Genomic DNA, 71,747 nt, shown 5'->3' with positions numbered 1-71,747 from the left:
CACACACATCTACACAAATGCCCCTGCATCTCTCACTCTGGTCTTTATGTTAAAGACTTCCTTTCTGATTCTGTGTATGGGTTGGGGTGTGTGTGTGTATGTGTGTGTGTGTGTGTGTGTGTGTGTGTGTGTGTGTGTGTGTGTGTGTATGGGAGTGCCACTGCTAACAGAAGCCAGAGATTGTAAACAGAAACTGCTCATTTTTTCTGGCTGCCCAGGCCTGGATAATCGCACAGAAACTATATTAGTTACAACATTGCTTGGCCTATTAGCTCAGGCTTCTTATTGATTAACTCATCTCTTATATTAACCCACTTCTATTAATTTGTGTATTGTCATGAGACTGTGGCCTCCTGGCAAGGTTTTCTGGCTTCTTTCTCCTTCAGCAGCTACATGGCATCTCCTTGATTCTGCCTACTCTCTCTCTCTCTCTCTCTCTCTTTATATATATATATATATATATATATATATATATATATATATATATATATATATTCCAGCCTGACTATATTCTGGCCTGTCATAGGCCAAAGCAACTTTTTAATTAACCAGTAGTAATAAAATATATTCACAGCATACAGAGGGGAATCCCACATCATCTCCCCTTTTCTGTCTAAATAAAAAGTTTTAACTTTAACAAAGTAAAATTACATATACAAAACAGTTATCAAGCAAGAAATATAGTTATAATATTTAGTCCAATTTACATTTGGCAAATTAAGGAAAATACTCTGCCATTTATCCTATTTGTGTGTCTAAAGTTTTAGATCTAATTTATCTTTTGTCATGACTAAGGAGAACTAGAACTATCTGTCTTCAACTCTTCAAAGACCTGAAAAGGATATTATCTAAGTAAATAGGAAGTGCATTGTAAGCAACTACAAAGTTCTAGAATTGACAGAGGCCTCTCACTGCCTGGACAGTTAGCCAAAGTTCTTCTGTAACACTGGGGCAGCCATCTTTAACCCACAGGTCCCTAATATCTGGCAGACTTTTCCATGAAGTAGGGAACTTGAAGATCTGTTCTGTCTTATACTGTTGCTTTCTTTTGTGTCCTGCAGAATGTCTGGCAGTGTCTTCTGTGAAGCAGGAACTCTAAAGGACCATCCTGTTTTTTTAAAGTTCAGCAGTCACTTTTCTGTGGATCCTCCATGTCCAGCTTGTACAGGATACCATAAAGCAATCCAGGCAAGAGCAGTTTTTTACCCAAATGGCTAGCCTTGTCACACTAAAGGCAAATTCTATAATGTGTTTCTTCTGAAATAATTGGTGCTGCCAGAAGCAGACATGTCTCACTATTTAGAAAAGTCTAAGTTCTTAAAATATTTTAAATGCCATGTTCTGTAGGTCTTTAAAAGGTTTGAAGAATACCTATCCATCTGAAATATAGCTCTATACATCTAGAAAACCTAACTAACATAATTATGGTTTGACTATTATAGATGACCATCTATTAATCTGTATTTCTTAAATATAAATTATACTTTTTAAGGAGCTGCACAAACACAAAACCTTAAGCAAGAGCAGAAATACATATATACAAAATCAACCTTAAGTTTATATCAATAGATCAAGATCCATACCAATGTAAGATATTCATCTCTATATCATATCCCACTTAATTTTTTTAGAAATTGACTATAGCCATTAATCAATCATAATCAACCCTTTTAAAATGAAAACAAACCTTTATAAACAACAATTTTGGGAATTTAGGTGTTGTTTTGTCCAAACTGCTTCCTGTTGTTTGTTGGGAGAAGTATTTTTAATGTTCATGGAGACACTGGGGGGGGGGGGGTCTTGTTCCAACAAACCACATTAGCCTGGAAGGAATTCACAGGTTCCCATCTTCTGTGGAAACAAAAGCAGAACCTCTTTTCCAAAGCAACGTATCCTTAGACCCAAATTTTGAAGTAAAGATACCTTTATGTTGGTTTAGCTTAGTAGCCTCCACAATCATGTATCTCTCTGTAGTCAAAAGTTCAAAGAAAATACAATAATATACATGATTCAGATTCTATGTGTATATTCTAACTTTATGTGGCTTACTTTTCTTTACTCCTTTAGTCTATGACTATCTGTACTCTTTTGTATTATTTTTACTGTTTCTTTAAAGACTCTGATTTTTAAGCAATTTATTTCCTTTTATAACTGTTTATACTTTTTCTTCTTTCTCCCAAGCCTACGTACATTTTTTAACACACTGTATCTCATGTAGAGTACTTTTATGTATGAATCTGTCATATTGTGTATCTGAAATCTTTTCTGACCTTGAGTGCTTTTCTTTCTTTCTTTTTTAATTGCTAAGCAGGCATGGCTAGGACCAATTCCATGGCCCTTCCTGTATGCTCTGCACAATCCAACATGGCAGAGGCATGTACACCACCTCTGTGAGCCATGGACATTGCCTCAGATTCAGGGATGAAGTGGGTCTATGTCGCCATTAAGCAATTGGTAGCACTCTGCTCACAAACCCCATTTAAATGCAGGACCTCCCAAAAGAGCCAAAGTTCATGCTACAAGCATGAACCAAGAAGCCAAGTCTCTTAATTAGCTGAGAAGTTTTTGCTGCTAATGCTGAGTTAGGAAACCTTCTCTTAAAAAAGACTTGCCTCTGCTCACTACCAACAAACAGAGTCCACCTGATGCTACCAAGAAGCTGTGCTTAAGTCTGTTCTTTTGTGTCTATAATTCAATTCCAAGATCTCTCAGGTTTTATGTGAATGTAGTTGGTCCACGTTGGAGTCATCTTTAAAAGGAGACTACTTGTTCTTCTGTGCCATTTAGACCTGAATAATCACACAGAAACCATATTAATCACAGCACTGTTTGGCCTATTAGCTCAGTCTTCTTATTAACTAACTCTAACATCTTAAATTAACCCATTTCTAATAATTTGTGTATGGCCATGAGGCTGTGGACTCCTGGTAAAGTTTTCTGGTTTCTTTTTCCTTCAGCAGCTACATAGCATCTCCTTGATTCCACCTACTCTCTCCATATATCTCTTCCAGCCTGGTTTTACTCTGCTAAGCCATAGGCTGAAGCAGTTTCCTTATTAACCAATGGTAATAAAACATATTCACAGCATACAGAGGGGAATCCCACATCAAAAGGTGTTCGGTCTCCATGGAGCTGTAGTTATAGACAGTTGTGAGCTACCCAATGTGGGTTCTGAGAGTCAAACTCAGACCTTCTACAAAAGCAATCTTAACCACTGAGCCATCTCGCCAGCCTTGATTTTATTAAAATCTTTTATTAAAACTAAATAAAACTTTTTAATCTTTTATTAAAACTAATACTTCACTGGGTGGTGGTGGCACACGCCTTTAACCTCAGCACTTGGGAGGCAGAGGCAGACATATCTCTGTGAGTTCGAGGCCAGCCTAATCTACAAGAGCTATTTCCAGAACAGGCACCAAAAACTACAGAGAAACCCTGTCTCAAAAATCTAAAAAAATAAAAATAAAAATAATACTTCTCTTGATGTTTTCAAGCTTTTGGAAGGTAAGTGTATTTCTTTAAAATACTGGGGAGTTTCTTCTTTGGTTTTTGTTTCATTTTTGTTTTTTTTCAACAGTATATATTTTGCTTCTGGTTCTATGCCTTGTTGCATAGAAGATATAAAGCAGGAAAGCCGTGGGGGACAGTCATACCACATTGGTGGTTTAAAAATAAACACGAAAGACTGTCTCTATCCACTTTTCCTATTTTCTACAGTTTCGGTTATTAGTTTAGACAATAGTCTCTACTGTATTATGGAAACAATATTGGCACCATGGCATTTAAAATTTTTAACTATTTCTGGGCTAAGGCGATGGTTCAGTCATAAAGATGATTTCCACAAAAAGCACGAGGGTCCAAGTTCAAATCCCCTACACTTGCTGTGGCAGCATGTGCCTGTAGATAGGCAGATCCCATCTCATTGGGCATAAAGCCTAGTGCAATTGAAAGCTTTGGGTTTTGTAAGAGACCCTGGCTGGAGAACATATGAGAACACCTGACACCAACTTCAGGCCCCCACATTTGGGCACATATACATGCACATACAGAAAATAGTTTTTAAGCTATTTCTGATTTTAGAATCTAAAACTCTTGCTGGTCTTCTTTCTTTAAACAGAGCTTATGGAACATAGCTTGCATTGAATATTCAGAGGAATCAACCACAGACACATTCCCATATGATTCCAAAGCAGACGGACCTCTTCTGCCCTCTTACCAACTCATGCCCCGACACTATGCCTCGTGGAATCCTGTCTCTGTGCTCATTGTCATGATACTGCGGTGACATTTCTTGCTGTCAGAGGATCCATCTACTTACCCAGCTTCGACTTCCAATTTTTGGTATCATAGGAATTAGAAAACTCCACCCAAGAAAATTATGCATGAAGTGTGAATAAGCTCTCCGGAAGTGATTTTATATGATTGAGAGTCAGAGGTCTATTTCACAGAGCACCTTGAACCCCTTGAACCGTTCAAGAAACTCTCTCTTCGCTTTGATTGCCTCTGATGTGGAGAGGAAAGGACTCCAGGTGGCTGAAGTACGATGCAGAAAATGAACGCAGCATGCCTACCCAACATGCCTTAAGAGTTTCTGCAATGGGAATGAGCTGCACACTCAATCAGGAAAAAAGACTGACACCAATACATTCTACAACCATCAGTAGGCATTCCACAGACTTACTGGAGGTTTCCATAATAAAATATAATGAGAAATACTTTCATCAAATCCTTACTGCCCTGGAGTGGGTACGGAGGGACAGGGATAAATAACCCAGAAGGAATGAACCTATTTTGTTGTGTGCATTCTACTCTTGCTGAAGAACTGACATTGCATAAGGCATGAGGCTCTGCAGGGAATTCTGGGAGGCATGTAACTCTGTATGAGAGTCAGATTGCACATAAATAATTAGAATGAAATCAACACATGTGTGAGGGTTGGGGCTGTAATTTTTCAGGCCCAAGAAACACTAGCAATTTAAGTTGGAATATCAGCCACAGGGGATAGGCTCCTCCTTCATGTGCAGTGAGAAGCAAAGGCCATGAAATTGTGTCTGTGCATGTGTTGCTGGATATGGGGTTACTCACTCCCCCTGCCTGGGTTTTCCCTGCCAGAGCCACTCACTCCCCTGCCCAGGTTCTGTCTGCCAGAGCTGGCCTCGGTCTGTCTTTGATCGGACTATGCTTGTTTTACTGGCACCTGGCAGATTCTCCATACCCCTCTCTTGGTTTTTGTTACCAAACGGCCTACAGACATTTACTTTAAGTAAGTGTTCACTTATCACTGACTTTTAAAACTGAGCCTTTCATTGCAAAGTGATGTAAGCCCATGGTTTAAAAAAAAAAATCAAAGAGTAAAAATAGACCCACATTTAAAAGCAAATCTGTTTTACCTCAGCCCCTCCAACACACACTCCATAATACACCCATCAATTCCCAGCGTGTCCTTCCAGAGAGATCTGCATACATGAACAGGCAAACAGTTCCCTTCTTACACCGATCACAGCAGCCTCCATGCTTGTTCTCCTCCTGCCTGTAGTCAGTGTTTGTTCCCAAGAGATGTGAGCAAGTGTCTGCTTACCGCAGAAAGGAAACCGACAACAGAAGAAAGCACAGCTGCCACCAAAGCACAACTAGGTGGAGTTCAATGGGAGTGACTTAGAGGAGCATGGGGGAGGGGCAGCTACAGGGGCAGGAATGGGAGAGGGGCAGCTACAGGGGCAGGAATGGGAGAGGGGCAGGAATGGGAGAGGGGCAGCTACAGGGGCAGGAATGGGAGAGGGGCAGGAATGGGAGAGGGGCAGCTACAGGGGCAGGAATGGCTGAAAAGCAGCTGCATCACCAAAGCCCACCCTAGCATGGCTGACAGTTCACAAAGCTGGGAACCTGGAGCACCCAGCACAGCCCGCAGGCAGCTCGTCAGGTCAGAGAGTGTTCTTTCTAGGTTGGGCTGAGCCACTTCTAGGCAGCTCAGCTGGTCTCTGCTTCTTCCAGGAACAGTGGCTGATGTGGGCACCATGGGGGCACTCAGCTCATCTCCACTATCTATTCTTGGGAAGGAAGCTATCCAGTGAATCTAGTCAGTCTCAGGGACTTCCTGAGGTTTATGAATTGTTATTTCTCCAGTTTAATAATTTTTCCTGAGGATAAAATGCTCCCCGCCTCCCTCAGAATACCCTGTTATCTTACCTCCCTCCCAGCATCCTGTGTCCTCCGTGATGAAAGATTTATCTCAGAGAACATTGTTACACAATAATTGGCTTTCTTGAAGATGAAGCTAACTCTACACTGAATAGGCTCGAACTACCTCCCATGGTCTTGGTGGGGAGGAATTCTAAGCCACATGCTGGAGATGGTAACAGGACTGTGTGCCCCTCCACCTCAAATGAGCTCTGCACCCTCCCTTGCTGAACTCATGGATTCAGCATCAAGTCACCTCAGAGATGAGTCTTCTCTGGTCTAAGAAGTACCCTCTTTCCCACTCCACATGACTTCTTCACTACATGGAATGTAGAGTTCACCTATTTCACCTGCCCTTTATGTATAGCTCATCATTAGTCTCTTCTCATGAGACAGGGAGCTCCATGGGGGCCAAGGCTCTGATGATCTGACCACAGATATATTCCTGGCACTCAGCAGGTGCTGCCCCATGGTAGATATTCTTTGTCCTCCGTGAGTAAATAGTACGACCCTGCCTACAAAGCTCACTGGCTTCCCAAGGGAGGATAGGTGGGGTGCTAGGAGATGGCTGGGATAAGAGTGGACCCCAATTTACAGATGGATAAGTAGGTTTTGGTCTCATAGGAGACCACTGGTGAAGTCAAAGGTACAATTCAACATGACCCCAAGACCCAAGTCCCTTTTCCCTGCAGGAAATACCAAGTCATGATGATTGAATCTCAGCATCCAAAATGCCAGACCCTGTTTTCAAATAGAATGTCCACTTAACAAAAGTCCCCAAAGGTCCACGACTCCTTCATACTCTTTCAGTTAAGACTAAAGATGTGCCCCAGGTCACTTCAGGAAGCAACAGGTCTCTCAACAGACACAAGCCACCCTCTCTATATTTACACCTCCATTGCCATCCAGGCTGCCTATTTCCTTGAGTCAGTGACAAATACAATGAGGCAAGTCAATCTGTGACATATTCCCTGGGTGTTGTCACCCTGCATGATACAACATACACTGCAACTACATAGTCAAGGGTGGAGAGGAACGGCCCAGAGTGAATCCTGCCCCTCCACAGATGTACCCAGCCTTCTGGGGACGGCCACGTTAGCTGGCCCACTGGGAGACATGCCAGGCCAGCTACACGTGAGCAAAGGGCTACTCCCTAGACAGCAGCGGCTCCCCTCTGCAATGTGCTGCACAAGCTACATCCATCCTCACGGATGAGTCTAATCCCACTGTGGACATCATCTAGTGAGCCGAAACTGTATTGACCATTTGGGGTAGCCTCCCCACTAAGACCATTCTGAGAATAGAGAGAGGTGTCACAATATTTACACAGGAATTTCAGGGCTATTCCAGGCAAACCAAGCATATTCCAAATTAACAAATCTGCTGTCTGGATGTATTTCTAAGCCTGGATCTTTTTGCCAAAGGCTCACTACACTGCACATCTCCCACTGCCTCCGTTTATTTATTTTAAAAATTCCTAAGCTCTTTCATAGTCATATAATATTCTTGGGGGCCCTGAAAACAAGCAGAATCCCTACTTTAGAAATGAGGGCACAGTGGTAAGGTAAGGCAAGGACACTCACCCAACCCACATAGAAGGCAGTGGTGGAGAGGAAAGGGGAAGTCAAACCCAGTAAATAAACTAATTCTGCATCCTTTTCCACTGCCATGCTGACATACAGAAGGGTCAAGACAGAAAACCAGCCTGTTTCGAAGACTCCAGATAAATTCCCTAGGAAATCAATTGACCATTATTCAATAAGAAACCCCCAGACAAAGGAATTCTTTCTCCATCTATTAGGGTTTGAATATGAAATGTCTTCCATAGACTCAGCTTTGAATGCTTGCTCCCCAGATGGTGGTGATATTTGGGGAGACTGTGGAGCCTTCAGGCTGTGAGACCTAAGAGACAGAAGTAGGTCACTAGTGGCCAACCTTTGATGACAAGGTGACCCTGCCACTCTCTGTGCTTCCTGGTCTGCTGTGATGTGCATAACCTCTGCCACACACTCCCAGCACCACGAGTTCCTCTGCCGCCCTTCCCCATCATGACAGACTGAACCCCTCTAAAACGGTGAGCCAAAAATTAATCTACTCCCCCTCCTTAAGGTGTTTCTGCCAGATCCCAGGACCACAGTGGCATAAAATCAGGAAACAGACTACTTCAACAATTCCTAGGGCTTTAACTTATGTCACTTAGAAGCAGGGTGATACAAGCACTCAGAGATGCACACGCCATCACATGTAAGTCAATCCACAACAGCACGCATAACCAACACATCTCTCTGATCATTGCTGGTCTCATTCCAGAGCATGGCTGAGCATCATCATCCTGGAGGCAAGAATCTGTGTCACACAGAAACCCTGGTCTTAACACAGTTCCTGGTACAAACAGGTCCTCAATAAATTATGGAAGAATAAACACACACATGTCTGGGGATGAGGCTGCATAGAAATGCATTTGTCTCTGCTACTTGTTATGTTATGCGGCTTTCTGTTAATGACAAAAGACCTGAGAAAAATCAACCTAACAGGAATAATGGCTTGTTCTGGTTCAGTTCTGGATATGAAGTCATGGTCACTGGATTCTTTAGCCATGGACCTGTGGTAAGATGGAAGGTCTGGGAAAGAATGTGGTAAAGCAAAGCTGCTTACCTCACGGGCAGCTAGGAAGGAAGCGAAGAGAGAGGAAAGGGTGGACTTCAAAGTAACCTTCAAGGCCACACCCCAACGACCTAACTTCTTCTACTATCTCCCACCTGCTCCGAAGCCTGATGACCAAGCCATTACCCTGTAGCTCTTTGGGGACATTTAAGATCAACCCATGATGACTAAGGATAAACTATAATTATCTATCCATGTAAAACTTGAAAGTAAATTACAGTCTGGTTTAGGCTTTGATATCAGTTGGTTTCTCCATTGATAGCTGAAGGGCAAAATGCAGGAAATGAAGGAAAGGGGAAGGGGCTGCAGACCTTTCTACCTCACTCAATGAATACAGTGAACACAGGAATCCGTGCTTCTGAGCAGTAGCCTTTGGAAGGCGGCCTAGGAGGTGACAAGCAGACTTGGTGATCCTGAAGCTGTGGGGTACAGACTGTGTCCCCTGGGGAAGAGTTCCTGAGGCTGAGATGAGCCCAGAAAGGGTCACAGCAGGACACAGGGTGAAGAGAGAGGGAGTACAGAGAACAGAAGAAGAATGATGGGCTTCACAGGCAAGGAATTGTAATTTACTGTTCACAAGCCACCGGGGTAATTCCATCTGTTTTACTGTTCTCTGAACTATAAAAGCAAAGCAAACACATCCAGGACTGCTTCTCCAGGCCTGGAAATCCTCTCCTTTATGGTTAGGGGGTTTTGCTCAGAGCCACAAAAACTACGGCACCTAATGTAGAGACACTGTTTTCCCAAGAACTCTCTTGCTAGTCTTTTATAGAGCACAGGCCCCAGAAAATCTCCCTGGAAGGGACCATGGCCTGTGTACCAGGGAAGACCATGGATCCAAGAAGCTGGAGCAATGAAAGAGCCGGGCTCTGCCTCGGGATCTGCCATTCATTAGACGGCAGGCACCCTGGCAAGCCACTGCATTTCTTTGAGCCTGGGTTTCCTACATGTTAAACAGCCGTGACAATGGCATTGGCTCAGAGGCAGTGATGACAACATCATGAGACACACAGGGAGGGCTGTTTCCTGACCTCGAAGCATGTACACTAGAGTCACCTATTTAAAGGATTCAAAAACATCTGAGGTTTTGTCTGAAGATAAATGTTTCTCGAATATTAAAAATTAAGATTAAGAAACCAGAGTCAGACTCTTAGCAAACAGTGAGCATGTCTAGCAGACTAATGTTGAGTTGAACCCTAATTAACACACTGCCCTGCCTTGCCCAGATAGACAATAACTCTCACTCTGCTCCATAAAGATGGGCATTTTTATGGGGAAGAAAACAAGACTGGGTGAGTACAAGTCTACACAAATATCTGGGTCTCTGTCCAGAGGCAGGCCCAGACGCGACTTGGTTGCATGTCTCTGCGAATACAGCCCAAAGAGTTTTGAGCTGGTCGGTCATGACTAAGTGGCCAGATGTGAGCCGGTCTGCCCTGACTAAATGGCCAGATGTCATTCTTTCCTCTGGGACTGAGACTATCCTTATAGTACTCTGTAGAGAAATCTCAGGCTCCATCTCTGCTGCTGAGCTACACTGTGCATCTTTTCGCACAGCAGAAGAAACCACCATGCTCATCACTGATAATGGCTCTGACATGTGCAAAGCAGTTTCGCTGGTGACAAAGCTCCTGGTGCCATGTTCCCCTCCATTGCTGGGTGTCCATTCCCCAACACCAGTATCATGGTACGCATGGGCCAGAAGGACTCCTATGTATGTAGGTGGTGAGACCCAGGCAAGAAGGGTTTTCTAACCCTGAAGGACTCTAGCAAGATGTCACTGTCACCAACCGGGACAACATGGAGACCATCTGACACACCTTCTACGACAAACTTCACAGGGCCCCTGAGGATCGCCTGGTGCTTCTGATTGAGGCACCCAAGACCCCAAAGCTAACAGAGAGAAGAGAGAAAATGTTTGAAACCTTCAGCACCCCAATCACGTATGTGGCCATTCAGGTGGTGCTGTCCCTGTATGTCTCTGGGAGAAACCTCTGGCATTGCCACGGACTCTGGTAACCAGGACACATATACAGTGCCCATCTACCAGAGTGATACCCTTTCCCATGCCATCTTTCGTCTGACAGACCATCTCATGATGATCCTACCAAGCAGGGCTACAGCTTCACCATCATGGCTGTGTGAGAATTGGTGAGTGACATTAAGGAGAAGTCATGCTATGCTGTCCTGGATTCAGAGCAGGAAATGGCTACTGCTGCATCCTCTCCCTCTTTGGAGAAGAGTTAAAAGCTGCCTTATGGGTGGGTGATCACCATCATCAATGAGCAATTCCAGTGTCCAGAGGTGATGGTCTTCCTGCCCTCCCTCCTGCACATGGAGTCCTGTGGCATCCATGAGACTGCCTTCAACTCCACCATGAAGTGTTATGTGAGCATCTTCAAGGATCTGTACGCCAATACAGTGCAGTCTGTGACACAACCACATACCCAGGCATTCCTGCCAGGAAGAGTGATCACATTCTAGCACCCAACACAATGAAGAGCAAGAGCATCGCTCTCTCTGAGGGTGAGTACCCATTCAGGATTGGCAGCTCCATCCCGGGTTCCCTGTGGATCAGCAAGGAGTATGGCGAGTGGGGCCCCTCCATCATCCACTGCACATGCTAGCTGGACTAAGCAGGTCCCAGGCATCTGTTACATGAACTTGATCACCTGGTGACTGGGGAGCACGCTGTGCAAGAGAAGTCCCCAACCTGGTGGACATCATGCAGTGTTCCATGCAGGGTATTACTAACTGGCAGCTGACAGTTCCTGGATTTCTCGAGGCTGCTGGGTTTCCGCCTTGCCGACCTAATGGGGAAGGCGCGAGGTCAGAGCCTTGGGACCAAGCTTCTGTTGCAGCGTTTCCCCTCCTGATCACCATAGATTATTGGCTAGAAGTAGGAAGTTTGCACTTACAACTGTAAATTCATTCATCCTTTAAATTTACGTGATGTTTTTGTGCTCAATTCTTTAAGAAATGACGAATATTGTTTTTCAATCCTTAAGTGAGAACATTAGGACCCAGAAACACATCATTGTCCAACAAAAAATAAAAGGGCTGCAATAAAAAGAGAAAGAGAAAACTTATTCCATCTTAGACGCAAATACATGGCTCCACTTGGACATTAAGTCTGAAAATAATACAGTGACATGTGAAGTGCTGGCTCTGAGCAGCAAACACACTGCCAAGCAGGGACTTCATCTCTCCTAACGTGCATTTTCTGTGTCCATATAGATATCTCTCGGCTCATCACTGAGACTGGTAAAAATAAGCATTTTCCCAGGTACCCATGACAGTGTAGAAGAGTCTCATCTAGCTAGAGACTTCATGATGTCTCTCAACATGGGACAATCTTCAAGTTCACTAGCATATTAAAAGACAACACACACCCTGCATTTGTTAAACGTACGTATTTTTGGAAAGCTGATATTCAAAGAAAACCGTATACAGTAGTCAATGTTGAAAAGGGTCCCTACAGCATTTCTGCAGGAGACAGGGACCACTCAGGACGGAGGAGAGCCTGGAAGAGGCAGACCATGCCAGCCTTACTCTCTGGGCATTCAAGCAGGCCTGTGAGTGTCTCTAAACAAGAACTCCCAGGCTCTCAGAAGAACACAGTACTCATCATTTAGAATTGAACTTGTAACAGGGATGGGACTGGAGTCTGGCACAGAAAAATATTCTTTGTTTTTAAATGTCATTTTTAATTTAAATTAATCCATGCTTATTGTAGATAATAGAGGAAAATATAGAATGCTATAAAGAAATCAAAACCATCCAATTTTTACAACAGAGACAATCATTTGCATTTACATAAATGCATGTGTACACATAAAATTAGAAGCATAATGTATATAATTTTGCAGCCCACAGTTCTCACCTAAAATTACTTAAAAGCATCTTTCAGTGATGCTCAGTGTTTGCATTCCACGAACACCCACACAACACTCACGCTGTGTCAGAAATTGTTCTAAGTACCCCGCAAGCATCCACTCCTCCAGCAAGCCCATGGGGTTCTATTATGAGCCCATCTGTAGCCAGGGACAGGGAGAGGCCATGGAACCAATGAGGAAATGAACTTGGATTCTTTCCTGACTCCCAAGAATACCCTTGACCACCACAGTGGACATCTCTGTGGTCTCGGGGACCTGCCTGCTTATGACTCTGTAGTATTCCAGGGTCATCTTCCATGGCTGGGACAATGCCACATTAAAGATCTTGATATCCTGTCTCACTGAGGTCCCTTCAGCTCTGTGACTACAAGACATTAAATGGGACCCGCCCAGACAAACCATTCGTCATAAACTGTGGGAAGACACTGGCCAGGCACTGTGGCTGCAGGCTGTTCTGACCCTGGCCTCCCCGTTCCTTGGGTTTGGGGACTGGCTACCCCCCCTTACTGGTGAAGGTAACACTGAGTGACTAGCTTTCATTCTTCAGTGCTAAAGAGTGTTTGCACCTGCCTATCCGGACACACCAGGCACCTGGCCCATGCCAGGGCAAAGGAAAGGCCTGTCTGTCTGTTTGTCCGGTTTTATGGTTTACTAGTTCATTAAGTTGGACACATATATGTGCAGAACATCTACTGGAGTTACAAGGACAGATTCTGGAGACTGGCAGCCTGGGCTAGACCACTAAGTGTCTGAGGGACTCAGGTGAGGTCCTCCCTGCCTTAACCGGTTTCCTCTTTTGTTGTTGGGCAAACCCACATGCAAGTCTCCTGAGAACAGTTCAGGTCAAAGAAGATAGTTAGCAACTAGCAAGGAAGGACTCAGTAGGCCATGGCTGTGTGCTTTGTTTCCTGCCTCTTGCATAAAACTTTCTGCTCTGCCTGTGCACATCTGCTTGCCTCTCCAGTGGTGTGAAGCAGGCAGGGAGTAGGGCATCAACTGACAACTCCAGCCTTGTGATGTGGGAACCCTAAGCTTCCCTCAAGGGTACAGCTGAAGAGGTTGGTGGTGCCCAGTTACCAAGCCATGCAGGACTGTGGAGACCTCGTCCCAAAGTCCCGGGAACCATCAGCACCATATTCTTAGGTGTTCTGGTTTGCTCTATGCTGCTGTAATAAAACACGGTGGCCAAAAATAACTTGTAAAGGGTTAATTTGGCTTACGCTTCCTGATCATTGTTCATTATTGAGGGACGCCAAGGCAGGAACCTGAAGTCAAGAACTAAGACAGAGACCATAGAGGAACGTTCTTCTTGGCTTGCTCCAGGTTCATGTTCAGCTGCCTTTCACATATAGCCCAAGTCCACCTGTCTAGGGATGGTATTATAGACCAAGCCTTCTACACCAATTAGCAATCAAGAAAATGCCCCACAAACACGACCACAGACTAACTTGAGGAAGACTATCCCTCAAGTGGGGGGCGGTCCCTTTTCCCAGTTGTGTCAAGATGGCAACCAAGATTAGCCACCACTCTAAGGGTGGTGTTCTCCTTCCAGCGAGTAAGCTGGGGGAGCCATGTCCATTCCCTAAGCTAGAGGACCCTCCTTCCGACATGGTCCTTAGGCATGCAGGAAATTGGCGGTTGTCACCTCTCAAATCCTCCAGCCTCAAGACATTGGCTCCCCAAACTGTGAGCAGAGGCACAGGGAGGGGCCATCTGAGCATGTGACCAAAGGCAGTGCCAGGCCTGCACAGAGACTGCCCTTCTGCATCAGGATTTCCACTCTGCCCTGGAGCTGAAGGGGAAGAATGGGCTCCTCAAAGCCTGTGTGGTAATTGAAGGAGGCACTAAGCCTAGTGAGGCGAGCCTCTGCCTGAAGTCTTCCACCTCACCCTCCTAACAGCAGCTTCACAGAGCATCCCAGAGTAGCCAGGGGCTAGATGGTGCTGTGGAGGGCTGAGAGCTTGTGTCTAGAATTCCCAAAGGGGACATGGCCTCTGGACACATAAGGGGCAGGTGCCAAGACAGTAATATACCCCCAGCCATAGTGGGGCACTGAGAGACTCTTTTTCTTTTCCCTGAAGCCTATTTGACTTAATCAGTACAGAACCAAGAAAACTGACTGCACGCAAGATCCCACAGGTCCCTCTGGGCTTCCTCTGTCCCGTGTTTAACTCTTACCCATAGCCTCTCGCTGCCGGGCCTGACTGGACAGACAGTGGTGTCTAAGGTGGTGTGACTGACCAACCAAGGGACTAGCACTCCTCTGGGGCCTGGCTCTTTACCCGGAAAATGGCATGTAAGGGTGCAATGGCTGCAAAGCTCAGCTGAGAGTGAACAGTACTTTACAACAAGAATAAAGTAAATGGTCGACGGAATAACCAAACACACCCCTGGGACTCAAAAGCTCCAGGGGAAAGAGATGACCATGCTATCGCACACAAGCTCTCTACGGGAACCGGGTGGAGACAAAGCACTTGGAGGCTGGGCTCTTCCTTGGGACTTCAAAAGTCCATACCCCACCCCTATGGCAAAATCCAGCAAAGGATGTGGAACATCTGGCTTTCCCCTTGGCCTGCTGGTGAGCACATGGGTGGGGAATGGTCGATGTCATTCAGTCTTCTCTGTCTCTGCAGCAGCATGCACAGCAGCGTGTGAAGATAAACACGCAGCTCACCCCACTGTGTGAAAGCAGACCCGGCTCTCCCCACACAGTAGGGACTCACACTATTGACTGTGGACTCTGGCTGGGTACCAGCTACTGTGAGGAGATAGCAGGTTTAAAATCTGAGGCCTGGCCTGAGCTGGAAGGAAGATCTATGCCTACCATTACTTGAGTTGAGTTGAGCCAATTGACAGAGACAATTGGCTACCTGAACAATGACCCAAAGTCTCATTTGCAATGTTGAAGCAGCCAACTTTGGCTAAAGCCTAGCATAACTGACAGATCATTTTTAGAGGCAGGAAAATTTTTAGAACCGTCTTATCCTGTCTTGGCAAGGTTTGGCAGTTCTTTTCCTTGTATCCTGCTTGTCCAGTCTGAATACCATGTACTTTGTCAGTGGTTGAGGCATGGGCAGTTCCTTGCCCAAAGGCCAATTGTGCCAAGAAGAAAACAAACTCCAAATGGAGTGTCTTTGGTGCTCAACATTCTCTCGGGAATAGATTGGTGCTGTCAGGAGCAATCACGTCTCATGTCAACAGAACTGTAAGTTGTTTAAATGCCATGTTTTACAGATCCTTAAAGTGGTTGAAGATTATCTATTTAGGCAGAATACAATCTCTATATATCTAAAGATACTAATTAATCTGACTAAATGTATAACAAACATGAATAACTATTGACTTACAACATTTAATACCTGTATTATTTAAAGACTAAGACTTTATATCAGAATATTAAATAATATGTAAATAAATGTGCAGTAAAGGAGGACAATGACCTCAAAATGTAAACAATGTATAAGTATCTTGGTCAGAGGTAAGAATTGTATATAATGCAATATGAAAATATATCCTAAAAGTTTTATCAATATACAATATGTACTAAGCAGAGGTAGGAACATGTATGTATACAATCTGACAGGATAACTTTGCATAGTTGTACAAATATTATAAACAGAAATAACAAATATAATTTGAGCTTGTATCAATATATAATAAACTATACCAATGTAAATATTCATAAATAATAGCTCACAAGTATTCACTCTCCTACCCACTATTATTATTAGTGTGACTAAGTTCACACTAAATTATCTATTATCCCATTTGATTTTTCCTTTTTTTTGGACCTGAAGTTTCAGTCAACCCAACATTCCTTCCATAGGAGCCCCCTTGGGTTCCAAGGTACAACCCTCAAGTATGACTGGAGTTGTCAGGACCAGAGACTGGGCCCTGGTAGCCCTAACAAGCTGATTCAGCCACTTGTCTTCAACATAGCAGTGAAAGACACCAAATAACAATGAAAAGGACAGGGGGAATTCTAGTCTGCGTGGCCACACTTGAGAGAACCAAGAGCTCAACATGCTTCTCCCCATTCAAGTCCATCATCAGGGCTCCGACATAAGATTTACATTGAAACAGAGAGCAAGAAACACTGGGCTGGTGAGATGGCTCAGCAGGAAAAGGGACTTGCTACCAAACCTGCTGATATGAGTTTGAACCCCAGTACCCACATGGTGGAAGGAGAGACTAACTATGACCTCCACATGTTGAGTTATAGACATGGGTAAACACATAAATGTGATGGGGGAACCAAAGCAAGTGTTAGTAATGAAGCAGTTCTGATCCAGATGTGATGGTCCCCAGGCCCATCTGCACCATCTCTGCTCTGGTGTCTCCAGCTAAGTGGACTGGCAAGTTGTCAGAACTGTGTGAAATCCTTTTCCAGGAGAAAGCTAGCTCCCCTTCTGGCTAGTACCAGGCTCCCATTGAGAGATTCCTAGGGACATTCTCACAGGAGGTCTATGCTTTCAAAGTCCACCAGCCAAAGAGAGGGGCATGAGTGTCTCTTCAGGATATTGTTAGCTTTCTGCCAGGAGCCAACGCAAGGACCAGCACCGCTGCTCTAGGTCCCAGCATCCCCAGCCTTGGGAGCTGCGAGCAGCCCCCAGAGAATGTGGGGACAGGCCTTGCCCAACCTGGAGCAAGAAGGCAATATTACTCATCTACTTCCTGGCAGGTTCCAGTTGGAAAGTTCCAGCAATCACCAGCATGGCCCTGGAGCTGTGAAGGCCTGGAAGCATCTTCCTACCTTATTAGTTTAACCTATTTTCAATCAACCAAGTGCCAAAGACAAGTCCCCGGCATGAGCAGCTGTACTGGGGCCAGCATAGGTATCCTTGACAACTCAACACAACACGGAGATGTACTGAGCCCCAAGGAACACGCAGAAAGACAAATGGACTTTTTTTCCCCTTCAGATATGTCATGGCAGGGACAAACAGGAACAGGCTCTTCCCAAGGTTCTTGCCATGTTCTGACTTCCCACAAAGCTTCTGAAGTTTCACAAGTTTCCTGAGGGGACATCCCCATCCTTCCTGGGCAAGCCTTGGGATACTGCAGCCAGGCCTGGGGCTGCACCTTCTCCATCACAGCTCCCTGCACAGGGACGGGCCAAGGTGACACCAAGAAATGTTGGCTGGATGAAAAGAGCAGAGGGAGGCACACACAGACATACACACAAACACACAAACACACACACACACACCTCCTTCTTAGCACACCTGGGCCTTGTTCTCTCTCATCCACAAACAGCACCAAACTTTCTGCTAGTTCACCTCCTCTACCTCAGAACTACTGGGTGTTCTTCCCTCTCCTGTTAAAACCAAGTTATTTACTATTTTAACTCCTTTACACCTCAAACAGCATGATCAAAAATGGCCTTGTGCAAGTCACCTGCTTTCTGCCTGCAGATTTACTACTGGCAAGCTGGGGCTCCTGGCCCTCTGGCCCACGGTGCTGGGCACTGTACTAGCAGGTTTTGTATGTGATACCTCCTCCTCCACAGTCCTATTCTTCTCAAACACAGAGTGAGTCATAGAAACACGAAATAATCCAGCAAAGTCACACAGGTAGTTAAGTAGCACTGGATTTCAGCCCCCTGCCAAGTGTACCCAACCCCAGCACTCCATCAACGGTAGCAGAATCCTGCAAAAGCTACCCACGTAGGAATCTGGAGGCTGAAATCTCTCAGGGTACCCACTGGGCAGAGGAGAAGGGAAAGCCAGTTCTGGGGTCATCGCTGCTGTTGCCTGCGTTCTGTATTTGGCCGCCAAGGGTCACTAAGGAAGAAGAGATGTTCGCTAACACATGACATGTGAGGTTCTGCTGGCTCAGCAGCTCCTCCAGGGTAAGAGCCCCCTTACCTACTTTAAAGAACAGTGTGGGAAGGTGACAAATGGAGATCATGGTCAAGACAAGGTGGCTGGCCACCCTGCTTTCCAGGTCACAAACCCCTGAGCAGATGTGGTCATGTGAGGGCCTGTATTCATGAACTCGGTCTTGCAAATCAGGAAAGATGATGGAGATGAGGAGAAGGGACCAGGGGCACCTGACTGACAGTTGCAGATGCTGAGCCCTTAGAACAGGCCCTAAGCCCCTCAAAGACACACACCCCCCCTCAAGAGACAGGGACACAGCTTTGCTGATAAGCCTTGCCTACCTTTTTCTCTCCCCAGACTTCCCCTTAGCAGCTTAGCCCGTGAGTGAATTCATGGCTCTCTGTGCTCAAGTTCAACATCTGTAATTTGCAGGGAGTTAATTACCTTCAGACTTTGATCTGACAGCATTTCATCTCTATGGTTACCAACCTCGTATAAACAGTTATCACTTGTCTCTTTCTCACACAATATTCTCAAAAAAAAAAATACCCCTGGGGCTCCAGTCATGGAAATCAAATATACAGAATGTTCATGGACTCTTTTAAATGTTTTATGTAAAATGTCTCTAAACTAAAAAAGTAGAGAAAATTGAGCAACTATTGGTCATAAATAATAAGCCAAGGACTGTGAAAGTCTGTTTCCCAGTGCATAGGCTCCTACGTGAGGCAAGTGTGGAGGGGGTAAGGGATTGGATGAGTGACGGGCGAGGTGTCCTGAAAGCATGTGGAGCCCTGACTATGTTCACACTCAGTAACCAGGGTGCAGAGGACTGGTGCTCAGAGGACCCTTGGGGTAGGGGATCACATAGTTGATGGTAAGGCCTATACAACTCAGATGACTCGTGTTGCATGGATAATAACGATGATAGATAATAGGACACCATGTATACTGTGTGCCAGTTACTACACTTTATAAGTAATTCTTCATATAACCCTCACAGCATATCTATGAGCTGAATGGACTTAATGTATAACTTGTAAATGAGCAAACAGAGGTCCAGAAAGGTCATACACCTAAGGGACAGAGCCAGGACTCACACCCAAGCCCGTTTCCATGCAGTGTTCCTGTTTTCTCTGACCCTCCTCCGCTGTCACCAAGTAGCAACCTCCCACATACTAATGTCAGATCTGCTTAGCCAAACTGGGGTTATCCATGCAAGAGATAACTGTTTTGCTAACCTACTGGGCGGGGAGGAAGTCTCCTTGGACAGATGACCCAGGATCTCTGATCAGCGGTGTTCACCTTACTGCACCCCTGGAAAATAGCACAGATTCCCTGTTCACTGGTAAACTTCCAATATAGGACCCGTGACACACAACTTCAAAAGTATACATCGGGGTTCTATTTGCTTTCTGTCACTGGGATAAATACCATGACCAAAAGCGACTTTGTGAAGGAAAGAATTATTTTAGCCCTGTCACTGAGCGTAGCTAAGGAGGGAGGTTAAAGCAGAACCTACCTAGGGAATGCTGCTCACTACCTTGCTCCCAGGCTTGTGCTCAGCTACCTTCCTTATACAGCTCAGACTCACCTGCCAAGGCATGGTACCACCCACAGTGGGCTGAATCTTCTACATCAATTAGCAATCAAGAAAACGCCACACAGACATGACCACGGGCAAATCTGATGGAAGCAGTTTTTCAATGGAGGGTCCCTCTTCCTAGGCACTTCAAGGTGACCACCAAGATCAGCAGACATCACAAATGACAGTACTCGGTGGACTTGAGGGGCACCACTTGAAGGGCGCCATGGCACTGCCCATCCTGCACACAGCAGGAGAGGTATGGAGGCACAGCTGGGTGAAGAAGCGAGAGCTTCGACCATGACATTGCCTCAAGATATAGATGCCACCTACCTCGGTCTGGGACTATTTGGAAATGTGGCCTAAGACAATGCCCATAAAGTCAAGGCTTGGTGTCATGGACCGGAAGATAGGAGATTGGGGTTTCAATCCTAGTACCGTTCCTGGCTCTGCACTTTAGATTCCTTATCTTTGAAATGGGCGTAAGGACTAGGAGACCTCTAACAGCAAGACAAAGGCTATTGGAAAAGCATGTGTGAATGGACCCATCGCCCCCTAAGGACCATCAGATGAGGTTCCTGTGCACCCTCCACACTGTGGTGCTGGAGAAAAGGAAGCTTGGACTCGGCCAGGCTTTATAACCCGAATCCTCATTCACCATCTCTCCTGTGTTTCCCCTTCCTCATGGAGGCAGCTGGGAGAAGAGTACCCGGGAGCAGACCAACCACCAGCCATGCCCACAGTCCAGTTCCTTCCCCCGGCAAGGCACTGGGCCAAACACTGCCTGTCTCGTGTACCCCTCACAGGCATCCTACCTGTAGACTGAACGCCCCTATTAGACAAGTTGGAAACTGAGTTTCAAGAGCTTTCGTAACCTGCCAAAACAACACTGGCCATTAGCCAGCAACATGTGAATGGAGTGCTGCTTGCTTCCAAAGCCCCAGAGGTCCCACCATAGGCCATCAGCTCTGCATTGGGACAGGGCTTCGGGCCCCAGTCTTCTAAGTTTCCCCAAAACTTCCTGGTACTATCCAGGAATCCCCAAATGAAGCCATTTCCCCCAAGGAGAAAGTTATACAGAAAACCACTCCACAGTTAGCAAGACTAAATGGAACTGTTGCTGAAACCCAGCTCCTTAGACCCAAAGACGAAGTCGCTGTGGTGGCCCCTCCAACTGTCCTCCTTGACCACCAAGGTGACTGTGGTTCAGAGTATTCTTCTTGCTCTTGAATGAGCCTGATCCTCACCCAGGGTGGTTCCTCCAGGAAGTATGCATTTGCTCAGTGCTAGCTTAGCAAGTCCCTACTACAGATGGGATGCAAAGTCCTGGCAATGAAATGGCAGGGTTCCTGCGGCAGGAAGCTTGTGGCCCAGGTGATCAAATTCCTGTGGAAACGGGGAGCCCAGGTGATCAAATTCCTATAGAAACGGGATACTGCTTTTCTGACAGCCTACCCCTCACACAGCATCTGCCAAACTGCCTCCTGGAAGGCCCTGGAAACTGTATCCAGTCTGGGAACTGTAGATGCTACCTAATTCTATAGCATTGCTGCCCCAGGTCCATCAAAGCCCCTTCCGTTTCTTATTTCAATTGTACTTGCCTTAGTTTAGAAAGGCTAAGTGTCTATTTAGTGGGGCCTGAGACTGTGACAAGTGGGTTATGACTGAGGTCAGAGTACAAAGATCCAGATATGGCTGAGTCTCTCAAGAAACAAAGCAAACAGGTCACTGTGGCCGTCCAGTGTCCTCTGAGGGTGTGTTGTGTGTTTGACTCTGCAGCCATCAAAGCCAAAAACCCTGGCTCTGCCCTCTGGAATCTGGATGTTGAGAACTTAACACAGTCAGGAGGAAGAGGAGGAGGGGCAAGGAGAGGGTAGAAGAAGAGGCCACCAGAGGGCAGTTGCTGGGATCACTGGTATAAGCAATCAGGATCCATTTTTACCAGTAGCTCCTGAATTTGCCATATCAGAAGCAGAACAAGAGGCTGCCTTTAAAGGGGGTTGACTCTCTTACCAGCACCCATGTCTCGGGGGTGCATGCACTGGGCTCTTGTAGCCCCCTGTCTCCAGTTTGAGCCTCAGAAAGAGCAGTGGGGGCCACTATGGTTGAAAATGTCTACAGGGAGCTGCCCTGCTAGACAACCAGAGAGACCCCAGATCTGAAGTCCTGCACAGACACAGACAGGTGGTTGTCTTTCCTACAGAGCCCCCACCCTGGAAGGGAGCAGTGCAGGCTGGGCGCAGGTGGCAGGGTGGCGCAGGCCAGCAGCAGCCCTGGAAACGCTCAAACTTCACAATCCTCAGGTCTCTGTTCTCCTTTGTGAGCTCAGCCCTCAGCCCTCAGCCAGTTCAAAGTCATGAATTTAAGCAAACCAGGTGCCTTCATTTAAAAAAATAAAAAAACTCTAAAATGTGAGTGATTTTGCAAGGGGAACATGGTGTATTCCTAGTGTCCCCAAACAGTTTAATAAGCCCAGACACAAAGTAAGGATACTCAGGGACCATGCAACACTCCCCAGCACCCATGGGCTGCCGGCCAGAGTCAGGTCCTGTGGGCAGAGGTAGGGTGAGAAGGGCCTCTCCTCCCTTCCCCACCCCATCCACCTGCAGCCCTGCTCCTTGCCAGAGGTCTGAGACCCTTTGCACAGTGATGGGGAGGAGGAGGGGAGGACAGAGGCCCACTGCATGGGAAGCTCCTGTTAGGGGCCTGTCTTTCCCCGAAAACCAAGGTATACGATGATAAGCCCCAGATGGGACCATTCCAGACACCAACTCTTCAAGCACCTATGGAAAAGCAGCGGCCCCTGCTCCACCCTGAAGGAAAGCCTGGAAAATGTTCAGCATCAAGACAGACTGGGTAGAAGAGATACCTGTAAAATCTTCCATATTTACAACCCTTGAGACAGCCAAACTTCAAAGTACTTGAGACAAGACTGTAGCCACCACCCAATACACTAAAAATGGGCAGCTGTGGCAAGACTCAGAGGCTGTAATGTCATCTTAGAGAAACCAAGTTGTGGTTAGCGGATCCTCGACCTTCTGCATAATAGCGTTTGGGAGCCCCAGTGGACTGGGTCCAGTGCTCAGTGGCTGTAGGCAACCCAGCCGCCTGGCAGGGGACCTTGGCCCAGTTCACCTATTGGAACATTGGAGGTAGCGTGGGGCTGAGGGAGGTGGGAAATGAGCTCTCAGGGCGTCCTGTACCCATACTGCAGATTTGAGCTAGAGAAATTTCACTGCTGGATGATGACAGCTCATGTCTTTAATCCCTGCATTTGGGAGACAGAGGCAGGCAGATCTCTGTGAGTTCAAGACCAGCCTGGTCTACAGAGCCAGTTCCAGGACAGCCAGGGCTGTTACACAGAGAAACCCTATTTTGAAAGGGAAAAAGGGGGGGGGTGATTTATTTCAATCCCCAACTTAAACCCACTAAGCTGAGGCTCACACATATTTCACAAAGCCTGCCTCTTACCCCAGGGTCCTGCTAAGTTTCTGCGGGCATTTAAAGTAGGAATTACACAGAAGTAGGAGGTCTTGTGAAATGATAAATACCGAAAAAAAGATGGAGCGAGGGGGGGTTGTGATATCAGACTACAATTACCAAAAACCTCTTTATGTGGGGACAGCCTGAGCTGGATCATGAAGGGGCACGAGGTTCCACGGTGCCCTGTTTTCCATGTTGCTATACTGGGATGAGAGGGACTGGCTTGGTTTGGGGTTTTGTTTTTTGCTGATTTTGGCTTGTTTGCTTCCTGTTTATTGGTTTAAGTAATAAGAATTGCAATGGCCTCAAGCACTACATCTGACTTTCCAGAATGATTAAGTACATGCTCCTGGTACCAGCGCTCAAGACTGCAGCCGAGACCCCCTTGTTGTCCACCTGTCCTTGCTCATCAAGCACTATCTCCAGGGTCATAACTCACATCGAACTTCTAGTTCTTGCCTCCACTGTTCTGCCCTACAGGTTCCTCTCACCCACCCTCCTCTACCCACGGAGCTACCACCTGTCCTTAAAAGTCAGCCACAGCTACCTGCTCAGGAAGACTCTCCTGAACCTATAACTAGAACCCATGCTATGGCTCCAGGCTGCAGACCCAGGATCCCTCTCCCTGGTAGACCTCCAGTGAGCTGCTGGCTTACAGCCTTGCAACCCAACATACAATCCATCCCCTACCCCAGAAAAAGAATGGCAGTTTTGTCGTCACGCATGCTTCTTAACCACTTCCAGTGGGGTTCTGCCTGCCTTCGCTGCTTTTTCTTCCTGTTTGGAATAAACACATTTAGTCTCTAAACACGTTTTCAAGAATTATGCCAAGTGTTGTGTCTTCAAAGAGAAAATCGCAGAATATCATGAAATGCCTGTTAGTCCAACGCATCCAGCACACGCAACCTCAGCTTCTGCCTTTGCCCTCTGACCCTGATCTACCAGCTGAGGCATGCAGACCATGGCCTGCACCAACTTGAAGTAGAGGCCCCTACCTTTGCAGAGGGGCCTGGCTTAGCATCTCTCCCTCCCGCCCCGGCTCCCAGCATCCACATCTGGTTCCCCTTCAGCACAAATGTCACGACGGACAGATCTTGCACTTGGAGGATTTATGGATTCTTGCCGCCCCTCTTGCTTTTGATATGATTCCATTATGTGCTTAAAGTCTGGGCTGTGCTCTTGGCTCCCACGAGCTGTTTATGACAATTCTTTTATGGCCTTAAATTGCTCCCTGTTAAGAACCTGGTCGTGTCAGAAGCCGTGAGTAGTCACTAAGACACAAAATTGCGACATCTCTCCCCAGCCTGAAACGTTTTCTTCATCTGAGATTAGTGGAGGCTAACATTCACCTGGCAAGTAAATCCTCAGAGCTATGCCTTTAACCCTACTCTCCCACCTGGGGAGCCAAATGCTGATTTCAATGCAAATTTGTCACCATCCCTCACCCCCACCATCACTTCCTCTCTCCCGCTAGGCTCCTGGCTCAAATGATAGACATTCCAGGCGGAAGATCCCTAACCAGAAAGCACCAACGTCACAAATGCCTCACTCTAAATAAAAGAATTTTCTGTGCCTGCATTATATTTTCCAAGAAAAGGCCAAGAATTTCAAGAAAAGGAGACCAACTGTTAAGCTGTCAGCGAGATTTCTCCTGCCTCCCCACCCCCTCTGCCAGTTTTCCACCATCCGACAGCCAGAGTTCTTCCTACAGGGCTTGTGAGGAGAGCCCAGACCTCTTGCCTAGAATTCTTCTGTTGGGTCCTGGCGGTCAGGGCTGAAGCAGGAGCTTCTCAGCAGTCCAGGCCTTGCCCAGCAGGGGTTCCTCTCCACAGCCAGCTGCCCAGTCACAGTGCTCCGGAGTTTTCCCTTGATCTTCCCCACCTCAGAGCACAGCTGTGCTGTCACCCACCCTGCCATGCCACTCTTGCATGCCAGCCTTTTCAGCCTGCACCCCCTCCTCCACTGCATCGCGAATGCCCGCAGAGCCTACAAGAAAGTCCATTGCATGTCTGTCCCTCCTCTCCCACCCCTGCCCAGCCAGACTCCAGGGATTTAAGAATCCTGTTAAAAGATGGGTGGCCACAATACCACCCTCTGGCGTAGGATACGGGGTACCAGTTGCCAGTTAAAATACAGGACACTGAGTTCAATTTGAATGTCTGATAAGCAATGGATCATTTCTGACATAACAAGGTCTCCCGTAGCACACGGACATCCTGCCTTCTTTCTTGCTGACTCTGGCAACCCAAGTGGATGGAGCTCTGGGATGCCCTGGAGGGGAAGCACTAAGCATGTGTCAGCATCAGGACCTGGAGAGGGGGGTGGAGTAGTGAGCAGTGCCCCCTTCCTCCTGGGAGACAGCACATGGGAGCGAGCACAGAGCAGGCAGGACTTCACAGAGCCAGGCTGCTGAGATCTGACTCTCAGTCCTGGGACCTGTGCCTCGGTTTCCCCTTCTCTAAACGAGGCTCATCACGTCATTCAGATGTTCTAAGAGAAAATAAGTTAGTATGTGTATATCCCTCAGAACAATCTTTGACACATAAGTGCTACCCCAAGCATTTAATGTAAAGGAAAAGAACACAGCCAAACTCCCAGCCCGGGCTGGATGGAGCTGAGGAGGTTGAATGCCGGGACATTCCATTCATGCATCACACATCACTTGACAAGGCAATACATACGTGTCCTGTGTCGGCTGGTGTAATCCTCACCACAGCTTTATTAGGTCTGTATTGTTGCTAAACTCCTTTCATTGACCACCTAGCAATGAAGGCACAGAGTTGCAGAATAGGATTCTAAACCAGGAAGTTTGGCTACATAATTCACCAGAAAGCAACAAAGGGAAAGTTGCATTAATGCTCTCATTGTCCACCCGGTCCATGACTGAAGCTTGGGAGGAGACTTCTGAGACCTTGTGAGAAAACTCCACATAAACAAGACAGGAGTCTTGTGACCTCTGTTCCTCCATAACATGGGCTGTTCCTGGAGTGTGCTCTCACGCCCCTCCCAGATATAGAGAGCTCTCTTCAGATTTTTCATTACAGCTGGCTATTGCTATCTGTTTATGTGTCTCTTTGGAAAAACATTTTTGGCAAGAGTGGTTAGTCTGATGCTCTGAATAAAGTTGGCTATTGCATGAGACTTTAGTCTGCCCATTTTTAGGACCCACTCTGCCAGGTTCATGCTGCCAACTAGAGCATAAACAGGCACCTACTATGTGCCAGGTCCTATGCTTATATTAGGGTCTGGTGGAATGTTCCTGTACACTGTGTAAATTATGCTCTGATTGGCTTAATAAATAAGCTGACTGACCAATTGCCAGGTGGGATAAGGTTAGGCAGAAAAGCCAAACTGAGAATGATGGGGAAAAGAAGGGCAGAGTCGAGAGAGATGCCAGTCAGCCAGCCACCAAACAAGCAGGATGTGTAGAAAATGAAGTAACAAGCCTTGAGCCATGTGGCAAAACATAGAAATATGGGTTAATTTAAATGTGTTAGCTAGTAATAAGCCTGAGCTATTGATAGAGCATTTATAAGCAATATTAAGCCTCTATGTAGTAATTTGGGAAGCGGCTGCCAGGTATTTGGGACGGAGTGGCTCCAAGACAGGAAACTTCCACCTACGTTAGGACACTGGAGTTAACAAGAAAGCCACAGAGCAACTCATATCACTAAGTGCTCAGTCCACGCAGGGGGAGATTCTGAAGGGAAACAGGAATGAACAGTCAAGGGGCTAGAAGAGACTGCCTGCACACAGGCAGCTCCAAGGCTTTAAACTGGGAAGGAGTTTTCAAAACACCAAAGGACGCATGGGGGGGTTAGAGGCAGGGTGGCAGTGCAGACCTGTGAGGGCCATTACCAGACACCAGGATGTTAGGAGAGGACTTGGCAGGGCCACCATGCCGTGCCACCACGAAGCTGTGCCACCATGAAGTACATCCTCCAAGAGGAGCCCGAAGCAGCGCATTGAGGCAGACCTAGCCACATGGCAGACTGTGCAAAGTGGGGGTAATTCTGAAGACAGAGCCTGAGCCTAAGAAGTGGCACAGTCCACCAAGGCTCTCCAAAGTCTCACATGCCTGTCGCCAGTACCCAGGGGTGGCTAAGTGGGCTTCCTGAGTTACAGAGCTCCTGGGTTTCTGAGATAAGATCACGCTCACAAATTCTATGACACCCAACCTTCTGCCTCTCAGAGAAGGACTTCTGGGTCCCTTTCTCTGCCACCCTCCATGGAGAGCTTGCTACCTGAGGTACTTGTCAGATTAACACAAAGATGCCCTTTCCCTGCAGGTGCGGCCACGCAGCATCCCAGACCCTGCAATCGGGATCTTCAGACCAGCATCCTGTTCCCTTCATCTCTGTCATGAGCTACCCGATTCCCCAGCACAACAAGGACTGTCTCTGAAGGACAGGTCTCTCTGTTAAATATTTTTAAAAATTATGTAGCTCTAGCTCTCCTGGAACTTGCTACGTACACCAGGCTGGTCTCAAACTCATAGAGATCCACTTGCCTCTGCCTCCCAAGTGCTAGGATTAAAGGCGTGCATCACTACTGCCCACTTTATTACAGATTTGCTTAAACTTTTCTCAAGTGAATGAGGTGACATCGTGCTGCAATATAAATATTTCCCAAAACCTGAAGCCCATCGACAAGTCTTATTTAGTTCCAGCATCTTCTCTCATTTGGGGTGTATCCTTCAGCATGGCCTGCTACCTGTCTGAATGTAATAACCCCTCTGCTGTCACAGAATGTAATCCAAAGCCACCTGGCTGTCCCCAGAACCATTCCCTCCAGGTATAAGTTGTTCAGAAAATCTAAACATTTCCAGTATAAAGAACAATCTAGAAGCTGTCCTCGAGGACCTCAGCCCTTTGTACCCTCCATTTCAGAGCAAGGTCCTAGGAAGGGGACTAGTACCAAAGGCCTATGGTTAGAGGAGCCCAGAAAAGGAGGTGCACCCCACCTGGTATTCCACAGGCTGGCGTCACACTCAGAAGGAGACACACAGGCTACCAGGCAAAGGAGGAGCTGCGGAGTGGAAGGTAACTGTCTTCCTTTAATCTCTGTTAGTGACTAAACACTGACCACAGCCTACTTGTAGGGGAGAAGGTTTAGTTGGGTTACACACTGGGTCATAGTCCAGCATGAAGGGGAAATCAGGGCAGGAACCCAAGGCTGGAACTGAAGCAGAAACCATGAAGGATGCTGCTTACTGACTTGCTCCTCACGGCTTGTTCAGCTTGCTTTCCTATGCAGGATCACCAGCCCAGGGATACTTCTCAGTTGAGGCTTCCTCTTCCCAGAAGACTCCAGCTTGTATCATCTTGACAAAAATTCCAACCAACACAGGTACCCAGCAGACTTACACTCTGTCGGTGGGACCAGGTAGAAGCAAGTATGAGACCCACCGTGTCATGAGTGTTGCTGAAGTTTGGGATCTTGCTTTCACCTAAACATGCAGGGACAAGACACAGAAACAGGATCCTGGCTAACACTACTGTCCTTTTCGACCTTGTGTGAAAGGCTACTCCCTTCCTAAGTCTCAGTTTCCCTATATGTTCAATCAGAGTAGATGAGGCCTGCACCCCTCCTAGAATTCCTGTCACATCAGAGCAGAGGGACCCTCCCACTGAGAAGAGTCATGGTGAAAGCTTGGAGGTAGAGAGAGAGAAAGAGAGTCTCATCCTCTAGTTCCTGGGGCTGGAAGGTAGCTGTGCCCAACCCCCACCTCCCAGCAGATGGAGCAGTAGTAATACCTGGGTGGAGAGCCCTGACCTCCAGGAAAACACCCCATTCCTCCTCCCAGCCACTGCTGTTTTGAAACAAATGTTTGAGACAGAATCGACTTTCTCCAGACCTTGGGTTGCCACAAACACCCTTTCCCTCCTCCAGTGAATGTGTGTAAACACACATTCTTATGCACAGCCTCATACCCTGCACAGACTAGGGTCAGCAATGTTCTCAACGGCCCTAAGCTATTGCCTAAAGCATGCTTCTATTTAATCAATGGACACAGAATGAGGCTGCAGTGGTTACTTTTCTATTGGGATAAAAAACACCATAGCCAAGACGATTTATACAAGGAAGAGTTTACTTGGCTTACCGCTCCTGAGGGATAACAGTCTGACATGGCAGAGATGCGCCGCAGCAAGCCACAGACTTGGCGTCAGAAGCAGAGGACTCATAGCAAGCCACAGACTTGGCGGCAGAGAACTCATAGTTTGCATGGCAAGCATATAGCAGAAAGAACTCACGGGAAATTGACAGAGGCTTTTGAAACCTCAAAGCCCGCCCCCCAGTGACCCAGTGACGTATTTCCTTCAGCCAGGCCACGCCTCCTAAACCTACCCAAAGAGCGTCACTAACTAAGCTCCCTGAGGACACTGAGGATGGAGATGGCTTAGAAACTGAGGATGGAGATGACCTAGATGCACCCCTTCAGGACCCCCCCCCCCCCATCATGAACATGAAAGCAGCACACTCTGCCATCTTAGTGTACTATGTACCTAACGTAATCATGGCATGGGAGCCGTTGCTGCTGGGCTACGCTTGGGTCTGAAGCGTGGACATGCGCATGGAAGATGAGAGGTGCTGGGAAGAGCAAGTGCCCTGGGCGAGCCAGAATTCCCCAGCTAGGACCATTGCGTGCCAGAAAGATAAATCAAGGCGGGGTCACAAACTTGGCCAGTGGGAGGCTGGCAAGCGCTGGCCGCCAGGGGCGAGCATTGTGGGGCATTCACCCAAAGCTCTGGATGAGATCAGGAGCCAGGGAAGGACTTGCAGCAGGGGCACCCCATGGAGATTGTCATGTGAGGGGTAGGAATGGTCTCCCTCCCCTATGGGTCGCCTTATTATCATCCTTCATAGCCAACCCAGTGGTCCCTCATCCTACCTCTGAGGGATTTTCACACTTATTCCACCATTGTGGAATATGCACCATCCATCCTCCCCTGGGAACGGGTGCACATCCTTGCTCATTGTAAGTTCCCAGTGAGTGCATAGAGCCTGGCTCCCAGCAGGTGTTCCCGAGTAGGAAAAGAAAAGAAAGGGGAAATTCCCGGGGGGGGGGGGGGAGTCCTCCCTGTGATGGCTATTCTTGCTTGTCAGCTTGACTACATGTGGAAGTAACTAAAAACTCCGAGTCACTGGGGCACACCTGTGAGGGGTTTTTAGTTAACTGAATCATTTGAGGTAGGAAGACCTACCATAAATCCAGGTCATTTGAGATCAAAAGATCGTCCCTAAATCCAGCCACACCTCTCATAGCAGCCTGAATCAAGGACATGGAGGAAAGCAGCTTTTGCTTTCTGCCTGCTTGCCCTCATTCTCTCGGGCAAGTTCATCTACCCTGTGCTGGGGCACTCCTTCACTGGCATTAGAGCCTACTTCTAGAGTATACTGGAGACCAGCTGAGACATCGAGCCTCATGGGCTGAACAACTATTGGACTCTTGGACTTTCTGTTGGGAGACAGTCATTGTCGAATTAGCTGGACCACAGCCTGTAAGACACTCTAGTAGATCCCCGTTTAATACATACAGATTCCTTCTATCAGTTCTGTTCCTCCAGAGAGCCCTGACTAATCCACTCCCTCCCTACTCTTTCTCTCTCCATGTCCCCACACTATGTCTACACCTCCTGTAGAACCAGCTGGCAGACTGGCAGTGGTCATGTTTACGCACACACACACCTACACACACACACACACACACACACACACACATATCAGACTGTCCTCTAAGTGACAGGCATGCGTGTTGCTAGAGGGCAGATCTCCTTAAAGCAGGCAGTATTACTGGGCAAAGAACGTCTCTCTTTGTACCCACCTAATCCTGTCTCCACACCCCACTCAAAGCCCCTAGTTTGAACTCAGTAGAAAGTTCATATCCTGAGGCAACTTGGGAGCCAAGAGTCCTCCTTTTCCCAACTGGGCAATGTCACACACAGACTTGGTGGCAGAACGGACAGCACCCTTGTCTATGCCCTGTATCCAAGAGAGCTCATGCAGAAAGGATACAATGTATGCACTTTGCAAACCAAAAATCAGTATACACAGACTAGGGTTTACTCCTGGAGGCAGAAAGCTGCACCACTAGTCCAGCCCAGGAAGCTGAGAAAGTTTGACCCATATTTTCAGGGTTTATTCATCTCAGCACTGAGCTGGTGAATTGGCTCAACAGGTAAGCATCTGTTGCCAAGTCTGCTAACCCAAGCTTAATCCCTGGGACCCACAAGGTAGAAGGAGAGAACTGACTTCCATAGGTTGTCTTCTGACCTCTGCATCTGGGCCAAATAGCACATGTGTGTCTACACACACACACACACACACACACTTAAATGTAAGAAAAATACAAGAATGAGCTCAGTGCATATAATCTTTAGAGCTGTCAGACCTCAATATATTATTGAGCCCATATAGTAGCACTAAATTTTCAGTAGTAAAAATACTTTACATATTCTGATAAGGTGTGGTAGTTGAGAAACTCCCTTTGCAGGATTGAAGTGCGTGATTTTTTTAAGGAGTATGGAAATTGTGCACTTAAGCCTTGCAATGGGCATGTGCTATGCGCGGTGGTTCTGTCTCTGAGAATTTGTCTGTTTTCAGAAGACATCTCTCCAACTTCAATGGCAAGAGTATTTGTCACAAAGCACACTGATGATAAAACATGGTGACAAACAGCCCAAGGATATTCAACTAAATCAATCATGGCATATCCGTATAATCGGGTATTTGGTATCCAAAATAATGATGAAAAACAAAAACATCACAAGGTCTGAAAGCTTGCTGCTGCTGGGGACCATGTTAAACCCTTGACCCCACCATTCCTCTTCTTTCTGCTGGAAGTACCTTTATCCCATCTCACAGATGAGGAAAACTGAGGGCTAAAAGAGTGATTTGTCCAAAGTCACATGTAGACCATCTGAGGTCAAATGTAGAACAAGCTAGTGTAGTATATGGTTTCAAATGACACCATTTTTAAAGACCTGCAAAGCAAGATGGGTCCCCACGACAAGCAGGGCATCAGACCAGACACACAGCTGGTCCTTAGCTGTGCATATGCATTCAAACCCCAAAGGTAGTACAGTTTTCATCTTGGCATAGACCTCTGAATGGATAAAATTGCCCGGTTTTCTTATTTTTATGAAATTGATCCATGCTGATATCCATGAGCAGAATAAAATTTCATCGACCACCATATGATGCAGTGTATACAAGGTGGGGTAGCCGCCATCCAGTTACCAGGGCTCTACCTGGCTTTAAAGGTTCTTAAAATGCATGTGATGAGTATCCGGGTTCTCCACAGCCCCTGGACAGCCATACATGGACGCCAAACCATAGGCCCCTTCTAGGAACTGTGTAGCCCCCTCCCTTACTCACCCACACCACCGCACCCAGTGACCCAATGATAAAAAGCTTCTACGACCTGTGACAAGCCTCTGATTACACCTGGCCTTGAGCTGCTGGCCCAAAGGAGACCTACACCCCAGGGAGAAGGCCTGCTGGCACTCTCCCTTGGCACCTGTTGGAAGATTCTAGGATCTGAGCCAGACCTGGGATTCTCGGTGGCTTGGGACAGTAAACCTGTGTGGCCTGAGAAGTATCCACAGGAAATAGAAAACCAGGACTCGTTCGCAAGCTATGCACCCGCCCGGCCTCTCCACTCCCGCCTGGCCTTTACAAGGCAGGGTAAGTGCATGAAGGCGGGCGTATTGTGGAGCCAGAGGGTAGCGGATGTGAGTAAGTGCGTGTGTGCGCGTGTCTCCGAATGTGCGCCCCTGTGATCGCGATGGGTCTGGAGCGGGCGGCAGGGCGGGCTGGGAGTTCTCCTCCCCCCACCACATTGAGAAATCTCAGTGAGTCACCGAGTGGTTCTGCATATTAATGAGCTCGCTCTCGGAGAGGGCAGGAGCGAATTTAAAAGAGGCCAGGGTGGGCGGAGGGAAGCTGTGGGGAGATCGCAGCACCCAGCGCCAAGCGCAGCGCAGCAGCACCACGACAGACCGCAGGAGCTCCCACCGACGGGCGCAGCTGGAGCAAGCAGAGCCGGGAGGCGTGATCTAAGCCGAGAACCGAGCCGGGCGGCATCCCCCAGCCGCAGCACCACACACCGGCTCCCTCCTCGCGTCCCTGCTCCCCACCGCGCCCCTCCGGCCAGCATGAGGCTCCTGGCGGCTGCGCTGCTCCTGCTGCTCCTGGCGCTGTGCGCCTCGCGCGTGGACGGTGAGTGCCGCGAGGGCCCTCGGTCGCCGTCTTGTCCCCTCGTAGGGATCCCAAGCACCACTTAAACATCCTGGAACCCCGGGGGTCTCGGGCGGGCACTTCGGGCGGTCGCTGAGCTGGAGACCCCTCTGGCGACTCAGCAGCCTGGCCGCGCTCTCCCACAGGATCGAAGTGCAAGTGTTCCCGGAAGGGGCCCAAGATCCGCTACAGCGACGTGAAGAAGCTGGAAATGAAGCCAAAGTACCCACACTGCGAGGAGAAGATGGTTATGTGAGTTCTGAGGGGCCATGTCCCGTGGCGGGGCTGGATCGGGCTAACACGCTCTTTTCTCTGCCTTTGCCCAGGCCCTGGGGAGCAGTTTGTCATCAATTGTCTGGCAAGCCCTCGGGACATTGCCCGACCGTCTGGAAAAGGGGTCTCTGGCGGGTCTCTCTGAGCGTGTCCTTGTTAGGACTCAAACTGGCAGGCCGGGGGTTTCCTGTGGGCAAGTGGTTCTGGTGCTCCCATTTAGGATATCTACACCAGATCCATTCGGGACACACACACCCAGCGCTGCCTCCCTCTTACCGAAGAGAGAAGTAACAGACCCTTTTCAGTCAGGGGTTTGGCCACAGCGGTGGACAGTTTGGGGCTCTCCGGGCTTTCATTGTGAGAATGCGCCTGTCTCTTCCTCCAGCAACCGGGCTCCTTGTGGGTCCGTGAGTGTGAACAGTGTTGGAGAAAGTGCTCTGCTGGGGTTAATGTGCCATGCCACCGCTGCAGCTGCTTGGTGGGGATGCCGGCAAAGTCTTTAAAACTAGGGCAGAGAGAGAACACTGCGTTTCCTGCTCCTCAGCCTTCCCAATTAACCACTTGAAGCCAGCGCAGCCGTTCCCCCATCAATACACTCTTGGCCAGAAAGGCAGCCCTTGGCAAAACAGCTCCTAAATATTTGCCATGGACCATTGGCCCCTCTTCCCCTCCCCCAGAAACAGGACACACTTTATTCTCAGTCTGGGCAACTGCCTTCCACCGACTGCCCTTGCCGGCCCAGAGGCCTTCAGGCAGTGTCTGTGAAGGAAGGGCACACCCCCACCGGGCACCTCACAACTTCCACCCGCTGAAGTTAGGCTAATTGAGAAAGCCACAGGACCTGAACTGACCCGAATCATGAGTTTCCAAATTAACCTCCTTATAGCGCCCCTTGTCTTGCAGGGCAGATAAAGGAAAACTGCCCTTTTAAGAGTGGGCTGGCTCGGGGTTAAAAGAAACATGGCAGGCTTCACAGTGTCTTGGAATTTCTAGTTTGGAGGTTCAAAAATATTAGAGAAGATTTCAAGCTGTCTCTCAGACCTCCTGGGGACAAAAATAATACGGAGTGCATCAGCAACTCAAAGGGACAGACTCTGCCCCAGAGAGGTTTGTTCCTTTCTTGACTAAACTCTGGGGAGAGAGAGAACGCTGCCAAGCAAGAGTATGGACAGGCTTCCTGCAGCCTTGGGAAAATTTGCAGGGACCTCATGAGACCAGCACCTCTTCTGGGCCTCCCTCTCCACCCATCCTTGACAGCCTGAAGGCTCCTCACCCTTCTGTCAGACAAGGGACCTGCACTTTTTGCCAAAACAGGTTTTCAGCCACAAAGGTTGATAGCAAGTTCTCCAGCTCACCCTGAGTTTCCCAGAGATCTCGGCTGGGGGGGGGGGATGACTCGAAATATGGGAAAGTCTGGATTTCTTTTTTTAAAAAAATATGTATTTATAACTTGCAGGAGGGTTCATGCCTTCCACCAGGTGTGTCCCAGGAACTAAACACAGCTCCAGGCTTGGTGGCAAGGACACTTACCTACTGAGCCATCTTGTCAGCCCAAGTCCAAGTTCTCAAAGGGCGATTTGTGTCATATATCCATAGAGTTCTCATTCAAGCCTTTGGCACCCCAGAACTGCTGCGACCCAGACTTTCTGACAGTTATTGGATCTTGAATCCAGATTCTGCGTCCTGCTGCTGATTTGCACAACCACAGTAGTCTGAGCAGCTCTGAGGATCAGGACCTGAATTCTTTCTGCTCTCTCTGGCCTACAGAAGTGAGGTGCTCTGTCTGCACCTTGGCCTATGGAGAAAGAGCTTTTTACTCAAGTTGGCCACTCAGGGCAACAGCAGCATTGTGGGTGTGGAGGAAATATGGGCACTAAGTCTGCAGGAGGGCAGAGGTATAGAGGGAAGGCCCCATGCTTGGAGCCTGCAAGGATCCACCTGTCTCCAGCAAAGCGCGATCCGGTTACCTGGTATTATCAAATGTCCATCCTGATCTTAGACAAGGGAGAACAGGAACCTGAAACAGCAGCATCCTGTCCCCATTCTGCTGGCAAGACTGTGTTCTGTTCCTACAGACTGGGAGACTGTATTCATAACGACCCTGCCCCCTTCTAGAATCTGGCCTGTAAACTCTTGACTCTTCTTCCCCTTAGGAACCAGGTGGGGAACAAGCTGACCTCCCTACACATCTGTGACCCCTCAGGAAGTCAGGTCTCCACTTTACATCTTCCAAGTGGACCCTCATTCTCAACCATAGAACATCTTCCCCTCCCAGAAGTTCCCGTAACTCCCACCATCCCCCTAGTCACCCTGACTGAGTGAGGTGCCTCAGACCAACCAGTCAGGCCTGAGCTCACACCCTAAGTGTGTCTTCCTCCGGGCTGCTTCATCTTTTCTAATTAGTAATAACAGTGGTCACTGGACGCACGCCAGGGATGGACTCTGTGCATAGGTTATGCATTTAGCTCCTTTAGTAACTCCATGAGGTAGGTCCTTCTGTTGTACCTGTTGAGCAGACAGACCTCCGCTTACAGGGATCCAAGCTTAGCTAGCTGTCTCAGTACCGGGTCCTGCTTCTGCCTTGCAGAGCTAGGCCACCGTGGAGCAGGAGCTTTGGCTAAGAGAAGCCCAGAGAAGGAAGGTTTTATCATGCTGGCCCCAGATGAGACAGCTGCAACCTCACAGTCAAGCATCAAACTGGGCTACCAGACCAACAAGGCCCTTGCTCCAGGATCAGCAACCGCCCAGCCCAGGAACAACTGCGGAGGGTTCAGGGGCTGGGGTTAAGAGTTAGAGACTATGATACATACAGGGCATGGCTCAGCCCCTCTGTAGAGTTCCTCGAATCCAAGGATGGTATTTGGCATGAGCACCTTCTAGCAATGGTTCTGTCTACCTCTGAACCATTGGAAGAGCCCCTGGTCATTGCTCCCGAAGAGCCTTGATGGGGATCGCAGACTGCTGGGTGCAGTCGGGAGGAGGGACTCTCCAGGGGAACGTAAAACTCACTCCCTACAGGCTAACCCCACCATGGAGGCTGAGACACAAAACATTAAAAGGTTGACCTGGGACTGAGCCCTTGAAATTTGAGGGAGGGGCGGGGCCGCTCAGTGCTCTGGTCCTGCAGGCTGTTATTCAGACATCTAACCCTGTCCCCATCCTGTTGTGCTTCAGCATCACCACCAAGAGTATGTCCAGGTACCGGGGCCAGGAGCACTGTCTCCATCCTAAGCTGCAGAGCACCAAACGCTTCATCAAGTGGTACAATGCCTGGAACGAGAAGCGCAGGTACAGCATCTCCTCTCACCTCCCCTCCCACCCCTCACCCACCGCCTGCCCGCCCCGCGCATCCCCCACCCACCCCGAAGAGCTTGGCTATTAGCTATGGCTTTCAGGATGAGAAGGGACCCACACACCATGTCATCTACTAGCCTTATCTAATGTGTGACACCCACAAAATAGCTGACACTGTTCCCATCCCCATTCCACTGATGGGGCACTCACCACTTCTGCTCTCTGGACAGAACTGAGCACGGCAGGTGTGTCCCTTGGTGAACTGAAATCTGCTTTCATTGCATAGTCCTTTGTGAATATTTTTATAAAGACTTGTTTTCAATCTGATGTTTATGGGTATTAAGGCTGCATGAATGTTTGTGTACACCCTACACGCCTGGTGCCCAAGGACTTCAAAAAAGATTCATCAGATCCCCTGATGCTACAGTTACGGATGGCCTTGAGCCTCCATGTGTGTGTCAGGTCCTCTGCAAGAGCTTTGTTCCAATGATTTGAACTGTTGCGCTATCATCCCTCTGGCCCCTAACTTACATACTATAGTCTTAATTGCTTTTTTTAAAATTTAAGTCCCAAGAGCAAGGTGCCCCATGCCCTGCTCTTCTCTGACATCTTCTCAGGCAGGTTCTGGGGGCTGCTTGAGTTCAGCCCCTTCCAATCTGAGCCACTTTACCCAAATGGGGTAGTGGTTAAGATCATTGGTGCCTTGGGTCGGACACCTCTGCTGACTTGGCAGTTTCCCTATCATCCAAAGGGAGCTTCCTACTTCTACATTGGGGTCCCCAGGTCTGGCCTTGGAAGGAGAGGTCCCTTCCCAGCTCATCTGTACCCTGTGACAATGAGCCTGTCCTGGAGCAAGCCACTCCTCAGCCCCCCAAGGCCTGTTCTCTTGTACCTTTACCTGCAAAGCAAAGCTGGGAAGGACACACACTTGGGCGACTTCCAAGGATACCAGAATCCTGCCCTTAGAGGGGGCAACCAAGACCAGGTGGGGACAGGGTCTGACTTTCACAGCACCTGGAAAAGTCAGGGCAAGAAGCCAGGACCCTGTGGGGTGCTGGGTCTGGCACCGCTTTCCCGGTATGTGGCCCAGTGCCCCTCAGCCCCAGCCTTGTGACCAGCTCTCAGAGCTGATACCCCTGTTCAGCTTCTGCACCTGAATCCTTTCTTGCGCTCTCCAAAACTGCCTCATCTGCAATTGCCCGAAATAGAAAGTGGTGAAGCGAGCGTGTTCCCCGCATATCTGATGGGAGTGAAGCCCTCTTTCTGGTCAGGGCATGCAGCTCACACAGCAAAAGCAGAGCCTGCCCCACCCACCCACCCACCCCTGCCACCCTCCAGGCCCGTGTCATCAAAAGCAGGAGGACTGCAGGGTTAGCTTGTGGAGGGTTCAGAAGTCTTGTCCAGACACCTGGAGACATTCCGACCTTCTGCCCATCTTGTTTCTTCCTCCACATGGGCGTGTCTTTGAAAAGGGGGCACCTGTGGGGATCCCGAAGCCCCACCCCCCACCCCAAACCTACTGTTCTACGTTTGCAGATTTCTCTCATGAAGGCTGTGAGAATTCTCTGCTACTGGGCCTCTACCAATCTGCTACATCAAGAGTTCAGAACCACTGTGGGGGGTATTTGCTTGTTTGTTTACTTGTCTGTTGACAGAGGTCTCACAGAGCCCAGGCTAGCATCCACTCAACCCGAAAGCAGAGGATGACTTTGAATCATGAATCCTAATCCCTCCACCTCCCAAGTGTTGTGATTGCATGGTTACAGGCCCATGAGTTCTGAATTTATCTATATCATAGGGCAGGGAGGCATCCGGGAAGAGGGAACCGCCATGCCTGCCCTTTCTCTTCCCACCTTTTAACCCCTTTAAAGGATTAAAAATGACTTAATGAATATAGATGTAGATAAAAGAACTGATCAAAGTCAGAGAGAGAGAGAGAGAGAGAGAGAGAGAGAGAGCAAACACACATGCTCGATAGCTCAGGATGGAGGAAAGAGAAGAATGCAGGGCAGGGCCAGGCCCCTGGTCCATGGCACCAGTAAGGGAGCTCAGAGCCCCTTAGAGGCCAGAATCTCTAGCTGTCACCAAAGGCGGCTGCATCCAGGATTTCTATTTTATGTATATGTGTGTGGCTGTGTGGCTGTGTGCCTGTGTGGCTGTGTGGCTGTATGCCTGTGTGCCTTGTTAGTGCAGGTGCCCGAGGCAGCCAGAAGAGGGCTTTGGAGCTGGAGTTATAGGCATTTGTGAACCAGCTGATGTGGGTGCCAACACCTGAACTTGGGTCCTCTGGCAGAGCAGTGACACATCTTGGGCACGATCTCTCCAGTCCTAGGCAGTTTATTTCCATGCCTGATCAAGGCATTTCGCTGGAAAGAGGAGAAGTAAGCTGAGTGTGGAGTACAGCCCGGAACCAGGACTACGGGCATGAGGGAGCATGCCCATCTTTGTGTGAACTCTGGTGTTGGCTTTGATCACCTCTTCAGAGCCATCTCCCCTCTCCTGGCCCCTGGCCTGGGAGGAAGCCCACAGACAAACCCACTAGCAGCAGCTGTAAGTGGCCTGAGCCGCTGACCACTCTGTCCTCTCTTCCTAGGGTCTACGAAGAATAGGGTGACCAATCTCGGGAGGAAAAACTCCAGGCCAGTTGAGAGACTTCAGCGGAGGACTTTGCAGATTAAAATAAAAGCCCTTTCTTTCTCAGACAAATCATATATTGCTACGAAGCTCTTCTTACCAGGGTCAGTTTTTACATTTTATAGCTGTGTGTGGAAGGTTTCCAGATGTGAGACCCAGCTCTCCCGTACTCCAGACTTCATCTCCAGCGGCTTTTTGCTGAAACGGGGAGGCAGGGCGGGGGGGGGGGATAACTCAAGTCTTTCCTTTTTAAAATAAGGGGTTTTGTGTTTGTCCATATGTGACTACACATCTGAGCTTTATAAGCGCCTGGAAGGGACAATGAGCTTGGTTGAGGCATTTCATTGCACCATTGCTCCGGTCCAGGCTTGCGAAGCTTCCGCTCAGGGGGCCTGGCGCCTCGGCACAGCTGCCATGGGCTCTCCTGGGCTTATGACTGGTCAGGGTTTCCTTGTGACTTGACAGTGGCCCCTGTTGTAGGGCCACTGGGAGCAGGTCCTTCGACATCTGTGCCGCCAGGAACTCAATCTTGTTACCAGGATAAGCTTCATCCCCACCCCCCTACCCCAGTTCGTGATCAGGCAAGCGATCCTTAAAGGAGCTGGGTCTTTCTTCCAACCTGAAGGTTTCTGCTGCTTTGGTAGTTGATGCTTCTGAAGTATGGGACGGTCCCGGCACTGTGAGAAAACAACCCAAGGAAGAAACGGAAAGATTCAGGGATATATACACAACACACAGCCGGAGCTACACCTCCTATTGGCAAGGGGAAACTTTCAAAGCTTTGTTTCTTCCCCGCACCCCAACAGAAAGCACACTCCCCTTCAGTGCAGATGCAAACAGTGCAGTCCTCTGTGGGAACTAGGAGTTAGGATGATCCTATACCCTCTCCTGTGTACATACCACCTTCCGTGCGCCCTGCCGCACGCTGCCCTTCAGTAGAGGCCGCACTGGACGGCTGTTTCTCTGCTATGTAAATGCTGAGAGCCTTGAGCTGCATGCAGGTTTCATGTTCTTTCTAAGATGAAAAAGAAAGTAATAAAATATATTTGAAGTTACCAAAATTCTAGACTCCTGGACTTTTTTTCTCTCTAAGCCAGATAACAATAAAATGTTGGTCTCACCCTAAATAAACGGGCACAAGCGTGTGGGAGAGAGGAGTGGTGTGTCACAAACAGCCTCGAGGGAATGTGTGGGGTTGGTGCTGTTTCTGGGAGCCAAGGGGCCAGGCCTGGAGGCGAGAGTTCCCCACACTCTGCTGCAGCAGGTTGGTGGGAGCAGGCAGGTGGAGGCCTGCAGGACTGGGGAGTCCCAAGGATAAAGTGATTCAAGATGCCTTAGGGCCCACAGTTCTGAGACCCCTGTGCAGGGGTAGGAGCTCCACTGAGAGGCTGAGTGGGGTCTGATTCTGCTTCTGGGGGATGCCTGTGACTGCAGAGCACACCTGATGGTATCTCTGGGGACGCGGTGATGGAGGCAAGGCACTGAGACAGGCTGGACCAGTGACCTGTGTCCTACTGAGTACAGCTCAGTCAGCCAGTCCCATCATCCTCTAGTCTCTCTGCTCAAGGGGACAAGTCCTTACACTAGGAACCTGGAGCCACACCTCTCCACTTCTGGCAAATGGTCTCATGACACTGGCTCTGCTCACATTTACAAGGACACACAAAGTCCCCTCTGCTGATGCGCCCCACAGGATGATGTGAGCCTTCCTACCATGACTCCTCCACCCCATCTTTTGCTTTCCTTCATTAGAGAGGAAAATGGCATAGTAACCCTAATCTGAAGCCAGAGACCAATAGACATTACAGAGTAGGAGAGACCCCATAGAAAGTCACAGGCCAGAGCAGGGACAGCAGAGGACAGGCTTCACCTCCCAGGGTCCCCAAAGCCTGGTTGGTCCTGGTGTAGCATCAGTAGGGCCTCACAAGCAGGGACCCTGTGTGAAGCAGTCTCTAGAAAGAGTCCTGCTTCATTGCAGCTGACAGCACTGGGTGCTGAACACTCACGCTGCTCCAAGTTCTAGACTCACTTCGTCCTCACTCAATACTCTACACATCCCCTTCTCACGGTCGCTCTGCCAAAGGGCCTGTCCTGGTCACCTAGACTCCCATTAGAACTGGCTACATGGTTTGCTCCCTGTTCAAATGCACCTTTATGTAAGAATAATTAACTTGCTGTGTTTTAAATAGGGTATTTTGAATGTTTGCAGTGCCAGGAAATAGTTAAAGCTTGAGGTAATGGATATGATAATCACCCTGGTCTGATTATTATGCATGGTACCCATGTATGGAAATATCACATTGTGCTCCATGAATATGTGCAATTCATTTCTGTCAATTTAAAAACTGTTCGAGTGACAAGAAAGGAAAATGGCAGGTTTCAAGACGGCAACAGTTGAACATTAAACCCAGCATGGATCCTTCGTAGATAGGCCCAGGGCAGCTCACGTGCCGCAAGCCCAAGAGGCAGCCTGTCCCCAGTGTCAGCTTCAATACCCATGAGGGTGACAGAGTGGCCTCGAATTACTCCAGGATTTACTCTGTAATGTGGCTGTTTTGAATGTCTAATGAGATGTGTTCTCAGAGGCCAGGGATTATCTCATGGTCATCTTCCTTTAAAACGTCCCAAAATCTATGAAAGTACACGGCACCATGTTTGCTCCTTACCCATGAGCCATCTCTGCCACCATGGAGGCGTAAAGCTGAGGGCAAAACTGAGGCTATATGGACTATGTTCTTCCTAGGCAAACCTGATGTTTAACTTCTAAACTGGGAATGATAAAAGACCAAACCCACTTCACTATAGATTAACAACCTCGGCATCATTTCTTGACTTGTGGAATCTTAAACTAACCTGGAACAGAGCTCAGTAGTAGAGTGCCTACTGGCACAGGTGAGGCCCTGGGTTTGATTATCAATGGCACGAATCAACCTAAAACTCACCTGCCATAGTTAGTGTCAGCTGTTAGCTCAACACAAACCTAGAGCCTTCTGGGAAGAGGAAACGAGACTGAAGAACCACCTTTATCAAACTGCCCTGTGCCCATGCCAGGGAGGCAGTTTCTGAATTGCTAATCAATGTAGGGAGTCCAGCCCGCCCCCTGTCAGAGGATGTGGGATGTCCTTCTGGATGCTGTGAATATGTTTTGTTATCATAGGTTAATGAAGAAGCTGACTAGACCAATAGCCAGACAGAATATAACCAGGCAGGAAATCCAAGTAAAGATACAAGGAAAAGGAAGGCAGAGTCAAGGAGACACTGGAAGATGCAAAATGTGAGTCAAAGCCACGGCCACATGGCAATACATAGATTAATGGAAATAGGTTAGTTTAAGATGCTAACTAGTTTAAAAGCTAGTTGATAATAAGCCTAAGCCACCGCCAGACAGTTTGTAATGAATATTAAACCTCTGAGTGGTTATATGGGACCTGGAGGGTGGGAGAGAAGCCTCCAGTTACAGTCAGAGGTGCCATCCCCAGGCCTAAGTAACATAAGGAAGGTAATTGAGCAAAGGCGTGAGCCAGTGAGCTGTACCTCTGTGGTTTCTGCTTCCGTTTCCTGCCTCCAGATGCTTGCCTTTGCTTCCCTCGATGATGACCTGTAATCTGTGAGATAAAATAATTGCTTTGCTTCCTGAGTTGCTTCGGGGTTTGGTGTTTACCATAGCATTAGATAGTCAAGCGAGGCCATTCCCTCCTTCACTTAAACGAAGCACTTCCAGCTTCAACTCGGTATGCATCAGTCGCCATGGCTGGACACTGTGGGGCCATTACTGACTAAAATAGTTACTTACACAAGCATCACAACATTGCAACGGCCGATCTGATAACTCAAACAACTACTGATAAAGGGAAAGGCAGAGCATACAGTGTGGAAATGCTGGACAAAAGGGACATTTGTGTCCTTGAAGGACAGAGCAGAAAGCTGCAAGATTTCATCATGCTATTAAAATCACCTACAATCTAAGATGTTGATTATTTCTGGAATCTTCCACCTAATATTTTTGGGCAATGACTAACTATAGTTAACAAAACATCAGGTACTTGAAAGCACTGCCCGTGAGAGGCTGCTGTTCTCAAACACCACCAGCTGGCTGTTGGCATTCTGGCTTCAGGACTCTCCAGGAGCACCAAGCAGCTGTTGTGTGCACCAAGACCCCAAGGGATGGGGGTTAACTGCTGTGCCCCCCACCGCCGCACCCCACCCCTGGCATGAGCCACAGGAGACAGGGAATTCCCATAGTGAGTGTAGTTTGAAAGTTAAAGTGGGAAGGGTAGAGGTGTTAAGAGCCGGAAAGCCAGCCTCCTTCCTATTACTGTAGTTGGTGTAGATTCAAACTGGACTCGACAAAGAAAGAGGAAACAGGGAAAAGGGGTGAGCTCTGGGGGAAGCTTTCAGAGTGTCAGAACCCTGCTCCTGAGGTGGTGTTTGCTCTGGGGAAGCTTTCAGAGTGTCGGAACCCTGTTTCTGAGATGGTGTTTGCTCTGGGGAAGCTTTCAGAGTGTCGGAACCCTGCTCCTGAGGTGGTGTCAGCTCTGGAGGAGCTTTCAGAGTGTCGGAACCCTGCTTCTGAGATGGTGTTTGCTCTGGGGAAGCTTTCAGAGTGTCGGAACCCTGCTTCTGAGATGGTGTTTGCTCTGGGGGAAGCTTTCAGAGTGTCAGAACCCTGCTCCTGAGGTGGTGTCAGCTCTGGAGGAGCTTTCAGAGTGTCAGAACCCTGCTCCTGAGGTGGTGTTTGCTCTGGGGGAAGCTTTCAGAGTGTCAGAACCCTGCTCCTGAGGTGGTGTTTGCTCTGGGGGAAGCTTTCAGAGTGTCAGAACCCTGCTTCTGAGGTGGTGTTTGCTCTGGGGAAGCTTTCAGAGTGTCCTGAAAGTCAGGAGCTTTCAGAACCCTGCTCCTGAGACGGACTTACTGGTCTGCCTGAGACACCCAAATTCCTCTTTACTCCCCGGACCTCTCCACTACCACAGGCTGACTTGGTGGGAGCTTTGAGGAGATTCCCAGGCTCCTGTCACTTTTGGTAAGTGAGACAGTACACAAGTCCCACCTCCAATGAGGAATCTTTCCAATCTTCTCGTATGAGTTCAGATTTTCTGAACTTCACACTGGGTATTCCAAAATGCATTAAAGGTTCCACACATTCCTCACTGGCTTCTCACACGGAGCACCAAACGGTGTGGATTAAGTGGGCTAGTGATTAATTCTGAGTCACCAATAATGCATTAGTGTGGAATTAAGGAGGGAAAAGCACCTCCCCCTTGGACTCATCTAACCGGTCCAGATTTGAACTCTCTCCTTCCTGCCTCCAGCTGTGTGTCGCCCTCCCTGGCATAGACCTTTGCTCTCTTTTTATTCAATGGCGCAGACGTACCACATGGGGGTAGAAATGGCATACTCTACAGAAACAGTTAATAAAATTTTACTAGGTAGTAAGTCGCTGACCCCAACGAATCCAGAGAACATCATTGTTTATCAACCAGTATCCGGAAACGGCAGCTTGCAACCCCGGGATTTGCTGCTTGTCAGCAAATGATACACGTGCATTATCTGTGGGCAGAGGAGGGTAGGAGGACATGGAAGAGTCCATAACCTAAGATCACGGGTAAATACGCCTTAGCTTGGGTTGTAAAAGCTGACTACACAGGAAATCCAAGGCTGGTTGGTTACACTGTTCTCTAAAAGGCAGGCTAACAAACAGGCCGAGCGCACAGTAGGACAGCAGTCTTTCGTGACCTCAAAGTGTGCTACTGACGCTGGCTGTGAGGTCCAGCAAAAGTTCCAGCCTTTAAGAATGTAAGAAATATTTCCCTGATGTTTCATTGGCACAGTGAGGAACAGCGTTGCCCAGGTCGGTCCCCTTTCCTGAGAGGCAGAATTCACTGATTCCTGGGCAGAGCCACGGCTTCCTCGTCAGGATCACTGCTCTGTCCCTACACTCTGAGCTGGATGCCCAAGACCCTCTGCTGTCTATGAGGCAAAGACACTGCCTGGATTGCATGTTGGTCTACATGCCATGCAACAGGGACACATGTCAGGCTTTAGGAACCACTCCAAAACAGTGCCTGGTCCTGGGTTCAAAGGAGACCCGACCCAGACCTTGAAATTGCCCATGGAAAACCACAAGCTGTAATCAAGTACAAAGTACTACCCCATCCCTGCTCTGACAAGGTGTGGTCATGAGCCATGACAAGACAGGCCTAAGGGGATACAGTCCATTTCAACAGGGAGGCATGGCAGCAGGGTAAGCAGGGGCAGGTGAAATCCCTCAAACTAGACTGCTCCATAGTGTATTTAAAACAAACCAAAGCAAAACAAAAGATTTATTTTTGGGGAATTCAAAACTGTCATGGCTACACTCAGGTAGCAAGAATGGCACAGTTATGGGGGGAGGGGTCATGTCACAGAGGGAGGAGGTGAGTTAACTGGAACAGCCTGGGAACTGACAAGCAGTCTTGATCTGTTGGATACTTGCTTGGGTTAACAGGGAACTAGATGCCCTAGTAGGGATTGTAGAGAGGATAAGAAAGCCCTGGATCTTCCCGGCAGAGAGAAACCCACTTTACAGGGTTTCTGAGGAATGCCGATTTTAAGTAGTAACTCTTCTGGTCAGAGTCCAACCCAAACTGAGCTACACTGTCATCCATGTCACCTGTCAATCATGATACTGTCAATGACACTGCCATTTTGAGGGATTTGAACCCTAACAAGCAGGAGCATAGGCAACAGTAACATCTCCTCCCCTGTCAGGAACAGAATGAGATGTAGGCAATTCTCCATCCACTGTCGTCATTCAGTCCAGGACCCCAGAAGGGACAGTGACACCTACGTTTGAGGGGTTTCCCTTCTCAGGCAGACCTCTCTAGAACACTACTGGGTGTCTCTCTAAGGTCATTCTTATCACGTCCTGTTGACAGTGCAGTCAGCCATCACTCATCCTCCGAAGTCCCAGGGTGGCTGGGGTATAATATATACGATTGCTGTCAGGAATCTGGAAGGAAACCACACAGGGTCTGGGCTCATGGGTTATCTACAGGCTAATCAGTCACTTACACCACCTCCTCCACTTGAGTCTGCATGCCTTGGAAGCGACAGCTTCTCCAAGTCCTCCGGAGTACCCAGTAGTCTTCATGAACCATCCTCAGCCACCCCGGAAGAGAGCTTCAAATCCTGTGTCATCCTGGGTGCCCTTCTCACACCACCTTCCACGTGAGGCTGCCTCAGTTTCTCTATCCTGAATGCAATGTTTTTGTTAACCCCACCTGAGTCCATACAACTGTCCCTAGCCACTTAAGAACACATACCAGGAAGGTGTTTAACAGACCTTCAAGGCCTCATCGCGAGAGAGCAGAGTTTCTGCCCCCACCCCCGCTCCAGCCTCGGGTTTGGATGGTCAACACTGAGGTACTAGTTTCAACTAAACTTAGTCTCACCATTCTTCCCATAATTCCAACCTTTGGAGAGGGTTTGGAATTCATGTCGCTTATTCTGTATTAGAACCTTGAGCTGTTTGGGAATACCACAGAGGACCAGGGAACTAGAAAGAGTCACACTTGCCTATGCTGAGCCCATAACCATGTGCCTTACACATATCCTCCCTTGGCCATGCCAGCGCTATGTCATGGATGCCAACACTGTCTGCTACACTGGACTGTGTGCTGGAAGCTTTGGGTGGACATGACAGAGCCCCTAAAAGCCAGGGTCTAGTAGAGAATACCGAGACTAGGAGGGTGTGGTCCTGGTGTGGGGGCTGATTCAGGGAGGGTCTGGGTGCTTCAACTCAGTCTCACCTCCTTCCTGTGTCACCACATGGTACTTTCTACACCCACTCCTGCTACCTCAACACCACCCACCACGAGGCTCCCAGGTGCCATGGTCTCAAACTTTGTAACTATTGAATGAACAAACCTCCTTTCTTTAGACATTATCCCGCATCACATAGTCGTTAATAGCAACACAAAACAGACGAATAACAGCTATCCTTGGTTTTTTGTTTGTTTTGTGAGGGTTTGTTTTCACTTGCGTGTTATGAGGTATGCACGCGCGAGTGCAGTGCTCACTTTGGATTCCCCAGAGCCGGAGCGACAGGCAGTTGTGACCCATTTGATACGGATGCCGTGAGCAGAGCTCAGCAGTCTGTGCTGAATCATCTCTCCAGCCCCTAGCCTTGTTTTGTAGTAATAAAAGTTCAGTTACACAAGGACATCCAGGAACCAAATCTCCGTGTCAAGATTTCTCCCAAGCAAGCCCCCCTATTTCAACACGCCTTGTTGCTGCTACGTGAAATAACATTTTCCTAGATACATTTATGTCCCCCTAGGTTTTGAGATCCTTGAATACAGTGATTGAGTTTCTCTCTGGAATTAGTCTGGTGTGCATGACAACCTGAGGAACAGATGGTTTACTGCCGTCCCCACATGCCTGGAGGTTCGCTGTCCCTGGTCCTCAGAGCATAAGGACTAGAAGACTCAGACATTCGTTCAGATCCTGGGAAAGCTGACCACATTCCTACCACACGTGGACCCAGTTCTGGGCCCTGTGGGTGAACTCCTCCTCTACCCTTTACCCTCACTGCACGGCACAGGGAGGCAGCAGGGCAGAAGTGCTATTGTGGGTACACCCACGCTCCTAACCTACTGTCCCCTCTAGACCAGATTCTTAAGCAAACTCACAGAACTTCTATTCGGGGACACTGAGCTAAGAAGAGACTTGGTTCTGAAATGACCGAACGCTGCCTAGTTGAGGAGCCTACGAACTACTTGCTATGCCCAATCCTCTCATGGAATCACACCTGACTTGACCGGATCCTTTCCCTATAAGTTTTAAAGCCTTCAGTCGGACAACTAAATACAAGCACTAAACTCACCTCCACCAGGTCTTAGTTTGGTCCCTTGACTCACACTCTGGAGACAGTGCCAAAGCACCACCTTGTGGTAACTTTATATATTGCATGCTTCTGGGCAGCAGAGAAAAGCAACAGGGCTTCTGGTTCCTCACTTTGATTGTTCACAATGAAACCTAAAGCAGAATGTTTCCTCGATGCAAAATCCACCTCCGGGAACTAATGAGGGGCTTGTTTAACAACCCCAGCAAAAGCACAACGCTGGACTTGGACAGCCACCTTGGTTCAAAGCCCGGTGTGGCCAATTTCAAGCTATGCAGCTTTGACTGAATTGTCTTCCTGGATGGAAACCCTGTTTATATGTGAAGAATAAAGGGAAACCTACCTGAGATCAAAGCCAACATGTAGTTATTTTTTTAATTCTTTGGGAGCTTGCCACCCAGATCCCAGATAAATACACAGAGATTTATTCTTCCTTATGAATGCCCAACCTTAGATTGGCTTGTTTCTAGCCAGCTTTCCTAACTTAAATTATCCCTTTTTTCTTTACATTTTGCCTCTGGGCTTTTTACCTTTCTTTAGTCTATATATCTTTCTTTCCTTCTTATTTCAAGGCTGGGTGGCAGGGTGCCTGGGTGGCAGGGTGGCTGGGTGGCAGGGTGCCTGGGTGGCAGGGTGCCTGGGTGGCAGGGTGGCTGGCCCCTGGAGTCTTAGTCTCCTCCTTTTCTCGCTCCTCACTCTCCTCTCATTCTTCTTCTCAAGCCTAGGTTTCCCCTCCTGTTTATTCTCTCTGCCTGCCAGTCCTGCCCCAGTGGCACACTTCCTCCAACAAGGCCACACCTACTAATAGTGCCACTCCCTATGAGCATATGGGGGCCATTTTCACTGAAACCACCACACCTGGGAAGAGAGAACTTCAACAGAGAAGAGCCTCCATCAGATAGACCTGTGAGCAAACCTGTGGAGTAATTGTTTTTATTGATGTGGGAAGGCCTATCCTGCTGTGGGTGGTGCACCTGGGTTGTGTACCTGGGCAAGTGTGTGGGTTGTGTACCTGGGCAAGTGTGTGGGTTGTGTATCTGGGCAACTGTGTAGGTTGTGTATCTGGGCAAGTGTATGGGTTGTGTATCTGGGCAAGTGGTCTTGGGTTCTTTAAGAAAGCAAACTGAGCAAGCCATGAGGAGAAAGCCAGTAAGCAGCACCCCTCCATGGTCTCTGCTTTAGCTCTGCCTCCAGGTTCCTGTCTCGATTTCAATGGACTGTGCCTTAGAATACATCAGCCAAATAAACACTTTCCTCCCCAAGTTGCTTTTGGTCCAGGGGTTGTGTTTATTACAGTTGAGGAAGCAAATTAGTGCAGAACTCCATCCGGAAGACCAAAGTGAGCAGAATCCAAGCATTAGATAACGCCTTTGGGGCGCTCTTCATGTAAATAGCTCTCTGCAGCCCATGTGGCAATGTGGAAATAGCTTAAGAATTTCTACATGATCCTTCCTGTCAGTGATATTCCCAGAAGTCTGTCCTAAGGGAAGAATCCCTGTTATGGAAACTAACACCTGATTGGGGGTGTTTCCAAGGAATTATTTACCATGGGTAGGAGTAAGTTTTCAGAAACAACATAAGGATGCCTGGGAAAGCCATAAGACATATCATTATCTATCTAAAATTACATATAATACACATACATCTGTGTACACATAGAGATGTATAATACAGTTTAAATAAAAAATATCTCATCTTGACTGACAGTGCCCCCCACAAGAGCTGAAGACTACACAGCACAAACCCAACACTAGGTGTGAGCTGCACTCTTTTCAGTTGCTGGTGGGAGTTGTCTAAGAGATTCCCAGAACATTGTTTGAGATTGCTGTTGCCCTGGGCTGCCTCCAGAGGTAGAAGGTGAGTTCCTATTTCTGAAGACACCAAGAACTTGGGACACTGGGCCCAGAGGATCTGAGCTGTAACTGACCTGAAAGCTTCCCTGAGGACTTGTTCCCGAGACCCCCCAAAGTACCACGCATGCAAGCAAACAATGGTTACTAGCCTGGTGCCTACAGCTGCGGTTTGAAAGGAAATGACCCCCAAAGGCGTGGTGCTATTAGGAGGTGTGGCTTATTTGGAGTGGGTGTGTCCATGATGGAGGAAGTGTGTCACTGTGGGAGTGGGCTTTGAGGTCTAGGTTCAAGCTACTCCCAGCATCAGAAACCGTTTCCTGTTGCCTGCAAGAAGTAGGGGTCTCATCTACTTCTTGAGCATCATGTCTGCCATGCTCCCCACCATGAAGATGATGGACTGAACCTCTGAAATTGTCAATTAAGTGCTTTTCTTTGTAAGAGTTGTCATGGTCATATTGCCTCTTCACAGCAATAGAAACCCTAACTGAGACAGAAATTGGTACCAGAAACTGGTATTGCTGTGATAGGCCAGAGCATGTTTTTGTTTGAAGGAATATGGACTTTGGGACTATGGTTTAGAAAGCAGTTGAACACTTTAAGCGCTGCTTAAGGGACCACACTGATAGGATCCGGGAAGACAGTAGTGCTCAGAGTGTTTTAATGGCTGGGGTGGGGGATTCACTCAAGAGGTTTCAGAAAAGAAATTGTTTTGTGATATTTTGATGAAAAATGTGGTCTTTTGCCCTTGTCTGAAGAGTTAGTCTGAGGCTAAAGTCAAGAGATTTGGATTAATTCCTTTGGCAGAGGAAATCTCAAAACAGCCCAGTGTAGACTCCGTTGTGTGGTTACTAGTGTTGACTCTAATGAAGATTTATAATGAAAAGGAGCACCAGGAAGTGGGATGGAGCAAAGTCCTGTGTTCAAGGAGATAAACAAGTTAAGAAATTGAATAAAGGGAATGGCGTCTTCAGGGCAAGATCCCACCCAACTAAGTTTCCAGTTTATGGAAAGGAAATAAGGAAAAGCTTAGAGCCTTTTCTGGGACTGGTTCCATCCCCTGAGAGCCCTGGGATGCCTGCTGAGGGAAATGGTATCAGGGAATGGAACCAGTCCCAGAGAAAGAAGTGTGCTGCAGCCAACAAAGCCGAAAGGAGTTGGAGATTTGAAGAGCGTTTTGATATCAGACATGTAAATACAGAATTCAGAGATTTCTCAGCTGATTTTCAGTCTTACTTTGGTTCAGTAGTTTCTTACTATGCTCCCTTCCTTATGTTTTGGAATGGTAATATATGTTCTGTATCATATGTTGGAAGCATTTGATCTGCTTTTTATTTTTATTTTACAAGGAGTCCAGAAGAGAGCATTGGATCCCCTGAGACAAGAGTTACAGGCAGTTGTGAGACACCCTGTGGGGGCCTGGGAACTAAACCCAAGTCCTCCACAAGAGCAGCCAGTGCTCTTAACCACTGAGCCGGTTCTCCAGCCCTCCAGTGCTGGCCAAATTGCTGAAGGCCCCCACACACTCTGGTTACAGGGAACGGAGTTGGAAGGCCCTCCCTGCCGGCTGCATTTCACACTGCCAGAGGTGCTGTGCAGGCTACTGGAGGAAAGCTGTCCTCTACAGTCTCACTCGGCTGGGGGTACTGACCTGAGCACATCACGAGCGAGGTGTGCCCACTAGTGTAGGATAACTGTTACGGAGACAGCCAACAACTTTCTGAGAGGAACTGTGACTCGGGCCACAGGAGGGAATCCACACCCAGTATGTAAACCTGCGACTGGACACGTCATAGGAAAGCTACTTCCGCTGTTTGGCTTAATGTCCATGATATGAGTGTTAAATGGCCTGCTAAAGACTTAAACGCGTGTGCCCATAAGCTCATGCCACTGTCGGCACTGGCTGGAGGAGCTTCCCTTTGCAGTGGGTAGCAGCTCCTACTGTCTTATAATTGGTCAGCGTTGAGAATAAGGGACAGTGACAGCTGATGTTTAGTCCCAGATGAGAGGTCCATGTCACACACACACCCAGTCCCAGAGAGCATCATGGAGGAGGGGAAGGATGCTAGAGCCGGAGGAAGGATGGGGTGATGTGGAGTTCTGTCTTCCAGGCACGATACGGCTGCTGCCCTCATGCATTCATGGCAGCAGCAGCACTTAACTGTGCATGACCTGACTGGGCCCATCAACATTCTGCCACCAAGCCCCGCCCCTCCCTGGGGATCTAGAGGCTGTTACTGGCTACTGGGAGAGGGAGATTTTCTTCAGGGGTATAGCCGCTGGCCAGTTGCCCATGACCCTGTAAATAAACCCTCATCCAATCTCCTGTAAACAACCTCAGTTAAAATCATTAGACCACCAAAAGAAAAGGTGAAACGAAAATAGAAGGTGACCTAGTTAGGAAGAGGAATGGTGACTGTTGGGACAAGAGGGACAAGACAGTGTGATGAGGGTGAACGTGATTGAAATACATCATATGTGTGTATGAAGACGTCATGCTGAAACACGCTACTGTTTGTAAGTAATAGGCGAAAATATATGAAGATAGTACTTCCACATTAGAAGTGCAATAAGATTCCACCCTGTTTGAATGCTGAGTGTTTAAACCTGGAGTGGTGATGAGAGGCTGCGTCTGTTGAGACAAATCTGGACTTCTGTAAAGTCGCTCAGGTTCTGACTAACTAACTAACTAACTAAATAATTAACTAACACATCACTGAATAATGGCTAGTCCCCAGATATGTGTCACTAGGGAATTTCCTCACCGCATGAACATCATCGAGTGTACTTACATAAAAATGACCGTGACATGACTAAGCAATGTGATCTTCAGAGACAATGTGCAATCAGTTCATTGGTAGTTACAGCATTGTCATGCAAGATATAAAGCTCAAAATTTACATACTGAATAAAGATAACTTATGAAAAATGTATTCAAATGTTTGTTGAAAACAAAAATTTTTTGTTTTTTTTAAAGAAACATTCCTTTAAATATTTTATGTCTATGAGTGTTTACCTGAATGTATTATACACCACAATGTGCACACTTGGTACTCAAGGAGGCAAAAGGCATCAGGTTCCCTGGAACTGAAGTTATGGATGGTGCTAAGTCACCATGTAAGTCCTTTGTAAGGGCAGCCAGTGCTCTTAACTGCTGAGCCATCTCCCCAACCCCAATAATTCATCGTGGGCTGTGTTACACGGTTCATGTCATCCTTAGGCCATTTAAAACACATACTTTCATACAAATCATTGTATAAGTGAGCTGTTGGTTAGAGGAATCCATAACCCTTTGGTGAAAGTGGCAAAGAAAGGATTGGAACCTAGCCACGTCAACCAGAAGCCCACAGACAAGCACGTTTCCTCACCATCTGTGGACCAAGGCAGAGGCTGGAAGGACCCACTGAGTTCACGGCACAGGGTCACGTGTCCTGGTGGGAGGGGCCTTACCTGTGAAGATGTTCATTTCCTGCTCACTTTCCAGGTGATGGTGAAGGAATCGCCTGGTTCAGCGGCTTCTGGGGACCAGGCCTGTGCTAGCTACTGGATTTCCATCATCTACCTGTGTAGTTGACTTTCCTTTTGGCCGCCAGCTCACAAATAATGACATGGAGACTAATTATTAATTATGAAACTTGGCCTTAGTTTAGGCTTTTTCCCAACTAGCTCTGAAAACTTAAGCTGATTTTATTATATATGTTCTGCCACCTGGCTCGGTTACCTCTACTCAATAGCATATGTTCAGCCTCTTCAGTGTCTCGCTGGCATCTCCTCACTTCTCTTCTTCTCAGTTCTCTCTCTTTGCCCGGAAGTCCCACCTCGTCTCTCCTGCCTAGCTATTGGCCATATTGCTCTTCATTAAACCAATCACAGTGACACATCTTCACACAGGGTAAACTAATATTCCGCAGCATACCTGTATCTCTGCAATCACCTGTCTTCCTAAGGAAGATCGAGACATGGCTTGACCATGGAGCCTTGCTCCGTCAGAGGAGGGGGTGAGGAAACTTTGACAGACAGGCAGAGGGCAATGTGTACAATAAAAGGCAAAGTGGTCTGGGGAGGATAGGAATGCTCTTCAACACCTGTCATTACCTCTCACTCTCGGGCAAACGCCATTCATTATGACTTCCATGTTTCTCCCCAGAGGACTCCTGAACAAGAAGCTTGGGTCTCAGGGTAGCAAGGACAGGAGGTAGTCAGATCTTAAGTGGGGCCCAAGAGCAGGTTTTCAGATCTCTGGCCGTATCAGCATCAGAATGGGTTCATGCAGTTCTCATGGAACCTGGCTAATTCCCACTAGTATGAGTGTTATAAGACGGCTAGAGTGGTCCCACCACCACCCTGTGCCCTGTCCTCCAGCATCTGACCATCCTCACATGAGCTCCGGACACTCCAACTACTGTGATGTCATCCACCACGAGGCCCTCACCAGACCCAAACAAATGCCAGTGGACCTTAGAACTCTGAGTCAAATAAACTTTTCTTTGTGTATTACCCGGCCTTAGACATTTGATTATAGCAGCGGAAAGGGAGCAAGGAGACTAGCCGTGACTGTGTCACGTCACCTAAAAATGGGTCTTAAATCCAGGCAATAGTTTTCCATTTTATAGATTAAGACATTTGATGGATAAGAAGTCCAACAGGCTACATATGGAGTAAAGACCCTCTGTACCCAGCAGAGAGAGCATCCTCTTCTGAGGCACGCTCTCTCCACTCTCAGGGTACTGAGTCTGAGCTGCCTTTCTGAACACTGGAGCCAGAGGAGGCTGGGATGGGCACCTCTCTAGGCTCGCGGGACCTAAGGATCAGAGCAGTAGCCACACAGTCGGTGGGAGACAACAGTCCAGAGCTCCACTAATTGTCCCTCTTTTCGGTGCTCAGTTAAGAATTCAGAAGAAACCAATCTCTGTGCCTTTTCATGGTTAAAATTCTACATGGAACTGAAACCTCAAAGCAGCCACCGAGCCAGTCTTTGTTGGGTTCCTAGGCAATCCAGATGCCACATCTCGGCACTGAGCACTCAGCCATTCATAGGGGAACTGAACAAGAGCCTTGTTCTCCCAAGTCCTGGAGCCCTGGAAATTTCAGACTCACTTTTAATCTCCAGAAGAAATGGTGCGCAGGCCCACACACAGCCTTCCTCCTGTACACCACATCACTGTTCCTGTGGGCTCATGAGATGCTGATGGAAGAATTTCATAAATGACTGAATAGTCCCTGTTTCCAGTCTCGTAGAAACTGCTTGGCTCTCAGACCCTCAGACTCCAGATTTGTATTAAAGATGAACACATCCAGACACAAGCACACACACACACACACACACACACACACACACTACAAGCACACATGCATGGACACATGCACACACACAAATTAATATATAATATGGTGGAGAGTGATTAGGAAGACAAGATATCAACCTCTGACACCCATGTACATATGCATGTATACACACATAGAGAGAAAAGAAATTGAATTCTCATCTCTGAAACGTGTTTCTTCTCTGGAGAAACAAAAATCCCCAAGTACGAAAGATGTGCACTGATATAAGCTTATCTGTTTGTTCTGCTAGAGATGATGGAAACCATCCACTGGTGATATTAGAGATGGGAACCATCCACTGATGATGTTAGAGACGGGAACCATCCACTGGTGATATTAGAGATGGGAACCATCCACTGATGATGTTAGAGACGGGAACCATCCACTGATGATGTTAGAGACGGGAACCATCCACTGATGATGTTAGAGACGGGAACCATCCACTGATGATGTTAGAGATGGGAACCATCCACTGATGATGTTAGAGATGGGAGCCATCCATTAATGTTCTTAGAGACAGGAGCCATTCACTGATGATGTTAGAAACTGGAACCATCCACTGATGATTGATATTAGAGACAAGAACCATCCATTGATGATTGATGTTAGAGATGGAAATCATCCATTCATAAGTCAGGTCTAGAAACATAGGCCCCCATTTCTCTATCTCTCCTAACCCAGACTGCTACCCTGGAAACTCAGGGGTTTTCTACATTAATTAATCAATTTAATTCTCTCTGTCTTGCAGGTAGGGTGGAAATATTGCTCCCAAATCAGAAACCTTCCAAGTTAGTTGCTGAATTAGACTTAAAAGTGTTTTTGATACAACTTTCTCCCTCACTCTGGACCCCTCCAACATGTGGATTTATCTTACCTACAAGACAAATTATAATGTCCCCAATGTAGGGATGGAAGAATCCTTGGTCAGAATTCACTTTATCTGGTTGTTTTAAATGGTGAACATCTAGGAAGTGTTGGGAGAGTATGGGAAAGGTATCTTCACTCACTCTTTCTTGGTGACAAGTTGGTAGAATCTCTACAGATGGCCACACTTACTCAAAAGTTTTACATATATGATCTAACCCAGAAACCCTGCCTCTACCATGATATATGTACCTATTTAACACAGCATACAAATAATCATTGTAAAATTCCAATACCAAAAGACCGATGGCATTCAGCAGAGTAAACAAATCAACCAGTAGGTGAGTTAATCCGTGGGAAACTATTCAGCCACTAAAAAGTGAGGTCGATTTGACTAGTGAGACCTGGATAGACATGGGCAAGGTACAGAACTGGCTGTGGCCATGGGGGACAGAATCCTAGTACAGAAGAACAAATAGATCCCTCAGACAGGGCAACTAAAGTCAAAAGTCAGAGATGTTTTGGGGTCCACTCTTCCCGTGTCTGAGTGCCAATTATGCTAACCTGTGAGCCAACGTTTAGGTTGTTGGTAGTTTGAAATCAAGTAGTGAGAGAATTTACTCTGTAGAAATCAAAGACAGTGATGAATGGGTGAGGCTGCTTTGCCCTGGGTGCCAGATATACCCATGTGCCAACATAGCTCAGGAAAACACATAAAAGTATGGGCAAACTTGAAGAAAATCAAACAAAATAATTTAGTGGCCACAAGGAGCAAGAGCAGGGTGTGGCAGCTAAGCCAGAACCACACAGTCAAGACTGAGAAAGGTGACCCCGTGGGTGAGCAAATGCCCAGTCTACTTGGTACTTTATGTGGAGATTCATCGTGAGATGTGATGAAGCACTAACACTTAGGAATCCTGCTGTCAATCTCAGACATTAGGGATTGGAGGAAGGAGATGTGCCCATTTTACCGTCAGTCGCTGGAGAAATAAATTACCTTCAACATGCCAGGTTACCAAGGCATCCTGTTCTCCCCATAAAAGGTCCCTTCCAGTTCTCTAAGGCTAGCACTCTGAGCCACACATGAGTCTTCAAAATTTCTCTGCCCCTCTTGACCCAGAGAAGCAAGGGTCTACAAGGAAAAGCCAGGGCTGAGCAGCAAAGGGATGACAATTCCATTTTCCTTTTGGATTGCTTCCCATTTTTAAAACCACTGAGTTCAGGGGCTGAAGAGATGGCTCCGTGGCTAAGAGCACTGGCTGCTGCTCCAGAGGATCCATGCTCATATGGTGGCTCACAACCATCTATAACTCCAGTTCAAGAGGATCCAACGCCCTCTTCTGGCCTCCATGGGCACTGCACACATGTGGTACACAAACATTCATCCCTGTAAGCATTCATAAATTAAAAAAGAAAAACCTACTAAGTTGAATATGGGATATATACACTTAATTTTGAAAGTCAGAATAAAAAACATGAGATACAATCTCAGAGCCAAGAGGCTGGAACAACAAAGTTGTTCTGATTTCAGAGCCATCCTGGGCTTCACAGTGAAGTCATGTCTCAAAAAATAAAAAATAGGACCAGAAATCGCCATCAGATACAGTGTGAGATGAACGGTTACCCTCTTGCCTGTCTCCTGCCCTCTCCCTCATCATCTCAATTATTTCTTATGCATGTGTCAGCTCCCAAAGGCACAGACAAGCAAACATGGTGCCCACATTATAGACTTGCATCTTCTGATAGAATGTGGCACCCTGTGTAGAACATTCTACACCTTGGATTTTGTGGCTCTCTTCAGACCCCTCTGGGCCTTTCCAAATCCGAACCTGAACAACACACTTCTTGTTTTTGTTCGTGACCATGGGGCTTTCCTTTCTGTGGGTTAAAATGCCCTGTTCTGCCATTTCTCTCCCGGTGGCCACTTTTGCCTCCTACAAGGCACTGCAGGGAACAGCGTGCTCCCACGCCATTGGGTAAAGCAAAAATGCTGTTTTCCTCTTCAAGTCCTCGCTTCCTCAGATTTTGCCTCCACTCAGATGGTGCCTACATGGCTTTTCAAGTCAACCCACACCCCTCACTTCTTCCACACCCTGCCACCAGGGAGGACAGTAGGCTGCTACCCAGACTCCCAACTCACCTCCACCACCATGCCAGACAGAGTCCTCCTTCCTCCATCAGACTCCTCCTGCAATGTTCCCCATCCTAGCACCTTGCACATCTAAGTGCAATGCTGTAGGCGCTGCACCCCGTGGACGGTTGGTTTTTAAGCACTGCTTGGGTGGTCCGTTCTTTCCCAAGTCCGGCACTAAACATACTCTATTTCACCAATAGGTGGCACTGCTTTCCACCTCTGCGCAGGGAAGACTTTGCCTTCTCTAGGGGATCCTGCTTTTCACAGGAAGAAACACCAGAGGGTGAGGTATGACCCTAAGGATGACTTTATTCGGTAGGACTGTCCACAATGCTCTCTGACTGCCTTTAAGCCACAACTACACTTTTCCCTCTGCCCCGTGACAACTGTGGCAGTGTCTCACCTGTTATCTTGCGTACTGAGACAGAATACTTGAGCGATGAATGTGGTCTCTGGCTCGCTGGGGCCCTTTGCCAATCGCCTTCACCTGTCTGAGCTTCCCAATACCTTATAAGAAATGTAACTTCCCGCCTTGTGGAGATGATGTGAGGACCCAATGAGAGTCCTCACGCACTGGACACCAGTGAAGTGCTCAGTAACCATTAGTTCCTGTTTGCCATGCGTGTATGAGTGTCCAATGTCGTCTGCGCCTCACGCCTGAAGGCTTCCTACGGAAAGACAAGTCTTGTGCAGTGTTTTGCCCAAGGCAACCCATCCCTGCCGCAGAGTTTGCATTTGCTGGAGCCTTGCCTGCTTGTTCTCTCTCTGGCTCTCACCCTGCCTGGCTCACTCTCTGTTCTGTCAAGTTCCAGTTCCAGTGCCTCCCTTCAGCTTTCTTTCCTGCTACCCAGGAGGTCTTTCCTGCTATGGGGGATCTCTCCCAGTCCTACAAACAGCGGCCCCTGTTTATTTAGCAATCACTGCCTCCTGCTATCTGTATGTGACACACCTAAGAAACGCTCTATAAATGCCTAGGGGTCAATGGGCCGCATGGGGACCACACTGATAGTCTCCAAGCTTGAGCTCTGCTTCCCTGGAAGGCTGCCTGCCCGACGTGTTAGCTTGCCAACCCTTCTCCCACCACCCAGCCCTCGGCTCACACAGTGCCAGGGTTTAGTGGTACTTGTGGAAATGTCTATAACTTCTGGGCATAGCCCACTCTGAAGCACACAGCTTTACACTTGTAGACTCGAGACATGCATGCAGGATCTATTGTCTTCTTCTTCAACGGGGGTTTTCTTGGAGTCCAGAAGGTTGGGATATGTAATGGAAGGCTACATCTTTACCATTTAAAATACAGCCAAGTCAATGTCAGACTCTGAGCAGCAAGTCGGTAAGTGGAAACACTGTTGCAGACATGGGAAAGATAGGTTAGAGGGGATGCTGGTTAGTTATGTTTGTTGTTGTTTTGCTAACACCGGGTATGCATCTGTAGGATTGCCTCCATCAGATTGACCCATATGCAAGTCTGTTGGGGATTTTCTTGATTCTGAGTGGTGATGGGAGCACATACTTTTAATCCCAGCACTTGGGAGGCAGAGCAAGTGAATTGCAATTCAAAGCTGGCCTAGTCTACAGAGTGAATTCCAGATAGTCTAGTGCTACCCAGAGAGACCCAGTCTTGAAAACAAAAACCAACCGAACAAAAAAGATAACTGATGTAGAGTAGAGGGCTTGGCACACTATGGGTTGAACCATCCCTAGGCAGGTGGACCTGGGCTGCTTAGGAAAGCCGAGTGAGCTAGCCTGGGGGAACACATCAATAAGCAGAGTCCCTCAGTGGTCTCTGCTTCAGTTCCTGCCTCTAGGCTCCTGTCTTGAGTTCCTGCCCTGACTTCCCTCAGTGGTGGTGGACTGTGACCTAGGAGTTGTTAAGTGGAATTAACCCTTTCCTCCCCCAAGCTACTTTTGGATGGTGTCAATCACAGCCGCGGAGCAGCAAACTAGGACACTAAACGAAGCAAAGGACTGTGCCACGTGGATGTGTGCCACGTGAATGTGTGCCACGTGGACATGTGCCATGTAGATGTTTCACCGGGTGGAGAAGTGTGGAAAGCACAAGAGCTGACAGGCGACAGAAAGAAGGGGGTGTGACAGAGTGACCATGGAGCCAGTCGGAGGACGTTGTCCTAGATCACTGGGAGGTCCTTTGAATGGGACCTGGAGGGTAAAAAAGGAGCCGATGTGGATGAGCATGGCAGTCTGGCTAGAAGGATGGCCAAGTACAAAGCTCTGAGAAGTGGAAAAGGCCCCGCGGAGGTCAGTGTTGGTGGAACCCATGCAAAAGGTAGAACAGGATGCAGATGAGGTTCCAGGCTTCTTGGCCACAGTTTAGACAGAAGGAGCATGGTGGTTAATCTTAAGTACCATGGGACATTTTTAAGGGATTTAAGAAGGTAAGTTAAGACATCATTCACCCTGGTTAAGGAACAAATGGACAGGTAGATAAAATGAAATACTGAATAAATGCTACTAAATCAACAAGCATTAGCAACTAGGATCCCTTGGTACCCTGGTCATGCTGCATTCTGCAAGGATGTGGGCACCAGAAGCCCAGATGGCCCACAAACTTCAAGATGCCAGACAGTGTCCCCTCACCACTCTGAGCCAGACAGTGTCCCTCACCACATTGTGAGACTGACAGTGTTCCCTCAGCACTCTGTCTCCTGCTTTGGCTCTTCAGACCCTCTCTCACCATGTGACAGGAAACCAGGTTAGATAGGAGAGAGAAACTGTCACACAACCAGGTAATCCCTCCACCCTCTGGGGGAAGGCAGTATGGGGCCCTGCAAGCCTGGACTGTTCCTTCCCCCTCTTCCTCCCATCCCCACCCTCCTCTTTTGATGCACAGATCTTGGGCCAAAGATGAGAAGAAACGTGGTATGGCTTGAATAAGAATGGCCCCCCATAGGCTCATAGATTTGAATGCTTAGGGAACAGCAATTTTTGAAAAGGATTAGGAGGTGTGGCCTTGTTGAAGGAAGTGTCTCACCGGGAGTGGACAGAGGTTTCAAAATTCCAAGCCAGGTCCAGTGACTCTCCCTTCCTGCTGCCTTCAGATTCAGACATAGAACTCTCTCACACATCTGCCTGCACGCTGCCATGTCCAGCCATAAAGATAACGGACTGGACCTCTGAAACTGTAAGTCAGCCCCAATTAAATGTTTTCCTTTATAAGATTTGCCAGGGTCATGTGTCTCTTCACAGCAGCAGAACACTAAGACAGATTGTCTCAATGAAAAGGGAAACGCAGACCTCTCCATTCTCACCAGGAAAACAAGAACAGAAACTAACTCCAAACTCAGCATGTTTTCGGTGGGACCAAGTCACAGCCCTTCCCTGAAGAACTTCACTGTAGTTTTGTGTGTGTGTGCGGGGGTGGAAATCTATCACCCAGTTCCCAAATAATCACACATGGGCAGGAGACTTCTTTCTTATGAATGTTCAGTCTTAGCTTGGCTAATTTCTAGCCAGCTTTTCTTAACTTAAATTATCCTGTCTATCTTTTGCCTCTGGGCTTTTATCTTTCTCTAGTCTGTATACCTTTCTTTACTTTTTATTTCACGGCTGGGTGTGTGACTGTGTGGCTGACCCCCGATGTACTCTCCTCTTTTTCTTGCTCGATGATCTTTTCATCCCAGATTTCTCCTTTTTATTCTCAGTGCCTGCCAGTCCCACCCATCCCTTTCCTGCCTAGCTATTGGCTGTTCAGCTCTTTATCAGACTTCAGTCAGGTGTTTCAGGCAGGCAAAGTAACTAACACAGCTTCACAGAGTTAAACAAATGCAACCTCAAAGAATGCAACACATCTTTGCACCATTAAACACGTGTTCTACCGATAAACAAACGTAACACATCTTCAACCAATACTCTACAACACTCCACCCACCTTCACAGCAGAGAGCCCTCCCACACTGACTGGAACCAAGGTTTCAGTAGCCCACCGAGCCACAGCCCCAACACCTAGACAGGCCTGGCTGTTTATATAAAGAGGAGAGAGGTGGAAACAGTTGAGCAGTGGTTAAGATCTTGAGCCAGATAATCCTGCTTCTCCCCCAGCTCCACTCCTGGCTGGCCCCAACCCCTGACCAGTACCTTCTTGATCCCATCTCCTCATGTTTAGAAGACAGGTAGAGGACTGGAAAGGTGACCCTGCTTCTACAGAGGACAATGTACGGTTCCCAGTACCAAGTCAGGCAGTTCAAATCCACCTGTAACTCCAACTCTAGAACACCCACCACCCTCTTCTGGCCCACTCTGGTACTGCACTCAGGAGCACATACCCCACATGGATGCTGTCTTAGTAGGGCTTTCTATTGCCACAATGAAACACCATGACCAAACAGCAAGTTGGGGGAGAAAGGGGTCCATCCCTGTTATCATCAAAGGAAGTCAGGGCAGGAACTCAAACAGGGCAGGGATATGGAGGTAGGGGCTGATGCAGATACCATTAAGAGGTGCTGCTTACTGGCTTGCTCAACCTGCTTTCTTATAGAACCCAGGACTGCTAACCCAGGGATGGCACTGCCCACAATGGACTCGGCCCTCCCCCATCAATCACTAATTAAGAAAATGCCCTACAGCCATAACTTATGGAGGCATTTTCTCAATAGAGATTCCCTCCTTTCAGATAGCTCTAGCTATGCCAAGTTGATATAAAACTAGCCAGCACACGTGCGCGCACACACACACGTGCATTAAAAAGACATAATTCCCAAGCTTCTGTATGAGGGCATAATTCCCTCAGAAATAACTGCTCAGTAACACACCCCTGTGGATATAGGCAATGATGAATGAGGTGATTTAAATGTAATTGGCCCCCATAATCTCATAGGGAGTGGCACTATTGGGAGGTGTGGCTTTATTGGAGTGGGTATGGTCTTATTGAAAGAAGTGTGTCACCATGGGGGCGGGCTTTGAGGTTTCCTATGCTCAGGATACCGCCCAGTGTCTCAGCTGACTTTCTGTTGCCTGCAAGATGTAGGACTCCCAGCTACTTCTCCAGCACACATGACACACATGACACACATGACAGCTCCCCGTCATGATGGTGATGGATTGAACCTCTGAACCTGTAAGCCACCACCACAATTAAATGTTTTTTTATAAGAGTCACTGCAGTCATGGTGTCTCTGCAGAGCAATAGAAACCCTAAGATGATGATGATGACAATGATAACACCACAGAGTCAAGACGAGGGACTGGACCGGCACTTAGCATCCTAGACTGGCTCTTCTGCCGATGGGCATCTGAAACAGCCATGTTGAAGCAACAGAGAAGGCTGGGCTGATTTGAAAAGATTTCCATTTTTCTATACATATTTTTGCCTAGTCTTCAAGTCAGTAGAAAAGCTGGGTTCCCACCACCCTACCCCCAACTCACTCCAGATGCTGGAGAGCCACTGCCCAGGTCCCTCGCCAGGACACTTGCTCGCCTGGTGGTAACAGGTGTTGTGGTTTTAAAGCTGTGGCTTTGAGCTGTGAGGGGCTGGGTGTTATCGCCGAGGCAACCCCTCCCTCCCCTCGCCCTCGGAGTCCCCAGAGGAGGTGGGTGTCTGGGGGAGGGGCACATATCATGTGGCAGGGCCTTGGCACAGCTTGTTGATAACTCGCCAGTCACCTTAGGAGTGAGCCGAGGAAGGGAGAGTGACACCCAGACTTTCAATCTGTTCTTGCCTAAGTCCACAGCCAGCAGGGGTAATTAGAGACTCCTCCTCCTTCTCAGATTGTGGCACCTCCATTCCCACCCCACCCTCTCCATCTCCTAAAGTTACAGTACCACACAGGGGGTAAACAGATACCCACCCAGCAAACCCTCTCCCCAGCGGCTGGGCACCCAGCGGAGTGTCTGGAGTTCTGATGCCAATCTGTGGGCAAACTCTCAGGTTACAGAGGTGGGGTAATCCCCAAGAAGTGGTATGGCTTAGACACCCCCATTCCCTCCTCCTCCCAAGAAGAAGAAGGGCTGTATGTGCGTATACACATGCACACACAAAGCCCACTCATGCACGAACTTCAGTGGCTACACATAAACTCATTATCTACTGAAATATCCTTTGGGCAGGCACTGTGCCTGGGGCCAAGGGCACAAAGGGAGAGAAAAAGAAGGAAGATCTCACCTATGGGCAGATAGATAGGAATGCGCCATCTTTGCCTCATCAATAGTTCCCTCAAGAGGGAATTTGGGTCCCACCCTGCAGCTGCTGTCTCTCCACCACTGCCTGCGGCTGCTCTTAGTATGGGTTGTGTTTGCGGCCCTGGGGCTTCTGTGTGTGTGTGTGTGTGTGTGTGTGTGTGTGTGTGTTCAGTTTGTCCCATGGCAGTAAAGTAAGGTGCATGTAGACTGATAATGAATCATGTGTTTTTCTGTTTGTCTACAACATTTCTAAAATTATTTCTCAGGGAGAGATATAAACATCTGTCACACACACACACACACACACACACACACACACTTCTAAGCTCCCACAAACACAAAGAGATTATTGGGCTTCCTTCCTGAGCACAGGGAGAGGTTATGTGTGGGGTGTGGATACTCAGAGATAATGAGAGATGAAGGTTTTCCCAGGCCATGCAGTTAGAGCCCCTGCCCTAGTCTCCCCAAGGCCAAGTGCAGTTAAAGCAGAGTTGCCTACAACAGGTGGCTGGGAGTGGCTGGATACTCAGGTGAGGGTCCTATGTCCCTCCCCACCCCTCTAATGAGGGGATTTAAACAGTCAACAAACCCATCTGGAATAATGCTTTCACAAGAGAGGTGTAGCTGGACTCCCTACGGACGCCCATCGCTTGGTTCAGAAGGTATACACACGCTACACATCACACTCAGGTGGCCCCACTGTAGGCAAGGTGGCTGTGTCCCTTCACTCTCTCTAGTCCCTAGGGACTTTTCGAACTTTCCTAGTTTTGTTTGTGACTCCCCCTGCCCGCCAGCTCCCACCTGCCTAAGGCCCAGGCTGCCTGTCACATGCTCCCAGCTTCTCTTTCTCTATCCAGCAGAGTCTGTCTACCATGGCCCCAATTAACATGGGGACACAGAGAAGAGAATTCTACTCATTGTTGCTAAAGTGAGCGTTTCATCGAGAATTTTGCCTCCTCTGTCCTGAGGCTGGAGCAGCGGCCACCCCGCTCAGACAGTACAGATTGCTTACACGTACCCCCCCCCCCCCCTGTGATCAGAGGCTGGGGCACTGCGCTCACTCATGAGCCTCCAGGATCAGGCAGTACTGGGCTCAACTAGGACTGTGTCCTCCCCCACATCAGGCAGTCCTCCCTCCAGCCCCTGCCCCCACCTCCCCTTCAGATGCAAAGCGGACATATGGCTCATCTCCATCTTTGGGGGAGGTTCTGTCTAAAGTCGTCCCAAAGATTCAGATTGTATGACAAATCACGTTCTAGACTATCGTGGCGAGAAAGCGGCCAGGCATTTGCATCATTACCCCCAGACAACAGCTTCATTAGGCTGAAAGGGAGGTTTGCAGCAGTGCAAGCGCCGCCACTGACCTGGGCCCCTCTCTTGTCCATTGTCTGGGGGCGCCACGGCTCGCGTCTTCATACCATATGGTCCGTTTGAGCACCCTACACTGCCTTCCAGGGGAAGCAGGCATGTTGAGAAGCATTGGGATAACCAGAGGCCTTAGGGGCGAGCCTGACACAGAATGGGGTAGAACTGGATAAGAAGACGGGAACCAGGGGTTCGTGGGGCTTAGAGGTGCCTTCTACAGTATTTGGAGATGCCTCAGAGGTCCCTGGACCCCAGGCACTTCTCCCAGAAAACCAGTTAAGTGGATCTGACAGGCTGAAGGCAGAGACCACGGTCCCTTCTCCCATCTCTAAGATCCTAAAATATGAACACCAGGTTGTCCCTTAGGGAATATTCAGGAGTATGTCTTAAAGGGAATTGTGGGAAGACTACTTCGAATCCAGCTCCTCAAACACCAACTCCTTGAAGCTTTGCTCCAGGCAGCCGCTGGGACGGGATTCCACTAGGAGAAGTCTTATGCAGCCCTGCGTAAAGACCCCGGGACCATCAGAGGGCACCCTGGAGGAACTAACGTTGGGACCCAGGAAGCGCCCCGCAGGGACCTCGCCTGACGTTTCTTTTAAGAGTAAGAAAGAAAGCTCGGCCTCTAGTGGTGTGGTTCTTGGTTGGGCAGGCCCAACGCGGCGGATTAGGGCCAGGATTAACATTTTAAACTCCGCCAGACTCCCTGACTCAAAGATCTCGCTCGCTAATCGTATTACTATCCCTCGGATTATTGCCATACTCTTGGCAGAACAGACTCTAAAATCAAATTGATTAAAGTCCCCTCCTGTTTTCTCTTATCTCCTTTGGTGTGTGGGGAGGGACTTCAGCTTCCGAAGGAGAGGACTTTGAAAGTCAGACCTCACTTATTCCTCTCCTGCCCACCCCCCCCCCCACCCCGTTTTCACGTCAAGCTATGGTGAAAAGAGGAGCGACACGGTTTCTTTAGTCCCGCCCATGCCCGCTCCTAATTCCCGGTCATTTATCCCATATTAAAACTTCTTTAAGTGAGAATGGACCAGCATCAGCACCTGCTATGCAAATGCGGCCAAATCCAGCAGGGCCGCGGGGCGTGCGGCCATTCAGCGCTGTCGGCGCCGTGCGGCCCTTCAAATGCAGACTCGCAGGTCCCGACAGATTGCGGGGGTGGAGGGGAGGACAGGGCTGGGGGTCGGGGCTACGGGGGGGGGGCTCTCGAAGCACCACTCCCCAGAGGCTTTCTTCCCTGGCACTCTCTTCCACCTACCTTTACTATTTTCTCAGACTCCCTATCTTAACGCCAAGGTCGCTACGCCCCCAGTGTCCTCCGAATTCATCCTTGCACCCCAACCTAAGTCTAGTCAGCCTCTCTGGTGCGGCCACGCCCGCGATTGGACAGGAATGGGACAAGGTCGCCTCGGGCTCTGAGCCCGCACCGAGGTCCCTGCAGCGTACTCCCGTCGCAGCCAGCCAGAAGGAGGTCACGCCGCGGGATAACAAGGATTAGCGCGTTGGGGACCATTGAAGCTGGCCCGGTCCTCACGTGGCTGGAGGCAGCGGCTGAGTCGCGTCTCGTGCGACCATAATCCGCTCATGAGGAGCTGGGTCGCCGGCACCGGGTCCGCGCGCTTGACCTGGCGCCGGGTCAGTCTGCGCGCTCCCGGGGTCCGGGCGTGGGAAGAATTGTGGCACGAGAGTCGGCTAAGCAAGGCTGGGGGACCCCCTTTCTCCAGCCTCCAATCTTTATTTGTAGCTCTATAAAAGAGATGGAGAAACACCGGGTCTCCGGGGGCGCCGGGCGACAGCGAGGATCGAGGTGTCCCAAAGGCGTGCAAAGCGATAAATACACTTGCGCAGCCCGCTCTCTGTGTCCCTTGGGGGCGTAGAAAATGAGGCGCTTTCCTCACTCCTTTTAACTCGAGGGGAGTACCAATAATTCATGTATGTTATAATTCTTCATCGCCCCTAGGTAGTCTGGGAAAACTAGAAGAAAAGAAAATGCCAGAAAGTTATGGTAAAACTTGAGTTGCCGCCGAAGCCGCTTTCTTTGCCCCTGCTGTGAGAGTTTGAATAAGGAGAACGCCCCTGGACTGTAACGAACAAAAAGAATGAAGAAGACAAAGAGTTTCCAGAAAAAGGTTTAGCTGGAAGACAAGGCTAGCGAAAGTGAAAGGAGGGGGGAGAAAAGCATTTCCAACAGGACAATAAGTGTACTAATCGCTTTGATATATTATACAAGCCCAAAGACCCAAAACATTGTGTAATTATTTATAAATGAGTCCTCCACTCCTGCGCATAATGCGGAGGAAAGAATAAAACCGCGGGCTCCTCTCTAGACTATTTCTAAATAGACCTGGTTCAAAAGGAGGCAGAAGTGTTTGAAATAAAATAATTAATGGTGGATTTTATGGTTGTCTCATTAAAACATTTTAATTACTGCAAACAAAATGCAATTGTGTTTGGAACCTAACGTGAAGTTAAGGACCCAAGTGTTAAGACAGTGAAGAAGGGAAGCGCCTCAGCTTCGGACTTCACTTTTGAATTCTTTGCATAAGTCACTGGGGTAAATTTCATGTTGGCCTCTGCTGCACGCGCCCTTGGCTCACACACAGTCGGTGTTTTCCATATTTCCCTCCCTTCCACAGTTAAGACGTTATGAATATTTACAAACACACAAAGCAGACAAAAATGAAAAGTAGCAAAATGAATTCTGTCCTTAGCAGCTTGACTCCCTGTGGCAGGTGCAGACTGGACTCGGGGAGCTAAACCTACCGACAGCAGCAGCAACAGGGCTGTAGGGGTTTGTTATTTTTTCCAAATTCGGAAGACTTAATTTCAAGAAATCTTCCAGGGCAAAACTCCAAGGCTTTGCAGGTAATTCGGAGATGGTTAGCCCTGGCCTCTAGCGGCTAGTATCTAATGATTCCTGCCCTCCCCGCGGGGGGAGGGGGGTCACTTAGCCCCCCCCCCTTCATTCTGGGCTTGAATCTTTATGACCACTCACTGCACAAGCAAGCACACCCCTTATGCCTCCCCCACTCTCCTTTCTCCCCCTACTCTCCTTTAAACACAAAAAGGACATTGTTTTCCCCCAAGATTGGCCCCAACCACGAACTTCCAACTTATAGCCATCCTATACACATATTGTCCCCTGCGTCAGCAAGGCCACTCCGACTTGACAACTTCTTGCAGAAAGTATTTCTTTAGCTGTCAAATTGTCGAGCATTATTTGGGAGGCATTCCTTACTTGTACTAGAATAAAGTAGATTTGCGTCAGGGTTTCCACTGACCCACAGATTCTTCTCACACTTGTGCACACTGCACACAGCTAAGCACACCAATGCACAATGCCAGGGAATCTCCAGGCAGACATCTCTGAGGTGCCAAATGCATACAGAAGGCACTGTATTTAGCAGGGCAGGGGCCGAGGGGGCCTCCACGGATTTCGGGAGACCATGGATAATTTGCCATTTTCCTTGCTCTGCCACTGAAAGACCCCTCTGTTTCCCCCTCCTGCCTCGTTTCCCCCTCCATTTTACACCCCCTTCCACAACTGTCATGGGTCATCAATAAAGAAAATAGGGAATTGTTTCCCCTTTCTAGCCCCACCCTGCTGCTCTTATGTGCAAACACAACCGCATGTCTGCAGTGCACTCAATCAGGGGGACCCACTCCGTGTCTTACACCGTCCTTCCGGGCCTTCCTCTTGAGCCACGGCACTTTCTTGGCCTTTTATCCCTAAAAAGATTATGACTTTATTTTTCTAAGTGTCACTCAAAGAACCAGTGCCATCCATCCCATCAGGTCAGGTAGCTGCACAGACAAACAAGTAAGCAAAAAATTGGGGTGAAGCAGACTTCTTTGGAAACAGTGGCTCTTGCCATCTCTTCCCATTCTATGAAGTTCCTCCTCAAGGCTGCACCTGCAGACATCGCCATTGCTGACAGTCCCATAACTCAGCGCAGCTCACTACCATAGGAAGCAGGGTCATTTTCCTGTCCTGAGTTGCGGACAAGAGTCCACACATATTGGACTTGGAATTAATATTTGACCTAATCAATTCGAGGTGACGAAGAATGGCAGAATGTGATGGTGTCCCCACATACATTCAGATTGTCATCCCCAAACTTGCCATTTCAGGGCAACAACCTGCCTGCCTGGTTGCTAGCTAGCTAGGGACCTCTAAAAGGTCATTTGTCAGACTGCAGTGTCTCTAAGGGGGGTGGGGTGAGTGGCATAGAGGCCATTTGGCTCAGCATTGCCTCCACAAAGGGCTGTGGATACTGACTCCAAATGAAGTCATACACGTGGTCACTGAGGCACTGACAGAGTTGAGACGTCCAGCACAAACAGCAGTCTGGGTTCAGCCCTGGACCTCTGTCCAATAAGCACTATAACTGGATGTCCTCTTAAAGTCCTGAAACTTGCCTTATACACAGCAGAATGTTTTGTTTATGCATCAAGCACATTCATTTTTATATATAAATGTTTATAATTTACCACCACATCCCCCAATCTGGTCTTTCTCCATGGGGCAAAAAATAAAGCCAAAGACCTCTAGAGACTCTGGAGACCTGCACCCACCTGGCATCCCTCTCCCCCCTCTTTCCCCCTCTCCCTCCTGTCACCCCTCTCTGACTGTAGAAATTCCACTTCATCAGCACTTGAGTAGATCCCGGGAAGATCTTCTCCATAAGAAAGTAAAACTGTCTTCCTGCCCTACCCCTGGAGCTCCCAGTTGGGTTTCTAAGGATGCCTAGACTTAGGTGAACCTGTGGTCCTTCCCTCACCTCTCACCCCCAAAGCCCTGGCCCAGTCCTTAGTCTTTTAAGACGTGTGCCCCACCTACTCTAACCTCCCAGCAGGTTGTCAGCTGGATGCTTCGCACATCAGGTAGCCCAAACACCTGGTGCAGCAGGCCACCTCGACACCTGCTGTGGTTGGACCTATTATGTGCCAGTATCACATCCTATTGTTCCCTGGGAATGGGAGTGTCCACAGATGTGCCCATGGTCTGGATGGGATGTCGGTAGCAGGAGAGACTTTCCCCTCCCTAGCAGAAATACATCTCCTCACAGCAGAAGCGAGCCCTTTTGTCTTGGGGTCATGTGCCATTCTCAGGGCCAGCT

At 48.3% G+C, this 71,747-nt stretch overlaps 1 protein-coding gene, 1 long non-coding RNA gene and 1 pseudogene across 2 annotated transcripts; 2 read left to right on the top strand and 1 right to left on the bottom strand.

Moving 5' to 3' along the window:
• The first annotated feature begins 4,924 nt into the window (after positions 1-4,924).
• On the top strand, positions 4,925-11,468 carry LOC125408923 (actin, cytoplasmic type 8-like; annotated as a pseudogene).
• A 22,086-nt stretch (positions 11,469-33,554) lies between these two features.
• Cxcl14 (C-X-C motif chemokine ligand 14) lies at positions 33,555-41,125 on the top strand. Its single transcript, XM_087896628.1, has 4 exons — positions 33,555-33,845; positions 34,010-34,115; positions 37,311-37,424; positions 40,024-41,125. Exons 1-4 carry the CDS (start codon positions 33,782-33,784, stop codon positions 40,037-40,039), a joined length of 300 nt encoding a protein of 99 aa, XP_087752754.1. The 5' UTR covers positions 33,555-33,781; the 3' UTR covers positions 40,040-41,125.
• On the bottom strand, positions 40,967-59,260 carry LOC148119913 (uncharacterized). Its single transcript, XR_015734905.1, has 3 exons — positions 59,125-59,260; positions 43,599-43,669; positions 40,967-41,079 (listed from the first exon to the last, which is right to left on the bottom strand). It is a non-coding gene; the product is annotated as an uncharacterized LOC148119913 (long non-coding RNA).
• Positions 59,261-71,747: the final 12,487 nt, after the last annotated feature.

Source organism: Myodes glareolus, chromosome 14, assembly GCF_982192425.1.
Source record: "Myodes glareolus chromosome 14, mMyoGla1.1, whole genome shotgun sequence".
Lineage (NCBI taxonomy): Eukaryota > Metazoa > Chordata > Mammalia > Rodentia > Cricetidae > Myodes > Myodes glareolus.
Note: the sequence above shows the minus strand (reverse complement) of the source record. Positions and strands in the feature narration are given on the sequence as shown.

Excerpts from the sequence above, each read along its gene's own strand:
- Cxcl14 (XM_087896628.1), top strand. The coding sequence starts at position 33,782 with ATGAGGCTCCTGGCGGCTGCGCTGCTCCTGCTGCTCCTGGCGCTGTGC. Across the intron at positions 33,846-34,009 it reads GTGCGCCTCGCGCGTGGACG|GATCGAAGTGCAAGTGTTCC; the intron begins GTGAGTGCCGCG and ends GCTCTCCCACAG. Across the intron at positions 34,116-37,310 it reads TGCGAGGAGAAGATGGTTAT|CATCACCACCAAGAGTATGT; the intron begins GTGAGTTCTGAG and ends GTTGTGCTTCAG.